This window comes from Emydura macquarii, unplaced genomic scaffold (assembly GCF_026122565.2).
Source record: "Emydura macquarii macquarii isolate MOO-44397 ecotype Brisbane River unplaced genomic scaffold, CSIRO-AGI_Emac_v2 contig_1253, whole genome shotgun sequence".
NCBI lineage: Eukaryota > Metazoa > Chordata > Testudines > Chelidae > Emydura > Emydura macquarii.
The window spans coordinates 20,952,661-21,024,749 of record NW_027131390.1 but is presented as its reverse complement, the minus strand read 5'-3'; the positions used below and the strand labels follow the sequence as shown (position 1 = coordinate 21,024,749).

General features: G+C 42.2%; 1 protein-coding gene and 2 long non-coding RNA genes across 3 annotated transcripts in view; 2 read left to right on the top strand and 1 right to left on the bottom strand.

Annotated features, from left to right (window-relative positions):
• LOC137153946 (uncharacterized) overlaps window positions 1-19 on the top strand; it is a 1,123-nt gene extending 1,104 nt beyond the window's left edge. Inside the window, exon 2 of the long non-coding RNA XR_010919966.1 lies at window positions 1-19. This exon is cut by the window's left edge and continues 781 nt beyond it. This is a non-coding gene — a long non-coding RNA (uncharacterized lncRNA).
• A 21,965-nt stretch (window positions 20-21,984) lies between these two features.
• LOC137153944 (G-protein coupled receptor 83-like) lies at window positions 21,985-40,215 on the bottom strand. The gene is made up of 5 exons (XM_067549733.1): window positions 40,106-40,215; window positions 31,348-31,854; window positions 30,543-30,668; window positions 29,765-29,898; window positions 21,985-22,579 (listed from the first exon to the last, which is right to left on the bottom strand). Exons 2-5 carry the CDS (start codon window positions 31,735-31,737, stop codon window positions 21,985-21,987), a joined length of 1,245 nt encoding a protein of 414 aa, XP_067405834.1. The 5' UTR covers window positions 31,738-31,854; window positions 40,106-40,215.
• On the top strand, window positions 34,372-40,362 carry LOC137153945 (uncharacterized). The gene is made up of 2 exons (XR_010919964.1): window positions 34,372-34,706; window positions 40,115-40,362. It is a non-coding gene; the product is annotated as an uncharacterized lncRNA (long non-coding RNA).
• Window positions 40,363-72,089: the final 31,727 nt, after the last annotated feature.

Genomic DNA, 72,089 nt, shown 5'->3' with positions numbered 1-72,089 from the left:
TCAGATTCCAGCAGTCTCTTCCCCTACGTGCATATTTGGGTATTGGGAGACAGTGTAGGCTGGGAGAATGTGTGTTGTAATTGGTATTAGAAGGTCCTGAATTCTAATCCTGGCCTTGCCACTGACTTGCTGGATGGCCTTTGGCAAGTTACATCATTTCTCTGTACCTCAGTTTCTCCATCTGTGAAAGGAAGAATTGCACCAGGTAAGTGAGTTCAGAATCAGGCCCACAGAATACAATTTGAAATCTCAACAATAACAGAAGAGATGTCTGACACTGAGCTTTGTACCTCCCTGTTTATTCCTTACATAATAAAAGAGAATGTCTGGGATAGGTGATATCCACAGAGCCTTACCATTTCAGCTGCAGCCACATGAAATGCTAATCTTAAAACCATAATCCTCCATCTTCAAACAAAAAATATTTTACAAGGGCATCAATTAGTTACTGAAGAACTTAAACTGCTCATGCCAGGGGTTGATGGATGAGGAATATGGTGATTTCTGGGGAATTCTATTGCCTTGAGCCAAACAATTTGAATGTTTATTTCAAGCCTGCTTCAGTTGAAAACTAAGGAGTCAGAGTGCATTACTAAACATTCATGATTATTATTAACTGTGTTAATCATTGCACTGTACCCCTGCAGTATGAGCATAACATTTTTGCATTATATGCTGCAAGCTGTAGGGGACAGCACAAGTCTCTGGAGAACGCCTGTGTTCTATTAAATATAATGCATGAGCAATTAATATGTAGGGGGAAATGAGGCATCATTGTAATCAATTACATTAACTGTTAGAGCAGTTTAACTGTGCAGTGATATTCTGAAACATCATGGGAACTTGACTTCAGAGACTTTTTGTGTCCCATCTGTAAAATGGGCTGAATTTATCCTTCCTTTATCTGTCATGCCTAGATTGTGAGCTCCTCAGTGTAGGAATTGTTTCTGACTGGATTGTTATATGTGGTCCAGCACTAGGGGCCTAGATGTCATTAGGGTTTCTAGGTTTAACTGTGATATAAATAATGAAAGGTGTACAGAAGTTCAGGGTCCTTTCATTTACACTGTTTTTAGTGGCTCACAGACAGAGGTGATATATTTTGGGGAGAATCATTCCTAACCGATCTCTTAGATGCTCTGTTTTTTGTTTTTTTTTCTTTTTCTTTTTCTTTTTCTGTTTCTGTATTTCTCCTCCCTTTTTCTTTTGTAGCTAAGGGTATTTGCATGAAAACAGGACCTGTTGTTCTTCAAGAATTCTTCTGATGTGGGTGCTTATAACTGACCCCATCCTCACTGGATAATCATAATATTATTTATAGGAAAATGTAAATTAATGTACTTATTTTTTTTTTTTTTACTTGAAATAGCTTCCTGAGATATGCATCTCGTTTTTCATTAGCTACCCAGGAAAGAAGCAATTTTGCTTGTTACTCCAGCGTAGTTCAATACAGCACAAGCAATATAAATTGAGGTACTCCATCTAAGAGAGCAGACAACAGGACTGAAACAATTACAGTTTCCATTTATTTTACACTGACAAGCCTTTTCTATAATAAAGGATTTGAATTTCTTTTTTTTTTTTTAAGCCATATAATGCAGATGCCTATTTCAATGGGACAGGTACTTTATTTCAGTCCTATAAGGCTGTTAACCCAAAAGCTTGCCTCACGTTGCCTTAGCTCTAGGCATGAATGGGTACGTTGATTGAAGGGCATAGTGGCAGCCTGCATTGGAGAAATTTTGGACATAAATAACATTCGTACTGAGCAGTAAATATTGCTGCTTGCTCTCAGAGAGATGAGCGTTTTTTACTGTTGTTCTTTACTAAGGTGCTAATGATGGTTTGGTGCAATATGATATACAAAATGAAGCTTACAAACTAAAAGACAGATACAGAGAAGACATGATGCAATGTTTAGGGATAACCTGAAATAATGATAGTTGGAATCGGATCACTTTTTGTGAGCATTTTGGAGGAAGTGTGTTCTCGGACTTTGGCAGATAGTAGTTCAGTATTATTTGAAGCAAATGTTAACCACCTTCACTGAAAAGTTAGAAGGTTTTGTTTCTATCGCCTACCAATTTGTTCTAGTCCCAGCTCTACATATATGTGTAGTTTATCTAGTAATTGTGCCTGCTGTTTACTGTATATGACCTAGGCTCTAGGTCCTACAGAATTATTCAGTCTAAAAATTCATCATAAACTTGACTAAACTTGGTAGATGTTAGTCTCTATTTCTTTCTTTGAGAAGAAAGCTGGTCAAACCTTTCTTCATCAAAATAAAAGTGGACCTGAGCTTGGGGGAAAAAGAAGTTGATTCTTCACAGAGTAGAAACATGAATTGCTGAGTCATGCTGTTTTATGTTTGTAAAATAGCTTTCATCCGGAAAGATCTCAATCAAACTGATATATATAACATGGAAATCACTTCATCCACCATTTTAGTATAGCCTTCCATCACTGGGGTGAAACATAGCAACAGTCTGCCAGCATGCAGCCAAACAACAAGTTTAGAAGAGAGGAAAAATACTGTATCTTATTGAAAATGCAGGGAACTTTCCAGCAAGGCAGAATAAAATTATCCATGTAAGAATTTGGGCAGATGCTGAATTTTTCACTCCAACTCTTGTGGAAAGTGCACAAGTAATTTAATAACTGCAAATAGTTAACTGGTGTACTGCAACAAGAATTTAAAGAAGTCAGATTTAAAGAAGGATGTTGAAGTGTTAAAGAAGAGAGTGCAGAGAAGAGCTACAAAAATGATTTGAGGGTAGGAAAAATGCTTTTCTATGAGATGTAAGGACTTCAGTCTCTTTAGCTTAACAAAAAGAATACCAAGAGATGAGTTGATTAGTGCATGAATACCTTCAGGAGGAGAAACAAACTAGGTTCTAAAAGTCTCTTTAATCTAGTGGAGAAAGGCATAATAAGGTCAATGGCTAGAAGTTAAAGCCAGGCCTACTCAAATTAGAAATAAGGCACAAATTTTTAATAGTGCGGGTGATTAACCATTGGAAGAAACTACCAAAGGAAGTGGAGATTCTCCATCTCTTAAAGTCTTCACATCAAGACTAGCTGCTTTTCCGGGAGCTATGCTTTAATCAAGCTCAAGTTCCTGGTCTCAATAATGGATGAATTTTTATGGCCTGTGTTATGCAGGAGGTCAGGCTAGATGATCTAGTGGTCCCTTCTGACCTTCCCATCTATGAATCTACAGTCAGGACCTGCAGCAGCACAGCACCCATTAATAATGTGCTGAAACACTGTTTCAATATTGATTCAGAGAGAAGAGTGCTGCCTACAACCATGTCATGTCCTGCTGCATTTGGGTTTTTTGGGGATGCCTCTCATCCACGTCCTATCACTGTCCAACCCCACTTAGTGGAGCTTGTTAAAAATGGGGGGGGAAAGCTTTTTTGTGAAAATGTTTGCAAAAAAATAAAAAAGTTTTTAAAATTTCAGTCAGTTCTAGTGCTTTACAAAGTGACCAGGCCTCAGCCCAAGGCAAAATGGCTTAGCTACAGGCTTAGCTCTGCTAACAGGCCATGTGATTTAAATCAAGGTGCTAGTTAACAATCAGTGTTATGATGTGCTGCACATGCTTTAAATTGAATGAAACATTCATTATTTTACCATTTTAGTACCACTTCCCTGAGCCAATCTTTCAGTGTGAATTCAGAAAATGAACTATTAGATCCCTTATGGAAATTTGCCATATACTCACAAGTAATTATATTTAACCGTCTGCTTTTCAGCATGTGTCTCCCTCCCACTCCTCCTGCTATGGAAACGGTTGGGTGCATTCACAGAGTGATCCATTGGTGACTTCTGTAGTCAGGGGAAAATTATGCAGATGTAATATGAAAATGCCAAAACACATTAAGTGCTACATTATTAATTAATATATGGAGTTTTAGGACGGGAAAACTATTAGTAAAGATGAACAAAAACTATAGAAAATCTGTTTAATTTGCATAAATTAAGCTGACCGGGTAGGTAAATGCAAAAAAAGATATTTTAACAAGCAGTCTATGCAATGGCATAATTCACAGCGGTTTCTCAATTCAGGTCATCCCTTTCAGGCTGTTACTAGATAATGTACCTCATGAAGCAAGGGACCAAATGACACAGTGACGGGGTCAGTGCAGTAGCATTTCACCTACAGAGATGTTAGTTACCATCTAAGTACCTAATTCATTGTGGCCCTGTGACTTGTGAAGTCACTTACACCAATATAAACGGGGAGTAAAGCACTGCCAAAGCAGAATGGTAGCATTTTATACCCATGTCCCATTCATTTTGCACTGGTGCAAATGACCAATGGAGAATCAGGCCCTAAACATGGTGAGCAAACTACATAGGGTGGACCAAATTCAGAGCTGATGAAAGTGTGTGCAACTCTGTTAGCATCACACCTACTTACACTGGATTATTTTTGGCTATTATTATTATAGCAACAACTCCATGTATGCACTTTACAGAGATGTAGAAGAAAAAGTCCTTTGCCCCCAAAGAGCTCATAATCTAAATAATATACCAGCTCTGAATCTGGCCCTTTGTATATCTGGATTTCAATAAGGCAGAGCACACTTACATTTTTTTAGTTTGAAGCGATTAGAATCTGACAGTTTGCCACCTTCCCAACTGAGTTAGCATTGATGACTGTAAAGTATACAGACAGTGGCTTCCAGATGACATTACACCATAGCGCCTGCAATCTCAGCCAATTGGAGAGCAGCTCTTTCTAGACTAAGGGGGTCCCATTTGGAGTCTCTCCTGGATTAAAGCACAAACAGCAGCTCCTGCTATTGGGCGGGGACTGTGCTAAGTATGTCCAAGTGCCTGGTCACCAGATGGGTAGATGTAACAAACTCCAAAAAGAACTTACATTCTTTAGGCAACACACGTGGAAAAGCCATTCGCAATATGGCCTGTAAACTAAATGGCTTGGGGCTGCCTCTCTTCCCAGGCCATACTTTTACAGTGATCTATGGACTTGCTTGAGCTGGAGCTCCATCAAAGCTGTGGAACTGTTGTTTAAAATCCAAAACTACATTACTTGTTTCTCTGCCCCATTTAATCCTACAGAATCATTCACCTCCCACTAAATACAAGTAAAGGTTTTGGAGTTGCTGGCACCTTTTATTCAGCTCTGGGAGTTCTGATGGACATCTGAATCTGGGTCAGAATGAGGATCTTTCCTCCCTGCTTCTACTTGAGTCACTCAGTTTGTCATTTAACAAGGCAGTCCATAGACACTGATTGCTCATCTTGACTGGAATCAGAGGTAAATCTCACTGCCTAGAAACAAATGCTTTCACACTGTGACAGAACATATCCCTGTGTTCACACCCTACGCGCTACTGTAATAGCATTTGTACAAACAAGGTAGGCCTTTTGAGGTGTCATTTAAAAACTCATCATTTTTAAATGATGGCAGGGGGTGACACAACCCCCCACTAGTCTGGACTGCGCTCCAGTATTGGCACATGTTGGATTTAAAATACTCTACAATCTCCTTTTACATGTCACCTTCCTTCCAAGTCTTATAATCTGAGAGGGTAATTTTACTTTTGTTTCTAAGGCTGGGATTTTCAAAGCAGGGAGGCACCCAACTCTCACTGAAACTCAATTAGGTATCTACTCCCATAGAATCCTTTTTAAATTTCTCATGAAAGATATCGTTAAAATGTATCTGAAAATCCCAGTGAATATAAACACCCATATTAATTTCAGTCCCATTTTCAAAACACGAGTGGGGAAAATTGTGTGACAAATGTTGACTTTTTAATGGTATCTGTAGGAGAGTAAATCTGGATAAGTAATCAGGCCTAAGCTACAGGGAATGGAGTCATAGCACAGGCAAAACCTTGTTTCTGTTACTTGGTGTGAATTTTAGCTAGAGTTTGTTACCTCTCTTCTTTCCCTCCCTTCCAAGCCATTTGCACAAGGAATGAGACTAACAAATAACTATTCTCCCTTCTGTTCAAGGTCTTTGGTGGGAATACAGCATTATCTTCTTTCCCTCCCTTGCATACAATATATTTTAAAGAATGTTAGTAAGTTTCAAGGTAATGTGCCTGCACGCTGAGCAATAATCCTGTAAACAACGAACAGGGGCGGGTATAATTGTATTCATTATGTAGTTATTAATATTCATTTTATAGGTGTCAATGTAACCAAATAAGGGTCTAGGGAGAGTTGTTGGAAATCTATATAGTTACATACTGTTATGGCTAAAAGGATTGTAAAGAAACCCCCTCGTCGCTCACTCGTGGCATCGAGGTGGAACGAGCAGGCAATAAAGGGTTCCGTCTCCCCAATCCACCCCCGGGACAACCTGTTTGGTTATTTTTAACAGTATCGTGTGTGTGTGTGTGTGTGTGTGTGTGTGTGTGTGTGTGTGTGTGTGTGTGTGTGTGTGTATTCATTTGAAATTACCCCTAATGAGCCATAGTTTTGCTAGAAAGTGTCCTGTGTGGGGAAATCCTGCCTTGCCCCTAGGAGTTGAATTGGATGATCCCAGTTTTTCCTTCCATCTGTACCTCTAAACATTCATAGACAGACAGACTTGGGGATGTGACATCTTTTTATTCATTTCACATAACCCATACAAACTTTCTATTTGTTTTAAGGCCTATTTTCTTTGCACAATTTGACCAATGAGGCACATTAATTAATTAATCAATTAACTAAAAATCCCAGACTAATGATGAGGAAACATTTCCAAGAACACTGAACATCAGCTGGGTTCTGACTGTGCCAGAAGCTCCATGCCATTACACACCAGTGACTAAGAGGTAACTAGGAAACAACACACAGTCATGACAGCAGGGCGATGCAGTAAATTCCATCTCCCTCAGTGAATTACAGTCACTACCGAACCGATGAGAGACCCTGATGCTTTAATCTCCATTGCTGGCTTTGTTTGAAAGAAAAAAAAAGTTACATCTGGATAGATCAATAACTCAGACAAGCATGAGACCCTTACTGGAAATGTGAAAGTTGAAAGTCCTAATAAGGGAAAAATATCTGTTGCCTGCACAGCTTATAAAGTTCTAAATAGTTTCATTGTGATTTGTGAAAAGGCCCAAAAAATCAGGGGACAAAGTGAGAACTTTTGAAGGAAATACTTTGCTCTTGTTAGTCCATCCATTTCTCCTCCCAATTGGTGTATCTTTTAAAGACTCTTTTCCCTCTTCCCCAAACCCCATGATCAAAAATGTAATTCTGCTCTTTGTTCTCCCCTGTGCTTCTGTTGAATGTTGCTTGATCTGGAACTTCCCATCAAAGATGCAAAATTCATTCATCCTGAGTAAGTAGAAAATAAATGCAGCAATTGTTAGTGACAAATATTTGAGGTTCCCTTCCTATTCTTCCCCCTTTTCACAACCAAGAAGACCATGTAAATAAGATTCAAGAATAATACAGACATGTGAGTTGACAAATGTTTAGGCTACTGATTAGTTATGTCTAGTTTAAATTCTCTTAAAGGTGGAGGTCAAAGACTTGGAGGGTAGATAAGCTCTTCTCCCAGCCATCTCTTTTCAATGAAGCTCTGAGCTGCTGCTGTGAACTTGAATAGCAGTCATATTGTGCATGCAACTATCATTGAAGCCCAGAGGTTTACAGGATTTACAAAAGGACTAGACATTTTATGCATACAACAAGAGCCATCAGAGATACGCTAGGTAGGCTTTAAAATTTAGAAGAGATATAAACCTTCATGTTTCAGGACATAAACCAGTCACTAACTTATAAGAATTGAGGAAACCTTTCCTTTATGGGCAGGTTATTCCATAATTGTCAGTGACAAGGTTTTATGCAACTTCCCCGGAAGCATCTCATATTGGCCATAGGAAACCAGATTAGATGGACCATTGGTCCAATGTCATACGACAATTCCTATGTTCCTGTCTGCTAAAGAGACTCAGTGAAGCCTGTCATAGTGATCAAGCAGTCTTTAAAAGAAACCAACGTTCTCTTAAATAGACAGACTACCCTGTCACAAAGCCAGATCCACATTTCCTATAGGATTCAACAAGAGGAACTTATCTGTGTGCGCATCTAATATTGGACAGCTGCACTTGAGGGTCAGTTCTGTGTTTCATGATGATACCCTGTTGTGCAAGGAGTCTGGTTTAGGTGAAATGGGAAGTAGAGGCCAGGCTTGGCTAGTGGGAGAGTAAATTGAAAATATTTAGGCCAAATATTGTTTAAATGTACTAAATGAATCTTTGTTTCTACATAAGGAAGCGAACGGGGTGGTGAGTAGGTTTGTCTTTTCATTTTAATTTGGGGAAAAAATGAGGTGTCAATTTAAAAAAGGAATTGACCTGAGCCAGGAATAGATGCTCTCCAAGCTTTAGACAGACAGAGGCTAGGCAAATTTCCCTCAGTCAGCCCTCCCAATAAGCCTCAGGTCTACTTAACCATATTTAGTCCATGCATTTTTATTGTGCCAATCAGCAGGGTTCATATGCCAATTCTGGACCCCTTGTTATTCCAGTCCTGGGCTCCTGGCCATACACCATTAGTACTGGCAGTGAATCTCATTGCAGTTGAGTTCTGTTCCAATCCTCAGGCCCCCTATACAGCTTTGCCAATGCATCTCAGTCATAAAATATCCTCTGAAACGTCTAAGCGCAGGCTACTAATCATGACAATCTACAGTGATTTTATTATGAGGAAAGGGTGTCCACTGGGGCTAGGTTGATAAGTGTCCTAGTGAATGTGTGCTGATGTCTGCTGCAATCAGAGCTGGGGTTTGGGTAGGAGTTATTATTGAAAGTGAACTAAGCCCTCTTACAAGTTTCTAAAAAACTCTGCTTATTAAAACTTTGGTCGCTAAGTGCTGAGCATGAGCACTGCGAGATCAGATCAGAGTGGCACTGCTAAGCTCATGAGAGCCGTGTTATGCTAAGAGCTGGGCACTGGGGCTGTCCAGCCATCCATTATCTAGGTGGGAAGATAGAGTCTTGAACCATGGCAGAAGGACCTCCCAGTAGTAGCTGGTCCTAGTCATCTGAGTGTGGAGTGTTCAACTCCCTCTCTCTTCTCTCAGAGCCTTCAATGAGAGGAGGATTGGTCCCAGATACTGCATTCAGTCAGTCGGTTGGTCCATCCGTCTGTCCCTGTGTAATCAGGCACATTTTATTTTTCTCAAGGCTGTTTTTAGTTATATTTTAGTATCTTGGTGAGCCTGAAGGCCATGAACCCTCCTCAGTGAGTGGATGGTACAGAACACAGGGAAATAACATTTGCTGAGTGCATAATAAACACAATTTCATAAACAACTGGGACTGAATGTTCTGATCTGTAGCAAAGCGAGCAGGATCCAAGATACTTCCCTCCCCTCCCCCAGCAGGCTGCATCTACGCCCTTCACACGCGAGAAGGATTAAGCTCAGAGGCAACAATCAAGAAGACAAGAATATGCTACATCTTCGGTCACAGACATGGACCGAGTCATGAAAGGTAAAATACAAGATTAATAAGCAAAACACCTGCTAAAATATCTGATGTCAAAAGAAAAAGGAGAATACCCAAGGCCTGGAATGATGTGCCGCAGATTCAGGCAGGCAATGTGAGAGAAGAATGAAAAGGATGGAAGGATTTCAGTGGGACAAATTCAGAAAGAAAATAATGACACTTTATTGACAATGTTGGAACCATATGCCACAGCAGTGAGTGAGGGAATAGGCTTTGAATAGGTTCCACTCATCTGGCTTTCTGCCATACCTGAGTCTTCAAAGCCAGCAGACCATCGCTTAGAGTTTAGCTTCTTCAAAGAATGCCTGAAATAAATTACACATGATTTAATAAACCTGTCCTTGCCTCCTTCAGAGGTTTCCAACTGGGGTTTCATCCAAAGTGTAGGGAGTTCAGAAATGTATCTTGCCTTGCTGGAATTAAGCGTGTTGTTAAATATATGGTGTAGGGGAAAAGTTTAAGAGAAGTAGACAAGTTCCCATTCAGCCAGTGAGCTGTAGAGCGGTTATCTGACTTGAAAGCAAAGCTTTTATTTCGTGCTCTGCTGCAGGGAGGGATGGGCGAGGCTATATATTTGTTTACAAAGGCCCAAAATCACTGTTTCAATCTCTTTGCAGTTTGCTCCTGAGCTACTTGTGTGTTTGCTTCTCCTCCTCTGATCTTGGTGTGAGCAAATCGAATTATGGTTACATTTAAACCTTCTCCTAGATCATTAATGAAAAATTAAGTGTGGTTTCCTATAATGACTCCTGTCACCCTTGCACCACTTGGAACTTTAACCAAAGCCCATTGAAAGCAATGAAAATCTTCCCATTGACTTCAGCGTGCTTTGAATCAGGCCTCCGGTACGGTTTCACATTTGCAGAGCTAACCATTAATGACTATATTGTTTCTCTTTCATCGGCTAATTTCTAATTCATGGCGGGTTATCTTTATCTAGCTGGCATTTTTTCCAGCTTCTTTGTTCACTGTGTGGTGGGATGATATAAGGATGTGTTTCTGAAAATTCAAATATCCTCTGCAGCACATTCCCTGTTATCTGTTTCATCAGTAATTATGCTGAAGGCCATTAGATTCATTTAGGTTGAGCGGGTATTAATAAATCTATGCTGTTAATTGGTCATTAGACACATCTTTCCTGAATCCTCACATATTGACTCACTTCAGTAAGTGCTCAAAAATTTTCCCTGCAACAGACTTCTGGCTACTTGGTCAGTAGTTTAACAGTTCACCAAACCTTCAATGTGACAGGCTGGCCTTCTAGTGAAACTGGGGACTAGGAGGGGAAGTTCTGGGGTTTGCTTGCCAATGACTAATTCACCAAATCACCTGTTTGCCTAGATGATTTATCACTGAGGAGTGTCAAAGGTACATAACTCAGAACTATATCTACAAAGTGTGAAAATTTCAGGATTACACAAATCTCCTTGAACGCCTTCCCCACCACCCCAACACTCCAGCTTAAAAGCCTGATAACTATGTTACAGAGCTGCTCGCTCCCTACTGCACTGTATCACCTAGAGAATCTCCTTCGCTTGGCCACAAAGGTCAGCTGTACTTAGCCAAAACAGGACATACACCTCTAAATGAATGGCAATCATGATCATATCCTACAGTCCCCAGCTAAAATCTCTCCAACACATCATTAAAGATCTACAACCTATTCTAGTAGATGATCCGTCTCTTGCTCAGGCAGTAGGTGACAGACCCATCCTGGCTTATAGACAGCCCCCCAGCCTGAAGCAAATACTCACCAGCAACCATACACCCTACAACTAATCCAACCCAGGAACCTATCCCTGCAACAAACCCCGTTGTCAGCTCTGCCCACACATCGACTCTAGTGATAACATCACTGATCCTAACCACATCAATCACACTATAAGGGGCTCATTCACCTGTACATCCACTAATGTTATATATGCCATCATGTGCCAGTAATGCCCCTCTGCCATTTACATTGGCCAAACTGGACTATTCACTATGCAAAAGGATAAATGGACACAAATCAGACATAAAAAATACTAACATCCATAAACCAGTGGGAGAACACTTTAATCTCCCAGGGCACACTATCACTGACCTGAAAGTTGCTGTACTTCTCCAAAAACAGACTTCAAAGAGAAACTGCTGAGTTAGAAATGATCTGCAAACTTGATACATTCAAATTGGGTTTAAACAGATTTGGAATGGCTCTCATTACAAGAAGTAAATTGCTTCACTCACCCATTCTCACCTCTTACTCAATGACTGTCACTAGACCTCAAGTACCCAGCTTTCATCCACCTACCCCATTGTTCTCTTTGCACTTGTATATGTATATGATGATCCTATATTTCTCATTTCCACCTCTGCATCTGACGAAGTGAGCTGAGCCTCACGAAAGCTTATGCCTGCTAAAATTAAATTTGTTAGTCTTTAAAGTGCCACAGAACTCTTGTTAATCATGATCATAGAAAGTTCTTGGATTTGTGTCTCTCCATCTTCCCTACCCTGAGATAACTATCCAGGACTCTATCCTGAGGAGCAGGGACTGTGAAATAGATTTGGGTGTCATGGTGGATAATCAGCTGACCATGGACTTCCAGGCCAATGCAGTGGCTAAAAGGGCTAATGCAATCCATGGACACATAAACAGGGGAATCTCAGGAGTAGAGAGGTTATTTTTCCTCCTGTATTTGGCACTAGTGTGATGGCTGCTGGAATACTGTGTCCTGTTCTGGTGTCAACTCTTCAAGAAGGATGTTCACAAATTGGAGAGGGTTCGGAGAACCACAAGAATGACTGAAGGATTAGAAAACCTGCCCTATAATGATACACTTTCAGAGAGCTCAATCTACTTAGTTTAACAAAGAGAAGGTTAAGGGGTGTCTTGATTACAGTCTATGCATAACAACAAGGAGAACAAATATTTAATAATGGGCTCATCAGTCTAGCAGAGAGTAGTATAACATGATCCAATGACTGGAAGTTGAAGCTAGACAAACTCGGACTGAAAATAAAGTGTAAACTTTTAACAGTGAAGGCAATTAACCATTGGAACAACTTTACCAAGAGTCATGATGGATTCTCCATCACTGACCATTTTAAAATCAAGCTGGAATGTTTTTCTATAAGATGTGCTTCAGAAATTATTTTGGAGAAGTTCTAAGGCCTGTATTATATGGGAAACCAGACTAGATTATCTTAATGGTCCCTTTTGGCCTTGAAATCTCTGAGCTTGTTGGTAATGCCACAGCACTTCGATCTCTAATCACTGGATGTCTGAAAGAAAATATCCAGACCACCACCACTAGGAAAGGAAGATTTGTTATTGTTATTATGAAACATTTATATGTAGCAGTGCCTACCGGCCAGCCAGGTTGGAGCCCCATTCTGCCAAGTGCTGGACAAACATATAGGAAATGACAATCCTTGTCTTATTCTCTTTTGCATCCAACGATACAGCATATTGATTTTGGACACAAGGTTCCTTAAGGCCCAAATTCAGCAAGGTACTTAAGCACATGAGTAGTCCCTTTGAAGTCATATGCTTAAATGTTAGGCATGTGTTTAATTTAAGTACTTTGCTGATTCAGGCCTTAGTCTCTGTTCTAGCAAGGGCAGATTCCTTGTATTTTTCAGATCTTTAGACCAATAAAAAATATGCAGATAATTATTATAATACATCTAGTGCATGCAGCTGAGTTGAGTGCATACACAATTTCTTGCCAATCTGATTTTGACTAGTCAGATCAGCTGGCATACCCTTTTTTCTATCACATACTCTATCATTAACCTAAATGTGAGAGAATTGCTGCTATCACTGTCTTCTTCTTTTTTGCTATATTAATGGGGACATGTTCAAGTGGCACCAAAGCCTCTGGCAATAAGGAAAGGCTGTTCAGTTCTGAATCTCCTCTGGGCACCAATAATTACTGTTACAGACAGCCAAGTAATTATCATGATTTAATAGAGTTAGTGATTAACATACATTCGTCTAGGGAAGCAATCTCAGCAATTAAACAAGAGCTGCTTTTGGCAGCAGATCCAGGGAGAAGAGAGCTGGCAAACCAAAGGGAAATAAAATAGGCAACCCACCCATAGGAGGAAGAGTATGTTATTCCTTCCAAAGTAAACACGAAGCAATTCAAAAAGAATAAGGAATATTAAAAGAGGTCAACAAATAAATTTAGCAGCGGCATCAAATGCCTTTCAGTACCCATGCAGCTGTCAGTGATAATAGAATAACTTGCATTTCCATCATTTCTTTCATCTGGAAGGATCCCAAGTCATTTTATTGACTCTGTATAAGGATTGCTCACTTCATCACTGAAATGAAGATGTTTCTGGAGTGGAGCAAGGCAGCCATTCTATCTCAGCAATATCACTTAACAGTGTCAAGCAAGAGTAGTGAAAAATAACTTCTGTAGTTTAAACTACAAGAGGAATTTTAGGGCAGGCACAACATAATCATGGGAATCTGAATTTGATCAGAGGACTGGAGCCAACACCCGACTGTCTGCAAAGTGTGCTAGTATGTTCTTTTAAGAACCACAACTAGTCAGATCCCCAGTTCAATGTTACTATTCCTATGATTATTTTATAATACCCCAAAGCATGATAGGAACTTTTACAGAACTTCGAGAAAAAGATGGTCCCTGCTCATGGAATTTATATCTCATATTAGACGTAATGTGATCAGTGGGGATAACAAATTATAGAGAGGAATGGGAAAGAAATAACAAAAGTTCCAACAATGTGCTCAGATATCAAGGCTACCCATTTTAGGAGAGTGTGCATCTTGGTGGGTTATTTTAAAGAGTATCCGAATGTATTTAGTAGTAATTTATTAATTGACTCTGGGGAGATTTTCAAAGGCACACATGGTAATTAAAATCTCAATTCCCATTGACTTTTGGCTGTTTGTGAAATGTTTGCTTAGATTTGTCTGTATTTTAAGTCACATGATCTAGTTTCTGTGCCATGCCTGGAGGGCTGAAAGAGTTTGAAGATGGCAATGAAGAATGACAAATAATAAACATGTTTGTCACGTATGAATTTTCAGAAGATTAATCCTGTGTTAGAATCAGCAAAATGTTCAGGATATGTGAATGTTTTCATGTGGGGTCATCTGAATATTTATGGTAATAATAGAACCTCATAAATCACAGTAAACCAAGCTTGTCTGCATAAACAAAAATATTCATTAACTGGTATTTTTACCATTCAATTAGCACTATGTCCATATCAGAAGATAAAGGAATAGTCTCTGCTTCATTTGTAGACATGGTGCACCTCGGTTCCTCCTGTTCTCTGCCTATGGCACATAATGGTTTTGTCTCCTGAAGGCTATTATACCTTGGACTAATTTTGATTGTTGGATGTAGTGTGCAGGTGCTGGTCAGTGTTGGTGGCCTGTGAAATACAGGAGGTCAGACTAGGTCCCTTTTAGTCTTGAATTCTATGACTCTATGGTGTACAAGTAATGTTGTCCACTAGGATTCAGTGATCTTCAACTTTGTCTTCCCAGGGAATTCTTTCAAGTCATGCTTGAATGAAATTACAGATGTTCCTTCTAATTTTACTGTTGCAGCATGTGGCAAAAGCCCCTCTCTTGCTTCTTTGCCCACTGATGTGTTGCAAAAATATTCTTCCCGTTTTGTTTTCATCTATGACTTTGCATTGTGATTAGTGAGGAGATCAGTTTGTTGGGTGACTGATCTTGCATACTGCCTGGCAGTTGGGCCATCATGTGAACTTTTCTTCAGGGAGTTTTAAACAAACAAAACTATCTTTGCTAATATAAAAACATATTTCAGCATCACCCTCTGTCTGCCATATCCTCCTTTTTTTAATAATCCTTCCTAATGAAACTCTCATTCAGGATTTATAATTTAGCAGATTGCACTTGAAACCTGGGCACTTCATTGATACAATCTTGTAGGCTGCTTATTAAGAGTCTTCAGCAGGCAGCCTTACTAAGAGGGAGAACAAAGATGAACTGCCATTTAAAGAGCGCTGCACAATGGAGACATGTCGAGCGCTGTCAGTCAGCTGAATTAAACAGCCTCAAAAACCTGTGATAAAACATATTCCCAACCAGAGGACTCTGATGTGGGGTCAGTTACTGGAAAAGGATTCCCTGGACAGTAGAGGCCATTTGCCTAGTTTGGGAGCCTTAGAAAAAAGCTTTAGGTCAAATGCTTAAGGGGGGAATTAGTTTTCTAGTCCTGGTTCTACTATTCTGCTTCATTACCTGAAGAATCCTCATCTCTTTTCTCAGTCGCTATTTTTAAACCACCCATCACCATAGCATATCTGTCCCTAGATCCATTTCCTTTGCTGATTACATTGTCAAATTGGTCAAATGATTTATGACATTTGAAGGTTCCTAGCTAGTGGATGCAAACAACAGTGGATTGCAGGGTGTGATTTTTGGAGCTAGAAAGATAACTTTTTTGATCTGTGGTTAGAAGTTAAAGAGATAAGAATCAAAAGGAGAAGTGTCCCCACATCTGGAGAATGAACTGGTGTCAGGAATATTGAGCCCTCTCCAGATATTTTATGTCTCTCTCTTTGTTTAGCATTGTTCCTCTTTTCTACCAGTATATTTAATTCTCTCCTCCACTCCTCCCCAATCTAAAGGGAGAAGCTCCTTCTTCCAAAAAGAATTGCCTTTAAAAATATTTCTGATATACTAATTGGGTGCATGTGACCCACCACACATTTTCAAGCAGTGAACTCAAGTATGATTCTGCTAAAAATGTAAAGCCCATTTATTTAAAGGTCATGATCTCCCTGGTTTATTGCTGGGGGTTGCTCTCTCTCACATTCCAATTCCAAATCAGTCTCCTTCCATGACTGAGCCTATGTCTACATTGACAGTGGCAGCATCGGCGCCACTGGATCAATTCTCTGGGATCAACTGAGCTGCAGACCGCTCAATCGATCCAGAAGTCAACACTGCTAATCCATCCCCGCCAAAAAGAATAATGATGCGTTGACAGGAGGGCATTTCCCATCAGCACAGCATAGTGGGGATGTCGCGGTAAGTAGAAGTTAGGAAGTCGATGGGAGATACACAAGCTACTCTATGTAGCTTGCATATCTCCCGGTGACTGCCGCTAAATTTCGTCAGCAGTGCAGACATAGCTCAAGAGAAGCCCATGGGCAACACCTTACAATCAAGTCTCATTTACATTTTTATTTCTTCTAAAAGCTCAAGCGTTAGCAACCAAATAGTGAAGAGTGTTACTCTTTAAACTCTCCAGGACCAACTCCCCACAAACCTGTTAGCATGTTAAAGAGCAAACTGTTTTGTTTCCTCCTAATGGAGGAAATTCAGAAATACAAAATGATGACATCCGAGCAGAATAATATTTTTTAATAATATATAAAAAGTGGTAGCTTAAGTGCAATTCACTGTAAACTGATAAGTCCCAGTGAGAAAGTAAATGAAATATAAATATAAATAAATTAAATATCAGTTTGTCACTAATTGTGATTGCTTTTTTAAGAATGGGAATATTTCAGTGAAGTTCTTATACTGTAAGCTCTTGAGGGCAGGGACTGTATCTTTGTATATGTTTGGGCAGTATACAGCACCTTGTACATGCTGCCTGAATACAAATAAATTAACAAGTTTCAGGGTAAAGTAACCTGTGACACTATTGGGAAAAACTCTATTTACATGCATTTTTTGATGATGATGATGCTCAGTTCTCTACAAGTGTAGAGCTCCTAGTGTGTCACTGAGATGGGTAAATGTAATTATTCCCATTTTACAGGTGTGGAAATTGAGGAACAGCGAAGTTGTGACTTGTCCAAAGTCAAGAAACAGGGCAATGGCAGAGCTGGGATAAAAACTGAGGTCATCTGATTTCCACAGCTGTACCCAGTCTATCCACTGGACCATACTATCTCCTCTGTGGCTACAATACAGTAAGGGCTAAGACTATGTCCATGGAGGATTCTGTGGTTCAGCTTGATATGAGATTTTTGGCCTGATACATCATGATCCCCCAGTGGCTTATTGATCCTAAGTAAAATGGGATGTGTGCCAGAGATAGTCTTCAGTTTAATGCACTTCTCTGCCCACCTCCTTGGACAAAAACTTCAAAAACCTATTCCCAGCAGTTAGCAGAAGTGAACTGGTATTTGCCAGTCTAAATTTCCAGCTGTGGGACACTTAGTTTACTGGAGGCTGTCTCCCTGCATGAGTCCTTAATGTAGTTTCCAAAGGCTTTAGCGTTTCTTGGAATAATTCTTATTTAACTGACACTTACATAAGAAAAGCATATCTCTCTGAGCACAATGTATTCCTCTGAGCCTTGGGATTCAGGAACAGGGCTTAATTACCTCAGCGTTCATCTGCATTGGACAGTAAGTATTTATATACAGCACCAAATAAAAATAATTACCCTTAGAAGCTGCTTACACTGAGAAAAATGTCTGTATTTATTATTACTACTTATATATACACTTCAGTAATGCCTAGAGGTCCCAACCGAGATCTGGGCCCCATTGACAAAGGCACTGTATAAACAAATAGCACGGGACAGTCCCTACTCAAAGATCTTACAGTCTAATAGACAAGACAGAGTCATAAAGAGGGGAAGTCCCTTGCCTAAGGCCAACTAGCAGAATTGGGAATAGAAATGAGGTCTCCTGAATCATGATGCAGTGACCTATCCACTGAACCATACTGCCTCTAGGTGTCAGAAAGGCAAAAATATTTTCCTTCTTTTTGAATGCTCTTGAATCTTTTTCTTCTTTTGTGACTCTGTCACCCTCTCTCTCTCTTCTTTCCTCTCTCTTCAGCTCCTGATATAGAACCTAGTCAGATTAATCTTTCCAAGGAAAAAATAAAATCCTCTCTGTTGCTGTGCTCTTGTAAACTCGGTTGTTTAACTGAGACTATGATATAACATTCTGAAATGCTATAAAGTAATATAACTGTTAAGTTAATAAATGCTACAGTCTTCAGAAAACATTCATGGCCTCTAGGTTAGTGCCAATGTAAGTTCATTCACTCAATTAAAGTTGTTATAAAAATCCCGAAGAATAACAAATAAAACTAGGACCAAATATTAAAGTGTTGTTCTACTCTGAAAAGTTGCTATGTATTAAAGATCCACAGTTCATGGACCTGCTCCCTGTGTGTGTGTTCTGAGTTATATCTGCTAATAATGTTACTGCCAAAATCAGTTCTGTCTGCTTTTACTCTTCTTAGATATGCAAAGCCAATGTTGTACTGGGAAAGTGAGCTGGATTCATAGATGTGAAGGCCAGAAGGGACCATTAGATCATCTAGTCTGACCTCCTGGCATAACACAGGCCATAGAAATTCAAGAACTTGAGTTTGAGTAAAGCATAACTCCCAGAAAGGCATCCAGTCTTTATGTGAAGACTTTAAGAGATGGAGAATCTTCACTTCCCTTGGTTTTTTCCCCCAATGATTAATCATCCTCACTATTGAAAATTTGTGCCTTATTTCTAATTTGAGTAGGTCTGGCTTTATCTTCCAGTCATGGGCCTAATTATGCCTTTCTTCACTAGGTTAAAGAGACTTTTAGTACGTGGTATGTTTCTCCCCCTGAAGGAACTCATACAGAAATCAGCTCATCTCTTGTTCTTCTTTTTGTTAAACTAAAGAAATTAAACCCCTTAAATTGTACAGAAAAGCATTTTTTCCTGCCTTCAAATCATTTTGTGGCTCTTCTCTGCACTCTTTTCTTTTTATTATTTCAACATCCTTCTTCAAAGGTTGACATCAGAACTGGTTGCGGTATTCCAGTTAACTATTGGCACTTATTAAACTAGCTACACACAAGAATTGGAGTGAAATCCCTGCATCTGCCCAAATTCCTACATTGCTTGGATTCTATTCTGGCTCCTGCATCAACAACAAACTTTTAAAATAAATTCTAATTGCAGGGGTAAACAGTTCTCTTCAGTTATCTCTATGCAACCATGTTGTAGATAATGCCTAAAGTCACACAGCAAGTCCGTGTCCGGTGCTTAGTCCTGTCTTCAATTCGCTGTTGCATTGGTGTCCTCGTGAAATTCTAGCTCAGATAAATACATCCTGGTTACCTAAATTTCCCTGCAGTTTCAAATGGATCCTTCCTCTGTTGGCCCAATCCTGTTTTCATGAAATACATGAAAGAACAGAGCCACAAACACACACATCCCTCTCTTCCTACCAAGAGGCACTTCAGCCTGACACATTGTAACTTTAATCCAAAGTTAAAAACCTCAACTGACTCTTATTGTTCTACCCTTTTAAATGTTCACTTCAGCCTTTTTAAAATATCCATTTACTGCATAATAATTCAAGTCTCTTTACTTTCTATAATTCTATTTGTTTTAAGATTGTTTGTAAAACCACTCCACTGGCCATTTTATCTGTTAATTTTACCCACTTTAAATATATTTGTAAAAACCCTATTTTAAGTACAAGAAGCCACACTGTGAAATGTAATATACCTGCCTAATTGTGAAAAGCACTGGCAAAACTGAAATAATGTTTGCTTTAAAAATAATATGTGAATTCTTCAGCTAGGAGTTGGCACTGAGTGATTGAAGTGTGAATGGCTGAGCAGTTGAGGTGGGTGTAGACAGGGAGAGTGATTGAACAATTGGTCTGAGTAAGGGATGTCAAAACAGAGAGAGAAAACACCAGCCTCACCTAAAATGTTTGAGGGAGGAAGAAAGGAGCGACGAAAATAACTTTTACCACTCAGCTGGCTGAAGAGGAGCCCACTCTGATAACTTTGGAGTCAGCTCACTTCAAAGAACAAAATCTGATCAGGCTTACAACAATGTGGGTGATTAAGGATCACACCAAATGCAGATGCGCATGACGGAGCAAAAACCCATAGACTTTCATGGGGTCTTTTCCCTATAAAATGTGACAGAAAGATGAAGGCTGGAGGTTCGGGTCTACATCCCCACACCAGCCAAGAGTACCGGTGTGCATTGGCAGAACTTTGCTCCTCACCCTCATGCTACAGTCACCTGGCCAGTGACTACCACGAGCGCCAAGAGGCTGGTAACTATGACATCTGTGAGAACCCTATGTATGTTTGTCTGTCTCCCTGTCTGTGTATGCCTGTCAGTGTGTGTGAGTGTGAATGAAAATACCAACTGAAACGTGTCAACGAAGTATATTTTATTAACAAGAATCTCTGTGGTTGTAGTATTGATACAATGTTGATACTGTTTTCCTAGTATTTACATTGATACTATTTCACTAAGTAAAGAACAATATTGATGTTGTTACAGTGTTGATATTTTTTTATTGATACTATTTACCAAATTTCTGTATTCGCAGTAAACGTGGCTTGTTGCCTTATCCCCTGAAAAAGATCCTGTGATATTTGTTGTTTGAATAACACCTCACTTTCTGGCATAACCTGTTGGCAGTGGTGTTATTAGCTGTTAAACGGCTGCCCTATTCCCTCCCAAAGGTGGTTCAACCTCAATAGGGAGTGAAGTTATCCCTCTAATATAGGCATTTGCCAGCTTTCAAGTTGCTTAGGGATCATTAGACAAAAACAGCATATAATGTTCTTTAATTTGTCAGGACTGTGACATGCATATCAGTGGCATTGTATGACTAATAAATGTATTCATGTCATTTCCACAGGAGTTCAGTAAGGCTTGTGCTCTGTCACCATCATTGTTCAGTATTAGCGTTGATGGGGATGCAGCTGTCAGTGGCCGTGAGCTGAGCACCATTCTGCTTCAAATAGGAATAACTGGCTAGGCAGTCGTACTCCTGCAAAGGATCTGGGGGCTATGCTGAATCCAAATAGAATGTGAGCCAATGTGATGCAGTTGTGAAAAAGGCTAATATCATTCTGGGGTGTGTAACCAGGAGTGTTGTAGGTAAGACACACGAAATAATTGTCCCACTCTAATCAGTACTGGTGAGGATCTCCGTTGGAGGACTGTGTCCAATTCTTGGTGCCACACTTTAGGAGAGATGTGGACAAACTGAAGGGAGTCCCAGAGGAGAGTAACAAAAATGACAAAAGCTTTTGAAAACCTGACCTATGAGGAAAGATTGAAAAAACTGGGCATGTTTAGACTTGAGTCAGACTGGGGAGCTCCTCTCTTGTCCCCATTTCACCCCACACTCTCCTCTAGACAAAGCAGGCAACCCTTCATAACTCCCCTGGTGGCTCCTGATTGGCTACTGCCCAATCCTTCAAGCTGCTAGAGGATCAAGTCTTGTTAGTACCTGAGCCTGAGCAGCTTTTCTAGATGGGGGGCGGGGGTTCCAGAGCAGTGGGCCACAGCAGAGGGCAGGAAGGCCTGGCATACCCCATCACATCTCCCTTTTCGTGTTATGCCTCTGGATCAACAATATCCATGATCTCTGATTTCCTGGAATACTTAGTTCCTCTGCTGAAACTCCCCTCCCCACCTGTTGACTTGAACGATGCATCATAAACAATGCCCTTTGCCACCAAATCTTTTGAACCCACCTTGACTCTCCACCTCACAAATCTGTGTTGACTGTCTGCACGTTTGTGGTGGAGCGAATGCTCTGTGAGGAAGGCCTCTGCTTGTACGTGGCTTGCTCTATCCATGCCTCTCGACAGGTTGTGATCACAGCTGGCAACGCGTTGTCCTGTGTTTGTGGCACTTTCTGGCACATGCTGAGTAAGGACTTGAGCTCTGAGCGGAAGCTCTCATTCAGCCAGCAGTAGATGAAGGGGTTATAGCAAGTGCTGCTCATGGCGAACCAGTGCAATGCAAAATAGAGGGAATTTTTGGTCTTGATGCCCAGGCTGGAGATGAGCACTACATAACAGTTGAGTGGGAACCAGCAGACAGCAAAGACCACCACAACCAACACCAGCATCTTGATGCTCTTCTTCTTGTTCTTGTGGTGGGTGATGTACTGCTGTGTGGTGATGTCCCCAATGGCATTGCGCAGCCACAGCTTCTTGGCCAGGCGTGTGTAGGTGATGGTGATGATGAGAAGGGGCAAGAGGTAGAGGAGGAGGAAGGTGGAAAGGTCCAAGTATTTCCAAACCAGCTCTGCAGGCTCAGGAAAATCAGGAAGACACAAACTCCGGACTGTAGCTTCCCTTTGAAAACAAAAAAGTATTCATATAGTATGTGGCCACAAAAACCTTCATGCAAATTCCTGCGTTTCCCAAACCACTGTGGGACTTTCAGACCACAATATAAATGGCCTGTACACTGCACTTGTGGACATCACCGAGCTTTGTCTGTAGTATTGGCACCACTGCTTCCATAGGACCCAAATCTGCTATCCTTGTGTACACTGGACCATACCTTAATGTGCAAGGAGCCTCACTGCAAACAATGTGACTACTCCCATAGTAAAGTACTACCAGCTGTAAAGGATGGCAGAACTTGGCTCATAGTAACTAACGTTTTTCCCTTTGGAGGTGTAGTGGGGAGGTGTGGCCTCCCTTGGAGATTGACACAGAGGGAGAACCAAAACCCCCCCTGGGGGTTGGAACCCAGGAAGGCAACAGCTGACCAGAAGTAAGTAGGCGGGGCTAGGCCTATACCCAGGCCTGCCCGCTCAGTCAGAGCCCAGCGCTGGAGGGAGAAGGACACCTCTCCCTTGGTGCTCGAGTGTATGGCCACACTCAACTGCTACAACCCAGAGGAGAAGCTGCCGGATCTACCCACAGTGTGGGACCCTGAGGAACTGGAGGAGCTGCCTGAGCCGGATGAGCTGAAGGAGACCCCCGGATCCTATGACCCAGAGGAGGAGCTGCCGGAGCTGCCTACTGCCTGGGGCCCTGAGGACCTGCCCGAGCTACCAAACCCTGGTGAGCCCGAAGGGACATGCGGACCCTGGGACCTAGAGGAACTGCCCTCCGCAGGGGACCCTGAACAGTTTCCGGACCTGCCACCGGTCAACGGTGAGGGACTCGTGGGACTCCTGCTCGCCATCTACCCCAGCGACGCAGAGGGAGATGACTGGCCACAGGTACTCTAGGGAGAGGGTGGGAGGAAGAAGCCCAGGGAAGCCGACTATGGTCCGGCTGAGCTTGCACTCGCTGTGAGTCAGTGTGTTTCGGCCGGAGCCCCGCTGACCCAGTGATGGGACACCCCGTTACTGACAGGGCCCTGAGCTGGGACGCAATGGAGACGGGTGGGTCTGCGTCCCCCTCCCTCCTTCCTGCCCCGACCTGGGTGAATGCCTGTTGAGGGTCAGAGCCTGTCCCTTACTGCCAGCCACGCCCTGCCGAAGGGCCGGGTATAAACTGCTACCCAGCCTGCGAAGGGCTAGAGACTGCTGCTCCTCTGCCCTGCCCTACCCTGCCTAAGGGCCATGGCCTTGGATCATTTCCTCGCCCACTCGGGCTATAGACTGCTCCTTGCCCTGCCAAGGGCTCGAGACTGTGTGTGACTGCCTGCCCTACAGAAGGGCCGGGCCGGAGACTGCTTACTCACGCTGCCAAGGACTTGAGACTGTGTCCCCCCCAGTGCCGGCCTGCCCTGCCAGGGGGCTAGGCCTAAGGCTGTTTCCTCACCCCTATGGGGCTAGAGATTGTTTCCTCCCCTTTCTGGCCTGCTCTGCTGAAGGGCTAGCCTGGAGACCATTGCCTCGTCCCGCTGAGGATCAAAAGCTGATTCCTGCTGCTGGCCCATCCCTGGCTGAGGGTCAGGCCATAGAGTGTTTGCCCGCCCTGTGAGGGCAAGAGACAATTGCCCCCTACTAAGGGCTGGAGATGGCCCCTTTAAGTGGAACTCCCCGAAGGGCGTAGGCACCGGGAAGTGTGGCCTCCCTCGGAGATTGACACTGAGAGAGGACCACCGGTGTCGCCCCCTACAGGGGATCCTCTACAGGAGGATATTGAAGGAAATGTTAATGACCCCTAGCCTTGTATTTGTGACACTTTCCTCCTCCCTTCCCCATATCCCCCTCTCATGTTTGCGTATACGTGGAACCCATGTGCCTAATAGAGAGATATCTCTTTAAAAGGGTGGGTAGGATTGTTGCTAGGCAGATGCACAATTAGCACTCCACATCCAAAAGTTTCCAGAATTGGGTGTGGTAGTCTTGGGTTTGCTCAATAGGTTCCCTATTGCTGGACTCGGACTCCATGAGGGCAAGCAGTCAGGGCAGCTGCTTTACAAAGGCCACATGCCCTGTGTGGGCTGGGAGAAGATAATCCTGGGTGCAGAAAACAGGCTGTTTTCCCTAAGTCTGAAGCATTTTGCAGCAGGTTAGTGATACTGTTAACCCTCCAACAGGGAAGCCCTGGCAGTGTTAATTATAGAAAGGGAACATAATTTATTTTATTTTAATTGTATACTTTGATTTTAGCCAAAATGTTTTAGTTAAATTGCCTCAACTAGTCTGATTCACCAAGTCGTCTTTAAATGTAATAATGGGGAGTCATTTATTTTGCTATTTCTCAGTTTTGTATTTTTCTTATAAAAAATCTATATACTTAACTGAGTGGTTGGTTAATCCGTTGGCTGACTGGCTAACAGTGATTGCAGCAGAGGAAGAGTCTGCATGGATTCCAGCAGAAGATTCCAACAAGCGAGTGGAGTTAAGATGTTGCTTTTCACTCAGCAGCCTGTATAGATTTGGTGATCAAAGACTCAAACTGAGATTCAGATGAATTCAGCATAAGCTTTTGGGAACTGTGAATTTCTTCTCACTGTGTTTCTGTGGAGACTGACCTGTTTAGATTTAATTTGCTTTATGTATGTGGGTTATAAAAATTAAGTTATTACTAATATGTTTCTTTATCATAAGATTTTATAAAGTTGGTACTTAATTAAGTTAATTCCTTTTGTTCTTTTTTGGGACTTGAATGTGGGGAGGCTGACCCTGTGCAATCCTTGCAGAAAAACCTTAAAGACTGAACTCAGGGTCTCCAGCTGCTTTTCTGTGGGAATTGTGGGGTTTTTTTAGGAACTGGAGAAGGGCAATGAAGTGAACTGAAGGTTACGTAATGTATGTGCTACTTGTGTCTTGTTTTGAGCTCCTTCGGGCAGAAAACATGACTTGTCTGTCAAGCATCTTGCACTTACAGGTGCTGTAAAATAGCAGATGATAATTAATAGGAGGAGAAAAAGGCTAACCAGGGAGGACAGATTATGAAACTGGATATGAGGTATGTAGAAGTGTAAAAATAGTGTGTCTGTGTGTATGCATACATGCACAGACGGAAGGAGTGCTGTACAATTTTGATTGTAGTATGTCTAGGAAGGGTTGCAGAAAAGCAACAAAAGCTACTTCTCTAAGGCATTCGAACCAATGATCTCCAAGCACTTTGCAGATATTAATCAACTTCTCTCATAATCCATCTGTGTTATATAAATATAATTATCCCTGTATTGTAATTCTGTTTAATAATATTTTACACTTTTATAAGCCTCTTTTCCCATCACTTTCAAAGTGCTTGGCAAAACTGGGTAAACATCATTACCATTTTATAGAAGCGGTAACTGATACAGGAGGCTAATGCGGCCACACCAAGAATTAATTTGGCCCATACTGTTAAGATATCAGTCCTCCTATGTAAATTAGCATGAATATTATTATCGTGCTTAATAATACTATCTGCTGTTACATTAGCTAAGATAAAAGCGATATTGGTGATGCATGGTGCAAACTGATTACTAACTGATGTCAGGATTAATTTTTTGCCTCACAGCATAGTACTGCATGCTAGGACATTTATACTTCCCTCTGAAGCATCCAGCACTGGCCACTGTTGGAGATGGAATTTCACAGCAGATGGGTCATTAGTTAGTTGCATTATGATGATCCCAGTGTTCCCATAAAGTAGAAGATGGTGGGTATCTTATTCTTTTAGGTTTTCATCCTAACCAAGGAGAGCAGCATTTCAGAAAAGGTCCTTGTATCCTATTGGGTTTTTTTTGTCGTCATGATGCTCTCTCTCTTGTATTGAGGTCCATGTTCCTAGCATCCAGAGTGAATGACATGTTTTGTGTGGTTTATTTTCTGAAGTGTTGCATTATTCTAAACAAGAAATCCCTTTTCATGGAAACTGAAATCTTCTCTTGGACGCCGTTGCTGAGAAACAGGCAATTTTGTTTGTCATGGCATGAGATGGGTCCTCACATCCCCTCAATAAGGCCAAGAGAAACTCTTACAGCCCATTTTTTATAAACAAGATGTCAAAGGCTGGCTTAAAGCAAGCAACTGTAAAGAAAAGAGAGTTCCAGAGGCTCATGCAGAATGTTGACAAGAATAACAAGAACAAAGCCCCGGGGATCAGACCATTCTTAGAAACACTAAAACCCCTCGGACTCATCTCTCCCCCTCCCCCTCCCCCCCCACCCTCCCACGCACACCAAAGGTACAAACAGAATGTAGGCATGGGTGTCTGTAATATCCCAAGATGTGGGCTCCACTCCACCTAATGACTCCCTAGTCTCCCCCAAGCTCACAGGTGTTGCCTGTTAGCCAACTATCTATTAATATAAGCCAAACTATTTTTCAGTGTTCCCCTCTCCCACACTGGAAAAGACTGACAGTTCCATAACCCCAAAAAAGTACGTGTTGCTGGAATTGATGAAATATTAAGGGAGGTGGTGACGCACTCATTTACTTCCTGTGGGTGTTTTAGACCCATCTTTTTCTGTATCTCTCCTTCTGCTTTGTCTCTCCCTGCCTGTCCTCTTCCTCCCTTTGTCTATATACTAAACTGCAGTCAATGCAGACTTCTTAATCCCTGTCAAACAACTTTATTCTCCACAGTTTGATTAATATCTTTAATATCCTGTTGTCAACCTCCTGCACTGACTATTATGCCATTAATATAAGACCCTCCAGAACAGACAACTGTCAATGAGGGGTGACTGCAATCCTTGAGGGAGCTGACAAATATCAGGTAGGTAACTAGAAGGATTTTGGATTTTTAGGACTTGGAAACTTTTGATAATAGGGAAATAGATGAAAATGGAGAAAGCAGACTTCAAGGCAGTCAGAGAATTTAAGACCAGAAAGGACTGTCACAGTTTAGGGCAATTGCACTTTGGATTCCCCTTTCCCCCTCAGTGGTCCAGCCAGGGGGCACACTCTCTGCTTCCAGCTCCCCAGGGTGTTGCCTCTCTCTCTCTCTTCTGACCAGGGTTTTCCCAGGCCGGACAGTTCCCTTGCCTTCACTGTGTCATTCCCAGCACAGAGAGGCTGCCTTAAGACACAGGCTTGCTCTCTCTTCAGAGATGGATAACACTGTAATTGCTACAGCCCATAAGCTGCCACACAGTTCTTTCTAAGCAAGCCTACTTTATTCTTAACGCACAAAGCATTGTAGAGAAAACATTAAAATCAATAAAAGGACGTAATAAGCTTACCAGAGTTCATCCTAACTCTCACATGGGCTCTGACAAGTACATCTTTTAATATCCCACCCTAGGGCATCCTTGTGCTTACAAGTTCACCGGAGCTTCAGCTCACAAGTCCACTCACAACACATTCAGTTCCCTTTTTATACAGTTCAGAAGTCTTTCACCTGGAGTTTCCAGAAGCAGGTAGTAAGTATACAAACGGTCTCTCTCCCCAGGGCGTATCTTCAAAAGGCTGACTTCGGAGGGGAAAAATTTGCATTTCTTTCACCGCAAGGTATTTCCTAAGGAAATCCACTTCAGACACGTTGTTCCAAAAAGTTTTAACTTAATATTTACTGACCAGCAGTACTGAATGAGAACATTGGGGGAACCTGGTTTATTTTGATGCATCATACATGGCTGCATCCATCCCAAAGAGACCTTCTTTCTTACTGGTCAGGAAGAGAGAGTTGTATTAGCTGGTGCCACAAGCTTGCTGTCAAAGTCTTACCTATGATCTTGGCCCTGCCCCCGAACACTGTCATCCCTGGAGCCATCACCACATCCTGCTGCCATGATACAATGTTTTGATGTCAGGATCCTAAAGCCACAGCTTTGTCCCAAGCCCTCTGCTCATCTGTGTTGGCTATATTGCAGGTGTCACCCTGAGTTTGATTTACATGCCTTTTGCTGGCACTGATCCATGCTATTTTGTGGGCAGTGGGGCCCGAAGAGATCTCATATAATGGGAGAAGGAGTGGTTTAAGGCTTTACTAAGAAGAGGCAACTGCTGGGTCTAGGCTTCCTCTGGGCAGACAAGATAACTATTTTGAAATTGGATGCAATATAGCTGTCCTTGAACTCAGCCACCCCCCCAATGAAGCGAGAAGGGAAATGTATTGATTCTGTTATGCCAAAGTCTACCTCAGAGATTTTTCCTTCTTGTTGAACTTTGTGACTCTTCCTCTGAGTGTGATGTTTCACTTGGTCTTCCTGATGTTTGCCAATCAGACAGCACTCTTCACCATAAAAGCACCAAAGCAAAGTGGCAAACCTTCAGAAGAAAGGTTTTATTCTCCTGCAGAATCACCAGACCTGCTTAAAAAGCATCGCCATGTGTTACACTGGTGCTGCTGTTTCTATTTTGGTTTATTGTGTTTAAGTATTTGTCAGAGGTGCCTAAAGTGTTCAGAAAGGCTCCTCTCGTTTAGATTTATCAAACAAATAAAACCAAAGAAGCTGAAGTGAGATGATCTCAGCTACTGTGGCTCAGCCTGCTGAGGTTTGCTCCCGTTGATCAGCAAGGAAGCCTTTATTGTGTAAGGCAGTGACCCCAGCTACCTCTGTGCATAACTTAGACATGTACAGCCCTGCTTATGACAGTACCGGGCATGTGTGCTGGGTTTTTGAAAGTGTGATTCCTGTTTCCTTCACAAGAATATAGGGTTCTGTGGGATGGCAGGAGCAGCTTGTTTATGAGCAGAAAGTGAATGGGGGAAAAACAGTTGCACTCTAGATAATAAACAGCCCTCCAGCAGCAAATCTAGTGCTGAGAGAAACCACACAGTAGTTCTAAGTCTTTTAGAGATGATAGAAAACCAAGGCCTTGAGCACGTGTGTTCACTAAAGTTCCAAAGGCCCCAGTTTCACAGTGGACCAGGTGTCTTGACCAAACTCCATGTTGGGTAATCACATTGGCCCAGATCCTCAAAGGTATTTAGATGCCTAACAACCATTAACATCAATGGTAGTTCAGTGCCTAAATACCTTTGAGAATCTGGATCATTCTGTCTATGTAAAACTCCCTGTGCATTGTCAATTGGACACAGTGATCTTCACTTCCTGTGCTAAACTATAATGCTTTATATCGGCTGCGGCTTCTCACCTGAAGAAATAACTACATTTCAGTGGTGAGGCAAGTGATTCTTCTAATTTACTGTGTAAAGTGCCATGGGGGCAGAGAAGCAACTTACCTGTAGTTGTACTGGAAAAGCTTCTGATAGATGGCATGGGGCAGGGAGAAGCAGGTTGCAAGCAGCCAGATAACAGCAATGCTCAGTACTCCTCGTGTTAGCGACATCCTTTGTTTTAGTGGGTTCAGAATAACCTGCAACAGAGACTTCACAGTGACTGTCATCTCACTGGAAAAACAAAATCCCTTAGTTGTTACCCATAATCACTGAATGCTTAGAGAAATGCATAACGTATTAGAGTGATCTAGAGAAAACTAAAACATGGAATTTTACAACTGGTATCAAAGAGTACCTTCGAGTCAACTTTCTCTGGTTAGTCTTGAGAATCAGCCCTACCTTAAACCATAACTGAGCAGTGACAATTGTGTAAGATTATCTTCACTTCAGAGGATGTTCATTTTAAATAAATCAAATTATGAAATGCCTCACACTGTCATTTAGGCAACAGAGCACATCGGGCTTGGGTAATTAGAATTTTCACACAAGGTGAGCTGATCTCTTTATTTTTTTGACAATGTCCCTATTTTTTCTCTATATATTTTGTAATGAATATAGTGCTTCATAAAAGTGACAGACTGACTACCAGTGGCTGTACACCAGAACAACACAGGCAAATGCTGTGCAAACTCCCCTCACAGCTCTGATCATGCCCCCTTAGTGCTGTTTTGTGACACCCTGTCTTATTTCAGTTCTTTGCTTGCCCAAGGTCAGATAGGGGATACCACTGATTTGTACATCTGTGCCAAAGGAATCTTGCCCAAGTCTGGGGAGTCTGTACCTGATGTCTGTCCAGGGCTATGGCTGTCAGGGTCAGTGTGGAGACATGAAGAGAGCAGTACTGCACGAAGCGACTGATATGACACATGGCCTTTCCAAAGACCCATGTGCTGTTCACAAACCGAACCTGCAGGGAACGTAACACACCAGCAAAACCATCAGCAGGGCAAATTGGTTCATGTACCTGAGCCAAACAAATAGAGGCACTATTGGGACTGCATCTGGAGAGCTCAAGAACATAGATAGCCTTATGGTGCCCTCTGTCACTTAGGGCAGGTTTCATTTGGAGCCCAAAAAAACTACTGTCAACTTTAGATATTGAAAGTACTTGGTAATTCTTTATAAAGGTTAAGACTGAAATGCAAGTCATTTTTGCCAAATAGTAACTTCTAGGAGCTCCACATCTAGTTTAGAGCCTTCTAAAGGGGTGAGACTATAAATTACACCCCACTTGTGTCTACACTCAAAATAATTCCAATAGAAGAGTCTATACAAGCACTCACTCTATATCACATGGAAGCCCTACGTGCACTCTAGAGGTTCAATGGCAGGGATTAAAAGGTGATGTTTTTGGAGCTCATTTTGGATTTGGAACAACTCAGTGAGGATAAGTGGGAAAGAGACCCCTCTTTTACTTTCCTGGCAGTGCTGCTGTCTATGGGCCACGACTGTGCTCAGTTCAAGGCTTAGCCCCAGAAGCATTCACAGAGTGAGTGCAGCCATCAGAGGAAGCATTCTGCTGGATGGTCACACCCATGTGTAGCTCTGTTTTTGGCAGACAAGGCAGCACGGCTTGTGGCACTTACCAGAGTGAACGGAGTGTTGAGCAGAGTGATCAGGATATCGGCCACAGCCAGGTTGACAATGAAGAGACTGGTGGCTGAGTGCATCCTCTTGTTCTTGATCACTACATGGCAGACCAGCATGTTGCCAAAGAGGGACATGATGATGATAACTGAGTATGCCACGATTAGGAGAGCTTTCACTCTGGGCTTCTGGGACTCTGGTTCGTACTTGGCCAGCTCAGCAAACTTCTCCCACTCAACAATCCGGCTGTCTGTCCAGTTGAATGCTGTCCTGTTGGCTGCCTGGTTGATTGACATGAGCTTGGCCAAGGAAGAGCTATGGTCCAACTCCTCCAGGACTCCTGGCTCCTGGAGGAAGCAGGGAAGTGACTGATGTAGGGAGTGAGTCATTGTGGTTTCCAACTGGGTTAAACTCAGTGCAGGCACAGTTTAAGGCAGCTGGGGTTGCAGCTCCAGGAAGCTTAGTTCGTGATTGTTTGACCTTGGAGACGGTGCTTCTCTACAAGGCTAGAGGGGATGAAGTTAGCATTAGTAAAGCCATCTTTTAATACGTAAAGCTGGAGAGCGGTTACAAGGCGCAATAAATTCTCCAGTGCATTCAGGAAGGCTGTAGGTGTTGTTTAACTCTGCTGTGCAGAGTGGAAGGGAGTTGTGAAGGACTGCAGGCATGATAAAAATTGCATCAGCCACTAAGACAGGGTGGAGAAAAAAAACTAACTAAACGAAGCAAAACTATAATAACCCCTGGGGTCAATGCTAATCTTGGATAGCATTTGGCATTGTCCTACTCCCACTTCAGCTTCTCTCCTTGTTCTCAGCTGTACTTATGGTTCCTTCACCCTTCTGAGATACTTTTATGTTCATCCTCATTTCTTTATTTCCAACCACCTTACTCTTTTCTGTTGAAATTAAATGCACAGCCATTTCCAGGTTTAAGGGCACAAATAGCTGTTCTCTTCATCTAACTAAGATAATTGTCCGGAGGGTATTCAGAACCTGTGAATTATATCAGAAGAACATTATAGGCTATTTTGCTATTTTCTCTTCCACACAATAGTTGTGAATTTTGCTTTTACTCTTTCACTTTTGATGGAAAAATGGTATTTTCACTTAGAGGCCAATTGATACCATATGCAAATAAACAATTATGTAGACACAGAAGGACTTGAACATTCTACTAGACTCAAAATCTTAACTCCTAATACCTTTTGAGCCTGCTTCTAATGGTAGGTCTAGGTATTTCTGGCAACTGACCTGCAGTTAGCAGAAAACAATAGTTTTCTATGATGTTGACTAACAGGAGTGGCATGGCATAAAGATGTTACTAGCAGGAGTTACTTAACTATATCACATCATCATGTATTATGTATGTGCTATATATACACATTACAGAGCAAGTAATTTAGAAGTGTTACAGACTACTTAAAAGTTGCATCACTGTTATTTTGCATGTCCATCTGCCTGTGAAACTAGATAACTTCACTATTGTAAGTGCAAATCAACAGGCCACAGAGGAAGAGGGAAATTATAACCCATTCTTTTGGAAACCTTTGAAAAGTTCCTAAAATAGCTTTCTGTACATTTGAATATCACACTTTTAAGGACTGTGATACCTCACAAACTTCCAAGGCTAAGTCTTAAACCATTGAGCAGGAAAGGTTTCTGGTTTTCTAAAGGTACTAAGGCTAAGACTGTGTACTTTAACCCTGTCACCTAACTGTTACCAGAGTTATGCCAGGGAAACCTGCTGTGCAAAGAAGGAAACCGTGCTGTGCAAAGAAGGATTTTTAAAAAGCTGTAACTGTTTGAAGCTGCTCTGAGGTTTGTAAGTGCGGACCTATTACCAGCAGCATTTGAGAAGTGTGCAAAGTGCATTATTACATTCATTATCATATGGAACTCACCAATACACACACACACACACACACATCTAAAACATCATATTTTTTTCAGGTGGACTAATAAGAGGCAGTAGAGTGAACAATTTGTACACTCACTGGATGAGCCATTGCCCCAGCCACAATATACCAAGTTAGACATGCTGATGTAATGGGTGGTGATTTTAGTGAATTCAAATAGTCAGTCTCTATAGATAATTCTCCTTTCTAGGTGGTCCTTCTATTTCAACCATGAGGCACAGTGTGAAAGCAGTTCATGGGGGAAGTTTACACTGTGCTAGATTTGCTCGGAGGATAAATAGGCGACTCTGCCTGAGGCAGGCTTGCCAATCTGGCATCTTTCACCACCCGCTAAATTCACTGAAAAATGTTCAAGAGAAATGTTACCACACACAGACCGTAAATCTCAAATACAATCAATAAAAGCCTGTGGAAAGTGAGAATTCTAAAGCTTTGTATTTCTTTTGTTGTTTCCAATAAATGTTGCCCCCAGCTGGATTGAGGGAGGAGAATTTATTGCCCAGTGTTTCTGACCTTTTCCCCAACCTGACCAAACCCATAGTCTTTTATTTCTACTATTGTGTGCCAATGCTGGGGGTACCCCAATACTCAAGTTCTGTTAGTTCCCAGAGGATGATATTTCTTGTTTATTGCACACCCTCCCCTTTCAGTGCAGCATAAGCATAGTGCACTGACTTACCCTCATCCCACCCCCCAGAACTGTTTTTATCAGTAAGAGAAATCACTGTGATAGCACGTTGTGTTTGCTTGCTGTTCTACAACCATGGACCCAAGGAGCTCCACAGAAGTTGACCCCGTGCCTACTGTGATTGAGTGTCCACCCCACCCAGGACTGGAAGGGGTTAAAGTGCCTAGGGAGACCAATTAATTCCACAGGCTGCACCTGGAGGGGAAGCCAGGGAGCAGGGAACTAATTGGAAGCAGGCTCAGCTGGCCAACAACAGGTGGGGCCTGTATACAGCCAGGTAGCTGGCAACAGAAGGAGGCTGCAGGGAAGTAAGCTGCAGTCACTCCCCAAGTGGAAGGAGGTGGGAGGCTGGCAAACCCATAAAGGGGGGAAGCCAGGAAGGTAGGAGAAGGCTCAGGGGAATAGCAACAAGGAATAGAAGTGCAGACCTCATCTGCTGACCAAAGGGCTCTTGAAGAAACTGGAGTAGAGGGCAGGCCTAGGTTCTCTTGCCAGCTAGTGGGGATGTGACAGGCCAGGCAGTGGACTGCCTGGGATGGTTTGTCCTAGAAAGACTTCCTTACGTGTTCCCCCTTCTGGGAGTAGTGTATGATGACCTGGCTGGAGGGCTGAGTTACAAAGAGAAGGCTGCAGGTCCTGGAGTGAGATGGGGTTTATAAGGCAAGAGGAAGATGGGAGAGATGCCACCAGAGGACGGAGTAATGCCTGGCTAGAGTTAATCACCAGAACGGCCAAGAGGAGACACACTAGCGGTGAGTATACCCTGTGACACCTACACAGAGCTCCATGCAGCATGGGGGCCATAACAGGAGAGGTTTCCTGCCCTGAAAAACACATGATTTAAAATAGACAAGATACAGGGGTTGTGAGGATTACTGATGAAGGAAAGGACTGCTGGAAGAAGTGCATTAGAAGGAGGGATGTGAAGGAAGAACAAGAGGGGGCATGGCAGATGAGACGAGGAAGACTCTCTAGCATGTGAGGTTGCATGATGGAAGACAGGATGCCAAGACTGGGAGGAGAGGAGGGATGCATTAAGACAATACATGGGATTGTACTGATTTGTCATGGTTTTGTGCAAGCTCCTTAACTGGCCTGCAAGGACTAGGCTTTTAAGAGCCCAGAATTCATTTTGGGTAGCATGGCACAGCATTAGAACACTGCTTGGGTGAATCCTATGCATGATCACAGCCAAAAAGAAAACCAGGACCCTGTCTTTTATAGGCAGCAGCTTTGCTAGGTGAGCCAAGACAGAGCCTATTTTAGACCAAGCTGGTGGGAGCTGTGCTTTAGTCTCAGCTAGAATTTTCCCTTTGTATAACTTTCAGAATCAGGGGTTGTACAGCATGTATGTTGGGAGTGGGGGGAGGAGTTGTGCTTGGGCCTGGCCCCTAAGCAGGGACTTGAGGGATTTCGTGTTAGTGAAGGACTGGAGGGAGCGGAGCTCTGTTCTGTCCTGTCCCACTCCTGGAATACATCCTTGCCTGCCCCTTCTGCATGGGGTGGGGAAGTAGCTACTAGGAAAAGCAGTAGAGCCACCTCTGCCAGCAGAGAGTTCCCTGATACAGGGGAAATTCCCACTGTCTTTTTCCAGCCTCTTGGAGGCCATGGTACAAACAGGCCTTTGTGAACTGGAGAATCTGGCCCCCCATTCTCTGCCAATGGTTTGGCCCATGGATTTGTCAACAAGCATGAGCTGCAACATACTTATTAGGGCTTGTAATAATGATGGAGTCTGAAAATCCCACCCATAAGCAAGAGGGAAATTCAGAGAAGCCAGCTAATACAAGCATAAAGTGAAGTTGATGCTGCTTAGAAAGACACTGCCCCACTTCAGTCTTGTTCTCAGTGGCATTTATTTTTTAATAGGGAGGAGGGTGACTAGCCCAGTGGCTGAACCATAAAACTTAGAGGGGGACCTCAGTGGGGCAGATTCACCGAAGGGCTACACTGGAACCTCCCCAGGGAAACAGGCTACAGCAATACAATATGTCTGCAGCTTCAATATGTAGTGGTGGGGCACTGTAAGGATCCAGAACAGTGACAAAAGTGGACAGTGCTGGCGGGGAAAGAGGGCATGGCTTTCTCTGTATGTCTGAAACACCCGTCGTCCCTCTTAATCCCTTTATATTTCTCCTTTCTCCTGAGTTTCTGGAAAGTCTTTTGGGACAATGTTAATGTCTATAAAAACAAATGGATACAAATACACGTTTTGGAAGGAAGTGTCCAACAAACTGAGGGAAGCATGAATCCTGAAAACAGCTCATTGAAAGCACTTTCCCACCTGTTAAATTGTTCACAAGACAGACCCAAAGAGAGAAAGATGGGCTATAGGGGAAGCCCAAGAGCTTTTAGTTGCTAAAGGTCTGGCAGGAGTAATAAAACAACAGAAAAAACAATGAAATAATTCTGTGGGTGTGGTTAACCTTAGACTGTGGTGGTGGTATTGTGCTTTTGCATGACAAGAGCAAGGGTGCATTCAATGAAACTAAAAGACAGCAGATTTCAAACAGAGAAAAGGAGGATTTGGTTTTGTTTTTTTTTAATTTTTAAACAAAAGGCACAATTAGCCTGTGACCCATCCTGTGCCCCGGGTAGCCACCTGAAAATGCCACGGTCCGGGCGGGCTGTAAAAAGGGAGCAGATTCCCCCAGCACTGGTGGGTGGCACTCAAACCAGACTTCCCAACCAGCCACAAACTGCGCTTCTGAATCCCCACAGAAGCCAGTATATAAACACACACAGTCCCCTTTACTGCATTTCAGCTCCTGGCTCCCAAATCAGCACTATGTCCAGTAAAGAGACCAGTTATTTAAACTCTATGCTCTTTACTAAAAAGGTTCCCTCTGACCCCAAGGAGTCAGCCGCAGTACCAGTTCAATACAAGTTTGGATCTTACCTAAAATACCACGCTGCCAGCCAATCCTTTAGTAACTAAACTAAAGGTTTATTGCAAAAAGAAAGAAACAAACCATAAGAGAAATGTTAAAGGGTCAAAGCAAATCAAATACATACAAATGATTGAAAGTCCACATACATCAGGTTTCTAGAAGAAATGTGGAGTTGCAGGCTTGTATAGTTCCCTCTGGTATACATCCAACACCTGGATGGGTCTCAGTCCTTTGTTACATAGCTTCAGTTGCAGATGACTTGATTCAGAGGTAAGTAGGTGGCTAAAGCTCAGGACAGTAGACAAAATGATTTCTGTGGTTTGGTCTTATATACCATCTGTCCCTGGCCATGCAGCCTGTGGAAACTTACAGGAACTAAAATGGAGTCCAGAGTCACATGGGCCAATCCTGGTAACTCTTCAGGTATACTTTTAGTTTCTTCCTGGGCCCCTTGCATCCATGACTATCTTAATGGGCCATTAAGCAGGCTATCATCCTGCTGCCATCCTATCTGGGGTGTGTCCCAGCCAGCACAATTTGAAATACAGATATCTCAAATACATCTATAACTTCCATTTCACATCTATAACACATGAACATAAGTATTGTCATCTTACTCAGCACATTATATCCTTTCTAATAGTACCTGACATGGCCTATCTTACGTGAATTATTATGATTTTGACATACTGATGTCAAACAATATAACAAATGCTCTTCCCCTCCCCCCCATCTACCCAGCATGACACCCCCAACGTGAGACTGGTGTAGAAAGGAGTAATCAGAGCTCCTGAATACACCCCAAGGGCTCCCCTCATTCAGACAGTGCGACATAGCCTATGAAAATCATGCAACAGGATATCTTTGAGGCCAAGAGACTAGCAGGATTCTAAAAGCACTGGGCATCTAGGTGGATAATGAGAATATCCAGACTTACATGAAGTAAGAATTTTTAAAGTGTGTGGAAAGGATATAAGCCCTCAGCTTCAGGGCATAAACCAATCTGAGGCCAGGAAGCCAAGTTCATTTGGTGGAGAGGGCTGGATTCCATGCTCAATGAAGGGCTGTGGGGAAGATATACATTCCGGATTCCATACTCTCATCAATGCACAGCATATTTCCTCTGATACTGGCTAGGGGGTGGAGGAGAGTTGCACAGAGATCAAGGGGAGATACAGCCTTCATGTATCAACTTTAATTTAGTCAATCCCTTGTTGTCCCATTCAGCATTATGCTGCTCCCCTTTAGACCACCACTATGCCTGACCCATCTCCATCCTCCTTTCCCCTTCCCCTGTCTTTGAGAATCTCCTTCCTTTGCATTTCCTTTCCTGCAGCAATTCCCAGGTTCTCTAACACATCAGTCCCCCACCCCCTTTTTCCGTTCTATCTGCTAGAATTACCTGCGGCGGAGATGTTACCATTGATACTGAAGAATCATCATGCAGCTTTATAGCTGATGTGTCAATTAGATGAATGGGGAGTGTGTTGGTTCACACCCCTCAGAGCTATTGTATCAGGCTGTCTGCCATTTCAGGCAGACATCACTGTGTCAATTTACACTGGTTTCACATTTGGAACTAAAAAATATTAAAAAGGTACTTTTTTTTTTTTTTTTTTTTTAACATGAAAGTTGGGTTTCTGGAGAATCTGATTAGGTCATACGGGTCACATACATACATTATGTGGGCCAGATCTGGTCTGCAGGCCATATGTTTGACAGGACTCCTGTGAGTGATGGAGGTTGGGAAGAAACTTACCTTGAGGAGAGGTTATTCTAGCAGAGTGGAATTTTCAAAAGTGTCCAAGTGATTAGGCCCCTGAGCCCCACTGACAGGCAGTAGCACTTGGGTGCCTAAATCATGCAGGTGCCTTGAAAAATCCCAGCCCAATTGGCCATTGCAGAGTTTCTTCCAGCTTTCTTTGACGCATCTGGCACTGGCCATTGTTAGAGACAGGATGCTGGAGTAGATGGACTCTGTGTGTGTGTGTGTGTGTGTGTGTGTGTGTGTGTGTGTGTGTGTGTGTGTGTGTGTGTGTGTGTGTGTGTGTGTGTGTGTGTGTGTGTGTGTGTGTGTGTGTGTGTGTGTAAGCTAAACCTAGATCTTGCTCCTGTCACAAGTGAAACATTTGTTTTTTGTGTCTGAAAGGAGCTTGCTTAGAAGCAGGTTTTTGTACATTAGCTCAATTATATAGAGGTATATATTAGCTGGAGGAAAACCAAAGTAGACATAACGTCAGATAAATTTTTACATGTTTCTTTTGAGGCAGCCCCATCTCTTTTGAACAGATGAATGAACATATGTTTAGCTGTCTAAAAACATCTTCTATTTAACAGACGTCTTCACAACCATAACCTGCCAATTAAATCCCATTCTGAACATAAATCAGCATTACTGAGGCTGTTCCTCCCTTGCTTTTTCAACCGAGGCTAAAGAGCAAAAACTATTTAATAAAATTTACTGATAAATACAAGTAAATACAAGTATTTACAAGTAAATACTGATAAGTACAAATTATCCATAGAATACAGGCAAAATCCAATTAACTAGAACAAATTACCTTGTCTTTAATTTATTTCTCATTCTGCCATCCACTTATTGGCTTAGTTTTGTACAGAAATCCCCAAGAATTGCCACATGTCAGCTTTAAAAGGCAATTTCCTTAAGTCCTGTCATAAAGTGTCTCAACTAAATTAGAAAAATAAGGGCAGCACGAGAAATCCTACAAAAATGACAGCAATGTCTGCTGGACTTCTCTTTATTTCCAGGTATTTAGCGATCTGCAAAGAAGTATATATTCCATCTCCATGCCCTGGAGTGAGCTGAGCGATCCTATACTCCTATAAAACGCTTTCTATTCAGTGGATCTCTTCAGAAATAATCGACTATTCTCACACAGGGGAAATATTGCAATCTAGTGACACATACACTCTCTCACACACACAAAACCCTGTATATTTTGCAGTCCAGTCACATACACTCTCTTTCTCGCTCACACAAAATGTTACAATGTAGTGAAGTGCTTGCACTCCAGCGTAACTATTCCAGCCGAGCCACACTCAGGCACAAAACCTTCAGAGAAACTGCAGTCGAGTGGCGCGCACAAACTCTGTACGTTTGGGTTTTTTTAAAATGTGTATGATTAAAAATGCCCCTCGACTGCAAGAGAAGCTAAACTCACAGAGCCGCTGCAAGGAGCAAAGTGCAGCCAAACAGTGTTCTCCCTTTGCTACATATTTAATTTCGCTTCTTTACCCACCTGCTGCAGAGGGAAATCGCCCAGACACACATCAGCTCCTTCAGAAGCCAGCCGCCTGGCCAGGAGGGGCGGTTCTCATCTGGTCCTGCTACTTTGCAAGAGGACCGCTGCATCCTAGGGACACCCCTCTGCCCTCTTCGCCCGCAGCCTCCGCGCTCGCCCGCAGCAGCAGCAGGCTGGAGGGGACCAGCCTGTTGCGCTCACTCATTGTGCCTCGCGCCTGCTCCCCCTCAGCGGGCCACACGTGCGGCACAAGCCGGCGCTGAGCAGCCAATCAGAGGCAGGGGTTATTACTGCTCTCATTCACAAAACAATGGGCTCGGCCCCCACTCTCCCCGCCGGCCGTGGAGTGAAAGGGAGACGCCAGGGGGGCTTGCGCGGGGCGGTTCCCAGGAGCCTTAGGGGAGTTTGCTACCAGGGTTACTCAGACGTGGGCACTGCAGATCTGCAGCGCGCAGCTGAGGGGGGCGGTGTAGAGGCCACACCTGCAAAGCAGGAGGCAGCCCTAGGGGCAGGTTGACTGCCTTGAGCAGTGACTGATTAGCTGCCAGCCTGTGCCTCTTTCTAGCTAAGTTTTTCTCTAGATCCATCAATAGGGCGTCTGGCTGTTGCTTACATCAAATAGACTTTTTGTACCGGTTTTTTAGACAAGTCGATTAACTTCTTCATGCCTCAGTTTCCCCATCTGTGCTAAAGATACTTACCTTCCTTTGTGGGGTGCATTGAGATCTATGGATGACATGCTAGGTAGTATTATTAGTCTGGAAAATCAATCCTGCATCAACCTCTTGGGAAATCAGACAGCCACCAGGCTCAGGCTCTCCCTAAAATGTTTTTAAAATAGCTCAATTCCAATTTGGAGATCTGGAGATGGGTCGGGTTAAGTAGGCTGTTAGCACAGTGTTTTGTGAAGCGTGTGTGTGTGTGGGGGGGGAATCTTGGAAACACAATAGGAAAACCACAGAACCTGGCCTAAAAATTTTGGCTTAAGGTCTTTAGTGGATTTTTTTTTTTTTTTTTTTTTTTTAACAATTATTATTGCTGATTGTTCCTAGGAACTATTTTTCCTGTTTCTGAGGCTTCTGTTGACTGATGCTGGTATCTGATTAAAATATAGTCTAGACAAGGATTTCAAGAGACAGTTTGAAAGTTGTATTGTGTCTCATATTTTCCTTCCTGCCATGGGCATTTTTCTTACCTTGGTGTTTTGTTAATAGTTTCAGAGTTCTAGATGATATCCCAGTTCACTATTTTTTACAAGGCTACTATGACCGTATAAATTTATGGCTGGCATTAGTATTACCTTCCCTTTCTTATTTAGTACCATCTGATACTCCTGATTTCACTACAAACCTGATCAACAAAGCTGTCCAGGGTCAGGAAGGGAATTGAAAGATAATGATCCCTTTCCCTCTCCCCCACACACAGCCAAAATATGGGAAGGTGTCATTGAAGTGTTGACAAACTACAAATATGGATTTCACTGCTGGCAGGATGGGCAAGATGAGTTCTAGTGCCTTAGCAAGTGAGCTTCTGGGGAACACCAGGTGAAAATGAAGACACTTCCGTAAGACTCTCAGAGAATATAGATGGCTATTCATCCTCGCGGCCAATCCATGCCTGACATTGCTGGCAATGGATTTTCATTGTACCCCAAGTCTGACTAGAAAATACAGAGTCCAGAGAAAAGATTCGAACACATTCTCACACTTTTTTTTAAAGTATCCTAAGACTTCATTTTCCGTTGACAAATTCTGCAACATTCCCACAAAACAACAGGACAGTTGGATTCCTTGGGGGTAACAGTGTTAGCTAAACACATGCAACTCCAAGGTAGAAATTGGTCAATTGCCTTTATGGTTAGCTGCAGGTAATAAACATTCCCACAAGAAGTGTTAATATAACACATTAAGGAGTTGGGCTGTGGTGGCTGTAAGCCCCTGAAGGGTTGCTAGATTTCTCTGAGGAGAGTGAGGGCCACTGAGCTCAGATAGAACTAGAGTGCATGGCAGGCAGTATTTTCCTTTAAAATTTGTATTCTATAAGTGACTTTGGTGTTGATGGAATGTGCTGGTCTGATGTCCCGATAGACTGAAGTCCTTTGTAAATCTTTAGTGGAACAGGTACATCGTGGGCATCATTAATTTAAGCTTCTCTCATACTGGCCCCAGCCAATATTCTTCATCTTGGCTCTGGAGAGTACTTCTGTGAGAAGCCTGGTCTCCAGTTAGATCAGTTTTACAGCCTTATTCATGTTTTTTTTATATATGAATTAATTTAATTCCGTATCTGGTAGTTATCAAGAGGGCAATTAGTGGATGTATCATCTCAGTGATATTTTCTTGTTAGATGTTTTTCTGCATCTATTCTCTTAGTGATTGTGATATTTAAGGGTATCTGAATATTCCATTAATAATGATCCATTCATATTTTTCCTGTTTACTACATTTTGCTCTTAACATTCTAGTGGTTTATAACCATGAGTAAATTCAGGGGTGAAATCTGAAGAGTTCAATGTAATCAAATTACAACTTATTCTCAGGCTGTCTATCTCTATGAGCCAATTATTTAATTACATATGTGCTCTGGAACCTTCTGAATCACACATGGTGCTCACTGTTTATAAATTAAAATCCCATCTATTAAAATCAGTGCATCTTTCATTTCTTGGTACCTTACTAACCTTACCGGTTTATTAAATTCATTTCCCCCCAAAACTGTGCTCACACTGAAATATGATCTTGCCCTGCCTTGCAGTTTGCGAAGATAGCTACTTTCTAAGTACCCTTACCCCTCCCTGGTTCCAGGCCCAGTGTTTGGGGGGGAAGGGCCTTGGGCTGGCCAGGTTGACCATGGCACCCTAGGCAGTCGCCCATGTCTCCCACCTGCGTGGACAGCTGTGTGGATTTCTGTCTTTGTACCTTTGCCGTGTTGTAGGATGTCATCATAAGTTCAGTAGAGGTCAGAGTGGTGATTTATTTCCCTGTCTGTTATCCGACATGCAAAGTGTTGCCGGCCAGGCTTTGAGTATTTTGGACATGAGTAAATAATTGCCCAAACATTCAGCCATGCACATCTACAATTGCCGATGCAAATATAAGTGGACTTTGGCCCTGATCCTGCAGTCACTTCTCCTGGGCATATCTTTACACATGTGAGTTATTCCATTGAAATCAATGGGTCTATGTGTATATGAAATACCAGCTGAGCCTGATTCACCTCTCATAGGGGTGTACATCAGTAGCACCATTGAAATTAATGGAGTTACACTGGGGTAAAACTGGGGAGTGAAGGGAGAATCAGGCCCATTGACTTTAAGGGGCAATCTGTCTGATGCCCATCAGAGTGTTCAGTATTCTTACCCACACACTAGGGCACCCTGCCTGTACTCCAATCTGTAGGGTTTAAGGCATAACCCAGTTAAGGGCTCTGGGAGAAAGGCATCTACCCTTATCCAACCCACACTCTAGGGCTCAGGGTCACCCATTCCCAGTCTTTAGGACTCTGGGTGTAACATGGTTAATTTAAGTACCCACCCTTTCTCAATTTGTAGGGCTCCGGGCATAATTTTCTGTGGGCTTGTGGGTTCTTTTACCAGTGAAGGAACCTTACACAGTAATATCCATATTCTCTATTTATTAACAATGACCAAAACAGAATACACACGCTAAGCATAGAATGCTCATCACTCCCAATAAGGCAGACAAATTTCTCCTGTTGGCCATTTGTGATTAGACTATCTGGGGACTCTAGCTGCACAATATGGTTGGCAAGGTGTTGAGGTCTGGCGGCTCTGATCTTGGGCTATGTCCTGGAGTTAGGTTCCAAAGAACTTCCTTTTGGATCTCAGTTTCTATAGTTAAAACTCGGGTCCTGTTAGCTGTATCTTAGCCAATCATTTTAAACTAAAGTACTACAAAACACCAATCCTAGCCCTATCCCACCACCTTAGTTTACTTAAATATTGAATAATTTGTTTCTGTCTGTTGCATAACTATGAAAGAACCAGACAGAAATCATTCACTTAAATAATAGAGAAATAGGTACCACAAAGATGAAACAGTAAGGGTCGATTTTTTACAACCACAACTGTTGCTATCAAACAAAGTTTTCTTTAAACATCTTGATCTGTTTCTTTATCTGGTGGTGGTAAGCACTGTTAGGACAGTAGTTTCTTCTTAACAGCCCAATATTATATTGTCTTGATGTAACTTCAGGAATGTGAAGATGTGACTATATGCTTCTTAGCTTATGGCTGCTATCTCTCCTAATATGGCTGCTACTGCTTAGCCAAAAAAACAAGGTCTCAGATCTTACAGTATTGCTTCCTCATCTTAGAAAGACAAGATGGGTTGGATAATATCTTTTATTGGACCAACTCCTGTTGATGAAAGAAACCAGCTTTTGAGCTAAACAGAGCTCTTCTTCTGAATCAGAGAGTTTACCTTGCCCACCTTGTCTTTCTAGTATCCTGGGACCAATGCAGCTATAGTAAGAGTGCTTCTTAATCTTGTCTTTTCAATAACTCGAACTATTTGATTATATTTTGTCTGCACAGTAGCAGCTCTGCCTAGGCTCTACCTGCCTTCACCTGTTGGAGACATATCTGATATTCTTGGGACAGCTCAGGAAGGTGTTAATGAAGGAGGAGGCAGATTTCCCATTGATGGGTCCAGTTCTCCTCTGTGGAATTGAAGGGAAAGCTTATGCCAACAGAGCACGTCTGGAGAGCATCACTAATTGCTTGTTTTGTGGCACTAAATCCTTAGCCGTTCCTCACTTTCTGTCTCTTAAAGGGCATAGGAAAAAATGATGGGTGAGATCTCACTACTCTGGACCTGAGGGGCTCGTGTCCTTCTGCTGCATTTTTAATCCCATTGGTGAAGAGCAGGAAATAGCTTATTCATCACAAACTCAGGCAAATAGCTTCAACTTGCTGCATTATGAGCATGAGAACCAATGGCATCCGGGAAATGGCTTTCATCTACCTCTTGTCATTTAGATTTGGTGAGAGGGAGAACGTGCGTGGTTACTTGGCACGTGATGTGTAGCTTATTATTACAAACACCTAATGAGGAGGCCTAACATAATACTGAAAATCTGTCTTCTTTCACAGTGTTGGCTAGTGGTCACGGTAGGGGGGCTAGGAGCTTGGATTCTTATTTTCTGCTTCTGACTCTGCCACTAATTCTCCATGTAACATTGGGGAACTCGCACAGTTTAGATGGAGATAAAGAATATGTGTAATTTGCACAAATTGCCAACCCACTTTATTTCCTTTTATTCCCCTAAAAACATAATTCTCCCATTCCTAACATGCACAGTTCCCATCAATGAGCTCCCCAGACTACTTCTATGAGTAGGAGACAAATGACAAAGAACAAAATCATGCTAATACCCCATTTGTTCCTGGCATGGCTCAATACACACTGAATATTTTGATTCCTGATTCCTTGATATTTTGATTTGCATATAGAGCAGTTGCTGTTTATAAGAAGAAAACCTCACACCTTTCTTAAGCAATATATCTTCCCCTCTTCATGATTGACCCTCGTCTGAGAAATACATAGATGTTCATTAGCATTTATGATTCTTTTCCTGGGAGGCTGCTGCGGTGTTTGTTTGCTCTTAATTTCCATTTTGTAGCTAACAGTACAAAATGACAGAAGGGACCAGGCTTCTTTTAGTAGGGAATATTTGGCTGCAGAAGCTGTGCAACTGCACTCATTCATTGCCAATAACAAATAAAATAGTCAAATGAGCACATGATGTGCAGAAAGGGTGATGTTGAGCCATATGTATATATCAGGACACTTTCCTGTGGTTTATTTCCTCACCCTAGAAAGAACAAATCTGCAGCCCCAAGTGTATTGCTTACAGCCTTGCTGTGACTGTGAAACTACCTAAACAACCGAGAACAAAACTCGCAAGTTCCACTGTGCTTCAGTACCAGAGCTCAGTCCCACAAGGTGCTTACTGAACCAGCAGAGCCTTTATAAGGACATGCTCAACTTTGTAAGCATGAGTAGTCCCATTGACTTAGATGAGCTGATTTCATGGAGGTATTCACATGGTTAAAGATAAGCATATCCTTAAATGCTTTGTTGGACTCAGGCTACAGTGCTAGAACCTTGCAGGAAGGAGCCTGCTCTGAATCCTAACAGGAGTCAAGAGGCCCTTGAGACTTGAAGATATCTCAGGTGCACCTAGCAAATAACTGGCTAAAGTTCCAAAGCTATTGATGTGGGATTGTTCTTGTTTGAGAAGCAGAGGAAAGATCTGCTGGCACCCCCTAGCATTTTCGTTTGTACCTATTTGGCTTTTAATAAGGACACCACTGAGATTGCATGTCTATTCTTTTCTCTTGAAATGCATGACTAGTTTCATATAAGACATATAGGGAGGGTTTACAGGCATTAGTCACATAGAGAAAAAGAAGAAGAATAAAAGATAAATGGTAGAATATATATTTATTAAGATTTATGTCTCTGCATCCCTCCATGTGGTTCTGAGCAAGGATGTGCCTTGTCATAGAAAAGCCACATATAAATATAGGAAAGACAGGATGATGCCCTAGAGAACATGGTCAGGCTGTGTAACCAAGCTATCAACATTTGAGACACAGAGAGAGAACTGTTGGAGGGAGGGGTAAAGGCAAGAATTCAGCTGGCAAGCTGTGGCGGCCACTACAATCTATTGGTCGGAACAGGCCTCCATGCCTCTTACCTGTCCCATCTTATGGTTGGGAGGTGAGGTGAGATGGACAACATGGAGGTCTTTGCAATGATACGTACTCTGGCCCTGTGCCTCCATTGCTCTGTGCTTGACTTGCCTTGAGCTGTTTCCTGTATGCGGGGAGAGAGTGGAGTAGTTTCACATCTTGTCACCCCTCCAAAATTCTGTCCTCCCTTGCAAAGCAGAATCCCCTTGGTTCCTTTGCCAGGTGCAGAGGCAGGACTTGCCCTTTGCAGGACGATTATATATATTCTATATACTACAAGAGTTCACATCTATTAGTCTTATTCATGGCAAGCAGCATACATGTTATAGCCTCTACCCATATGGGTCTGGTGAAACCACACCTGGAATATTGTGTTTAGTTCTGAGTATATCTCTGGTTAACTTTTTTTGAACAATCAGAGGCGCTTTGGAGAAGAGCAAAAATGACCAAAGGGCTGGTCTTACAAGGGAAGAAGCAGACAGTTCAATATGTCGAGTAGGGTTAAATGATGACTGAGGGGGCACGTGATGATGATCCACAAATATCTGAAAGGTGTAAAGAATTAGGGAGGGGGATGACGTAGGCCCTGATCCTACAATCAGATCCACAGAGACCCTGTGTCCACACACTGAAGTTAATGAGTCCCTGTGAGGGCTTGAGGGGCCCTGAATGAATAAGGGCTCTGCCAATAAAGTGCATAGTTAGGAATAATCAAATGAAATTAAGAATGAAAATTGACGCTGCCAGGAAAAAGTTAATTGGATTGTTACTCATGGGCAGTGGCAGAAGAGCCACATTGCTTGACACATTTAAAATTAAACTGGGCAAAAACCCACTACATATAAGCTTTTTGCCTGATGTAATTGGCATAGTGGACTTTAGTTCTACACCAGCTGAAAATTTGGCCCTAGAAGTATTCCTGCACTGGTTGGGAGATGAGATTTTAACTGTCTTTTCTATTCCATCTGTAGGCTCTAGGATTACTAAAATAATCCTTGTCACGTACTATGAAAGACACTTTTGCTTTTTCTTCCTTAGAGTTAGTCACACAATCTAGAATCCCTCTTCACATCAGGAACATGTAAGTGAAATTGGTCTCCTGAACCCAATTACACATGGTTCCCACAGTAGTTTGTTGTTTTAAAGTCATACATGAGTTCTGGACTGTGTCGACTGTTTTGGTGTTGTAGAGTTGAATGAGTCATGGCATTGATCCAAAAGACAAGTATCAAAGCTGCTTTTGCTGAGGAGAATTAAAACACTGATTTTGTGAACTGCTAGAAAATGGGTCATGTTTTGGACATGTTAATCTTCAAAACATGCAAAATAGTCAAAGGACCACAAAATGAACTATACACACAAGATCCTTTTCAATAAACCGGTCAAAACGTCATTCTAAACAATTGCTGTTCCATCATGAGAAGGGCTATGGGTCAGACCAGTGGTCCAACTAGCCCAGTATCCTGTCTTCTGACTATGGTTAGTGCCAGATACTTCACAGGGAATGAACAGAGCAGGGCAATTATTGAGTGATCCATCTCCTGTCATCTAGTATTCAGAGGTTTAGGGACACCTAGAGCATGGGATTGCATCCCTGATCATCTTGGCTAATAGCCATTGATGGACCTATCTCCCATGAACTTCTCATTCTCTTTTGAACTCAGTTATAGTCTTGGCCTTCACAACATCCCATAGCAATGAGTTCCACAGGTTGACTGTGCACTATGTGAAGAAGTATTTCCTTATGTTTGTTTTAAACCTGCTGCCTATTAATTTGATTGGGAGACCCGTAGGTCTTGTGTTATATGAAGGGGTATATAACATTTCCATATTCACTTTCTTCACACCATACATGATTTTATAGACCTCCTATCCCCCTTAGCTGTCTCTTTTCTAAAATGAACAGTCCCTGTCTTTTTAATCTCTCCTCATGTGAAATCTATTCCAAACCCTTAATCATTTTTGTTGCCCTTCTCTGTACTTTTTCTAATTCTTTTTTTAAGATGGGCAATCAGAACTGAATGCAATAGATATATATCGGCATTATCGTATCTTCTGTCATATTATCTATCCCTTTCATAATGGGTCCTGACATTCCGTTAGCTTTTTTGACTGCCACCGCATATTGAGCAGATATTTTCAGAGAACTATCCACCATGACTTATTTTTTTTCCTTGAGTGTAATAACAGCTAATTTAGCCCCCATAATTTTGTATGTATAGTTGGGATGATGTTTTCCAGTGTGCATTACTTTGGATTTATCAACAATGAATTTCCTCTGCCATTTTATTTCTCAGTCACCTAGTTCTGAGAGACCCCTTGGAACTCTTTGCAGTCAGCTTTGAATTTAACCACCTTGAGTAATTTTGTAACATCTGCAAACTTTGTCACTTCACCGTTTACTCCTTTTTCCAGATCGCTTATGAATATGTTGAACAGCACTCGTCCCAGTACACATCCTTGAGGGACCCTGCTATTTATTTATTTCTATTGTGAAAACTGACCAGTTATTCCTACACTTTGTTTCCAATCTTTTAACCAGTTACTGATCCATGAGAGGGCCTTCCCTGTACCCCATGACTGCTCAGTTTCCTTAAGAGCCTTTGGTGATGTCAAAGGCTTTCCAAAAGTCCAAGTACAGTATATCAACTGGATCACCTTGGCCACACATTTGTTGACACCCTCAAAGAATGTTAATAGATTCGTGAGGCATGATTTCCCTTTACAAAAGCTATGTTGACTCTCCAACATATTGTGTTCATCTGTGTGTCTCGTAATTCTATTCATTACTATAGTTTCAACCAATTTGCCTGGTACTGAAATAAGACTTACTAGTCTGTAATTGCCAGGATCGCTTCTTGAAGCCATTTTAAAAAATCGGTGTTATATCAGTTATCCTTCAGTTATTTGGTACAGCAGCTAATTTAAGTGATAGGTTATGAACCACAGTTAGTATTTTGTGATTTCATATCTGAATTCCTTCAGAACTCTTGGGTGAATACCGTCTTGTCCTGGGAATGTATCACTGTTTAATTTACCAATTTATTCCAAAACCTCCCCTACTGACACCTCACTCTGGGATAGTTCCTCAGATATGTCACTGAAAGAAGCTTCCATGAAGCTTACAGGCATTTCACTCTTGTGACTGTTCCTTTTAATTTCTATTTAACTAGTGTCCTTTTTTCCGTAGTTCCTCTTTTTGAAGTGGAATACTACTGTAGTGGGTTTCTTTGGTATTGCCCCCCCACCCCCAAGGATGTTAAATTTAATTACGTTATGATCACTATTACTGAGTCGTTCGGTCATATTCACCTCTTGGACCAGATTCTGTTAGGATTAAATCAAGAATTGCCTTGTGAGTTCCAGGACTAGCTGCTCCAAGAAGCAGTCATTAATTGTGTCTAGAAATTTAATCTAAATAATTGAGTTTTCTGTTTTTGTAGTGTTTCTGTTCTCTCTGAGCATTTCATAATCAACATCACCATCCTGGTCAGCTGCTCATTATATACTCCTACTCCTATACTCATATTATCATGCTAATAGGTTTTACATTAAATGTTCAGCTTTAAATGAAATAAGCTGTTACCTGAACTGTTCTAGGACATATCACAGCTATGAAAATGGGGGTGGGGGGGAAGAATAAGTACAAAAAAATTCCTTGAGTAATTTCTAAAACGTAAACTCTCACCATTTTAAATTCTCTTTGGTTGGTTGCCCTGGAAATGGGATCCAATACAGAGAACTCTATCCAGCAGGACTGAGAAAAGGAACAGTGCTAAGAATATAAATTACATAAATAATGCCCAGCCGGCCAGCCTTCCTGTTGGACTGTCTGTTTTTCTAGAGATCTCTGAGACAGGGGAGGTGCTACATCAATACACGTGGTTAAGAACTACTGCTTTGTATTATTTTAATTTCTTCACTCACCTGGCTTAGTCTTTTATTTCAGCTGCCCTCTTCTTTTTACTTTCTCCCTGCCTTTCTCATGTAGACTTCACTGAACAGGTCAGAGAATGAAGTGGATTTGCTTGTATGTAAAAAATAAAACAAACCAAACATCACCTCAGTTCTGTGTAGAAAGGTTAATCCACTGAGCTTTGGGAATTGTTGTAATTTACACAATTAATAGCCTCAAAAAGATACTGTTCCTCTTGGACCACCTCCACCATTGGAGCAACTGGGAGTTGCTCTTTTCTATAAACCCCACACATCTGGGTTTATGGCTTTTCATTCTCTTTAATATGAATCAAATCTTGAGCCATGAAGGAGGTGACATTGATTTGTTAATACAGAGTAATGATGATCATTTACATTTAGATAGCACTTATCTTCCCAAAGGACTCTACAGTGCTTTTCAAGCTGCAGTAAAAGGATTATACATCAGCCGTATGTGGCCACTCATCGCCTGATGCTCTCCACAATAGAATTAGAATGCTAAATGAAAACAAAGGGCCACAATCTACCTTACCCGGCTGGATCCCAAATGGAACAAGGTGCTGCCCTAATAGGGAAGCAGAGGATTCTCCTTGCACAGGAGAATCCTTGGGTGGTGTAAAGCCAACATTGCCAGCCCTGTGCCACCCCCTAGCTTCGTGCAACTCTTCAACGCCACCTACTACAAAGAACTCAAAGAAGACCCCACAGCACTTTTTCATATACCCAACAGTTTATGAGCAGTTTCAACCTAGGTAGCATTATCAGACAGCTTAACATTTCTAAATTTCAGCCTATATGACTCGGGAGTAATTTTAAACCTTTGCAATACCACTTCTTTAAACTTTACATAATTTAATGCATCATCTAACTCCATTTCATTAAATACCTTCCTGACTTTTCCAGTCAATTTGGTGAGGAGAACAGGCATCCTTCTCATTAGGAACCTGATGAATATTACAGAGTCTTTCAAAAGTAGACAAAAACTCTTCAATATCCTCGTTATCTCTGTAAATGGGACAGATCCTTTCCAGATCTTTGATGGTGAGAAGTGAAGCATTCTCAGGTGGCTGCGGCGGATCCCTTTTCCCTTCCTGGATCCAAAGCTGGATTCTGGCTGTGTCCATCTGTCTTTGATGTTCTTTTTCAGCTATTTCATCCATTCTTTGCCTTTCCTGCCATGGAAGTTCTGCCATTTCTCTCTCATGCTGAAGACGCTGGTCTCCCCAGGCTGGCTGCTGATCTTCCGCCACCTGTGCAGGAGAGTCAGCTGGAGATCCTATTTCCCAGTCATTGTCTCTGAGCAGATCTCTCATCTTCTGCTCTGAGATATCCCCTTTAAGACCTAATTGTCTCTCTTTACATAACTGGTTAAGCTGTGTTGTGCTCATATCATCATATGATCTCTGCTCACTCATCTTGACTAACTTTAATCTTTAACACTCAATATCAAATTTTAAAATTTGGAATAGCGTGAGGTTCTGATCCAAAACCCAAATGTTCTGGTTGTGTGGATCCTGCCAACTATGCCACTGTGAACCTTCCTGTGCCCAGGGTACCCATCTGAAAATGCCAAGATCAGGGCAGGCTGCAAAAGGAGAGCAGATTCTCCCAATCTGGAGGGGGCCACTGAAGTCAGGCTTCCCAACCAGCTACAAACTGTGCTTCTGATTCCCCCAAACGGGTTGTCAAGAAGCCAGTACACAAATACACACAGCCCCCTCTTACTACATTTCAGCCTCTGGCTCCCAATCAGCACTAGGTCCAGTAAAGAGACCAGTTATTTAAACTCTATGCTCTTTACTAAAAAGGTTCCTCCTGACCCCAAGGGGTCAGCATAATACCAGATCAATATAAGTTTGGATCTTACCCAAAATACCATGCTGCCAGCCAATCCTTTAGTAACTAAAACTAAAGGTTTATTATAAAAAGAAAGAAATAAACCATAAGAGAAATGTTAAATGATTGGAGCAATCAGATACATACAAATGATTAAAAGTCCATATACACCAGGTTGCTAGAAGAACTGTGGAGTTGCAGGCTTGTGTAGTCCTCTGGTATACATCCAGTACCTGGATGGGGCTTAGTCCTTCGGTTCAGTTGCAAATGAATTGATCCAGAAGTAGGTATGTGTCTGTAGCTGAATAGGATCAAAGACACAATGGATTCCCCAGGCCTCTGCCTTATATACCCCTTGGCCCTGGCCATGCTGTCTTGTGGAAATTTACAGGAATCAAAATGGAGTCCAGAGTCACATGGGTAAGTCCTGGTGACTCATTAGGTGATGCTGGCTTCTTCCCCTGGGCCCTCTTGCACCTGGGAATGTCTTAATGGGGCAATAAGCAGGCTATTATTTTGCAGTCATCCTGTCTGGGGTGTGTCCCAGCCAGCACAGTTTGAAATACAGATATATTAAATATATCCATAACTTCCATTTTACATACGACACATGAACATAAGTATTATTATCTTACTCAGCCCATTATATCCTTTTTAACAGTACCTGACATGGCATATCTTACGTGAATTATTATGAATTGGACACACTGATGTTAACCCATATGACAAACCTCCCCCTCTTCCCCCTCCCCCCCCCAATCTAACCAGCATGACACATGGATAATATTTTCATCCTCTGGACAAACTACTTAAACTTCCTCAGATTTCCATCACAACTTCCACAACCATCACCCATCTATTAAACTCTCTCTGGAACACTCCCACACTAGCATTCACTTCCTGGACACCATAATCAGCTTCAACAATGGATCCCCACAGACAACTATATACAATAAAACCACAGTACATCACACCTATCTTTGTAGACCTAATAATCACCCCAAACACCTCAAGAAATCTGCTATCTACAGCTAGGCACTCAGATACCACAGAATATGCTCAGAGGAGAAAGTCTAGGATATATATCTTAACACATTAAAAACCACCTTCACCAGACAAGGACATTCCACCAAACAAGTAGGTCACATCATGGGTTGGGAGAGAGAACCTGCTTCAATACAGAAGTAAAACTCCCTCCAACTGCACACCCCTGTTTGTCACCTACCACTACACGCTGGAATCCATAATAGGTATCATCAAATAACTACAAAACACCCGATCCTGAAAGAAATCTTTCCTGAACCCCCTTTTCTGGCCTTCAAACAACCCCCCTACCTCTCCAAGATCATCAGAAGCAAGCTCCCCAAGGACTAGGAACACCAACTTAAAGCAGCACCACTGCCTGCCAGAACAACAGATGCAAAACCTGCAGACAGATGTCCACTGCTACAATGATCAACACCTCCCCACAACACACCTTACAAGATCGAGGGGGCCCTCCACATGCCTATCACAACGTGTGGTGTACCTCATCCCGTGCAGTAAATGTTCGAAGAACAGCTGTGTTCCAGACAATTACTATGCTCTCAAATGAGCTATCATAAAAAAGACATAAACAGCATATCATCTGTGGGCGAACACTTTTCACCAAGTAATCACTCTGTATCTGACCTCTCAGTCATCATCCTCAAAGGAAACCTTCACAACATTATCAAAAGATGAGCCTGAGACCTTACATTCATAACTTTTTGCTAGACAATAAAAATAATGGTGTTAATAAAGACACTGGATTTGTGGCTTATTATAGCAATCCATAACCCACTAACCCCCCTTTTTTGTCCTATGACTACAGGGATGTTAATGGGCCACTTCACCTTGAATTGTCCCTCAGTTTAGCATAAGTAGTTAGCACATATTCTATCTGTTCACTCTTGTATTTAGCTGTGACAGTCATAGTACCTTTCCCAGACCTGAAGGAGAGCTCTGTGAAGCTCAAAAGCTTGTCTTTCATACCAACAGAAATTGCTCCAATGAAAGATATTACCTCACCCATCTTGTCTACTGTACTGGGACCAGCACGGCTACCGCATTGCATATGTAGGGGACCATGCGAGTGGGCACAAGTTACAGCCACCTCAGCCCTGAGAGGACAAAAAGGTGGTAGAAAGCCAAATCTTCTGTATTCCCTTTTCTAGTCTATTGACCACTGCTCAGCCTTACCTTAGGACCTGGCCCTAAGATTCCAATAAAATAAAGCAAATAGCCTAGTTTTCAGCCATAGGCCCAGAAGTTGGGATACAAAGATCCTCATTCGGGTCCCTCAAGCAACAGTTAGGGGACTGGAGCAGGGATTTGAGTGTACAGTTCATCCTGTCAAAATGCCAGCATTTGAAAATTACATCCACAAAAAACTTAGGTCTGATTTCTGCACAAAATTCCAGTTTAACTCATTAAATTTAGCCTCGAACATACATACCCAGTGTAAAGGATCCTGGGATCTTCATTAACCCCTGGTGGTCAAGACATTGCTTTTATGACTCATCCAAGAGCTGACAAAATTCAACAGAGATTTCATAGTGTCTTTTTCTGTCTGTTAAAAGGGCAATGCTCCAAGGGATATCTCACAATTTTGAAAAATGTTTCTTCAGTGGTGGTAATGATAATAACAACCCATTGGAATCCCAAGTGAAATTATCTGTTGCCTTGGTTACCAGCTACTTTTCCCCTCCATCATATGTGAATGCATACTTGTTATTGTAGCTTTGCTCATGAGTGTAGCCTCTTCTCGCCTCCTAATCCTCACAACAAGACTAGAGACAAAGTTGAATATCTTAACTTCAGAAAGTGAGCTGCTTAATGATTGGATCGGTCCCAAGCTATTTTGAGATCACAATAATAAACTCAGATTTTCATAGTCATCTTGACCTTTTGACACCCCCCCCCACCCCCGCCCATAGAGCTGAGAAAAGAAATGTTCTAAATTCAACTCTGAAAAGTTTTGCTTTGGACTTTTTTTCACAGATCTGTCTGGAGCCCCTGAGGGACAGGGGAGTCTAACAATTAATGTTAAAAACCTATGATAATAAATTAAGAGTTCACAAGAAGTTTACACAGGTCACATTTCTCTAGTAATTTGGGGGTGAGGTGTCACTTTAGTTTTATTTACTTATTGTACTTTTGAGTTTTATACTCAATTAAAAATGTGCCAGTACTCTAAGCATGTCTGACAGCAAATAAAAATAAACCATATATAGCGCGTAGGCTGTCTTTATCATCAGATAATCACAGAAGTATAGGACTGGAAGGGACCTCGAGAGGTCTTCTAGTCCAGTCCCTTTCCCTCAAGGCAGGATTAAGTATTATCTAGTCCATCCCTGACAGGTGTTTGTCTAACCTGCTCTTAAAAACCTCCAATGACTTCTATTTTTGTGTAAATTATTTCTGTATCCAGACTACCGTGTACATACAACTGTAATACAAATGAACAAACATTCCAGGTAGTTGAGCATTATCTTTAGAGGCAAAAATGCTTTTGGCTGGGAGAGGAAAAATAAAACACCAGCTCGGTTCAGCATTTTGCTGCTAGATTCCTTGACAATAGTACAAAATATCACATGAGTGATAACAAATTCCCTATGTATGCACCAGATCTGTCCTGTTTGAATCAAAGGTGAGGCTTTCTCACAGACTTCTTGGTGACAGGTATAATTGCAGCTGCTAAAGGCATCAGTGGGAAAACAAATGAAAATATATCCAAGGTGATCAAACATCTTTCAAAGACTTGAATAATGTCAAGATAACCACAAGTAAGGTACAAAACGAAATGGGCCAAATACATCCCAGGTATCACACCATTGATTTCAGTGAAGTCCTACACCAGGAATTGGTTCCCCAGGTTGTTCCTTCTGGTTTCTGAATGAGATTTACATGCATCCTTATTTTCTCCTGGATACTTTGGTCTAATGCTTTGTTCTAAGGCTTAGGTCTAATGTTACACCAAGAAATTTAGGGGTGAAATTGTCACACAGTCTGGAGTGGCTCACGACTGTGAGTGCCTACCTCAGGGCAGATTGTCAAAAACAGGGCAGACACCCCCAAACTGGTAGTATGTTCTATAATTAGATTTCACCAATCCAGTAACAAATGTGAATTCCTGGCTCATTCTAACAGACAGACCCCTTAGCCTCTCCAATCTATTTTGTCACCCAGGCAAGCTGAACTTAGTAATAAACAGTCACACCAAAAAAATCTCACCATATTCAGGTTGCTTCCAGTCCCAAGAGACTAGTCACTTACTCCAGATCAATGGGTACCCTAGATCTTACACCAAAGATAATACCTGTAGCCAATTCTGTAATAAACTATAGGTTTATTAATTAGGAAAAAAATAAATGAGAATTTTTTAGTTTAAAGCATGCAAACATATACACACAAATGAGTTACAATCTAAATCCTCAGAGTGACAGGATTGTAGTCAATTCAAAGTGTCTATCAGAGCAAACCGAGGTTGACCCTGCAGATCTCTGCTTTAGTTTAGTGTGTCTGGCCCTGTGAGAGTTCAAACAGCAAAGCGATGAAAAATTCTCTTGTGCCTCTGTTTTAATCTGTTACAAAAATCTTCCAATCTATGCCATGAGCTCCTTTGAATGTAGCATTTCCAAGATGTGATAGGGCCATTCACAAATCCTTTGTGTTGCAATGTTCCTTAATGGCCCATTTAATCTTGATAGGCCTCCTGAATGGGTGTGGGGGACGATCCCTGTGCCTGGGTTCAAAAGTTCAGAGCAAACATTTTCAAAGTTATAAAGCAAAACTTACACATTTCCTTATAGCATGGAATGCAGAAATTACAAGTGAGATTAATGCATGCAGCAATTTACTAGCATTTCATAGAGTCCATTACAACACTAATTCCTACTTTGAACAAAACTAACATACAGGTGAGCTGGTTTGCTTTCCAGCTATGAGTTTGTCAGTTCTTAGTGAACACCTATGGCCTTGGCCAGAGCTGGCACTTGGTTATTCAGCATCACAGGGATCAAGTCTTGTCTAATGATCACAAAGGTCCACATGGAGTTCTGCCTTAACCTCTCATTTGTTAAAATGGAATGCTGACATGAAACGCTTGGTGGATATAGTTTTAGCTGCCAAAAATATTCTTCCATGGTTTTAAGGTTCTTGGTTAGGTTTTGTTCTATGATAGATCAGAGCAATGTCATCAATATGGACAAGTTGCCATGATGTTCGAGGAACACTCTGTGGACACATAGTTCCCTCACATCACTTGTCAACTCTCACCTTAACGTTGCCATAACCTTTATGGGCATAGTAAAATAATGTCAGCACTGTGGCTTCCCACACTGGTGTACATCCAAATTCACTGTGACATGAGACTCCTTTGGGAGTCCCATCATATTTGAGGGAACAAATACATGAAGACCTAAATAACATACTGAGATTTAGGCTTGGCTTGCAGTGCAAGAGCCTAAAGATTCGGGATCTTCCCCTGAAGATGAATGGTGAGCAAGGTGGAAGGATACCAATGTCCTGAACAAACACCTTATCAAGGGCTCAAATGAAAAATCCAGTGGCTTTTTACTCTAGCAGAAACTATGGTCCACCTTGAATCGCATCTGCACATTGCATTGCAGATGTGTACGTTGTCAGTAAAAGGAGGCTGAGACACAATCCTATGGAAACAAACTTCAAACTATGGAATACCTCATCAGCCAACATCCCAAATGATCATATCCTGATGGTATTTCTGCCATCCACTCTGTCACCTGCAGCAATTAATTGGATTGCCAACCTAGACTTGGCCATCTAACATTGCTGTTTTTAAGCCATGCAAAACAAGAAGGAGCCCTAGTGTTGGGAATAAGGCCTTCCAGCTGTGCCTGCTCAGTTTCCCAATGGCCTAATGAGTCTAAGGAAGCCAGTAGGCTGGTTCTCAAGCCCAGCAGCAGCAGGAATTCATTGGCTGCACAACGTGCATGCTTGCGGATTCTCTGCCTCCCTGTGCTCACCTAGTCACTCCAAGTCTTGCTCCAGCCTAGACTGTGCTCCTCACCCAGCCTGTTCCAGCCTTGCTCCTGCCTTCTGGTAATCTGGTTCTGCCCCTTGGCTCTGATTCTTGGCTCTGACTCTCTCTCAACTCTTGGCTCCGGCATTTGGGCTTGGACTACAGTTCTGGCCTTTGGCTCTGATCCCCAGCTCTGCTTCTCTTTGACATTTGGGCTCTGACCACTAGGTTTGACTCCTGCTCTGACAACTAGACCTGACTGCCTGAGACCACCAGGAATGAATTTGGCTTCTTGACTTTATGAAGGGCCTAGATTACAAATCGGAGGGTGGCATTCTTCTAATGGAGTTCAAGTAAGTTCTGACTATTATATCATCACTCAGAGGTTATATAAGGCTCAGTGGCATAAGCAGGCTAGGTCTCCTGTTAAAACTGCACAACTGAAGGGAGATCTGGAATGAGTTCCCTGCCGCTGTTAGTCATTCCCTCTTTCACACTGATACAGAGGACTTACCACTTGAGTTTATCGACATACTTCTGAAGAGCAAATGTTTGACTTTGGAATGGACCAGATTGCACTAAGTGGCAGCTAAATGTTTTCCTGGTGCTGGAGGCACCTGGTCGCTACCCAAAAAGCCTTAAAATGGCCCGAACTATCAAAGGATAAAAATTGCCTCATGCAGAGGACTAGTACAAAGTCTAGGCAACAAGTAAGTCCCACTTCACACCCTGCACAGTAAAACACGTTTGCGTAATTCAGGCCAGACTTTTGAACCCTGCACTATGCTATCAGTTTTTCAGGAAGAAAGGATAAACATTTAGGCAAATGGTAGGTTGCTTTTTCCAAAAGTGCGGCTTCATTTCTTCCTGGGGTATGATAATAAGACATTTTAATTTAAATTGGAAAAGATATGAGAAGATTCTACCATCCCTTTTCTCTCTCTTGTGTAAGCTCACAGTCAACATTTAATGCTGGGATCAGTTACTGTAGATTTAATGGCATGACCATGCCTAAGTAAAGAAACTTTTGCATATCCCATGTATGATGCACTGCTGCTACTATAAGCTTCCAACTTAAAATATATGGAAGTAAGACTGTGCAATAAGCCAGGGGATCAGCACTTTCCCATTACTTTTGCTTCGTGTGATCTTTACACCTCAGTTTCAATTTAAATTTTCATCTAAGCAAAGCTAGTAGGTCTTACTTGGTTTCAGGTTTTAAAAAAACAACAACACTGAGTTTCTCCTGATTTGGAATGCAACCATATGTCCATCTGACATTAGAAATCCTGACTCGTGTAACTTGAAGTCTCGGAGAGCTTTATGTCAAAGAAAATAAAGCTTATATCATTTGTGTTTTGCTAATAAATATACAGCTGATATGTAAACCCTAAAGTGGGAGAACTTTCCCCAAGAGCATATATAAGAGAAGATTTTTCTAAAGCTTTTTTTTTGGAGGAGGGGCAGGGGAGGATTACCATTGACCTCAGTGGGAGTAGACGATTCATGCTTTTGAAAATCCCACCTATATCATCTGTCCATCAAGCTTTAATGCATCAAAATGAGTTTTCAAATGTTTAGAAAACCTGATTTATGAGGAAAGGTTGAAAAAACCAACAACTGGGCATAGTTAGTTTTGAGAAAAGAAGATTGAGGGAGGACCTGATAAGCCTTCAAATATGTTAAGGGCTTTATAAAGGGAACAGTGATCGATTGTTTTCACATCTGCTGAAGGTAGAACTAAAGCAATGGGCTTAATCTGCAGTAAGGGTGAAATAAATTAGTTGTTAGGAAAAACTTCCTCATTTGCAGTGGAGGTTGTAGATTCTCCATTATTGGAGGTTTTAAAGAACCGGTTTGACAAACACCTATCAGGGTTGGTCTAGTTATATTAGTTCCTGCCTCAGTGTAGAGGGCTGAACTAGATGAGCTCTCAAGGTTTTTTCAAACCCTACATTTCTCTGATTCTATGGGACCATTGCAAACATTTGCTTTTCATAATCTCTTTATTAGTTAGATAAATAACAAAAGCAATAACACACAAAAAAGACAGATATTTCCTTTTCCTATGTAAAAACCATTGCCACAGGCTGGGGTTAGAGAGCAGTTTCTCTCTTTCCAAGAACCCTAGTGAATTAATTTTAATCAGAGTGCAGTTAAAGTGGACAGGTACAGAGTAGGTCATTTAATTTGATCTTCCACATGGTTTGCTCAGAATTGGTGGATCAGAGGAGTCATTTCCACTTCAACTGCATTCTGATTAAAACTAGTCTTGTTTTTGAAAAATCTGAACTGAAATTAACTGAAAACATTAACCATTCAGTCTGAAATTTCCCCCCCCAATTGGCAGGTATCCAGCACATAAAATTTCAGCCCAAATGGTTAATGTCTGGTAAAGTTATTAGCAAACTGAAGTTATTAGCAACTGAAAACATAGTCTTATAATGGGAAGTGTCAAGCAACCTTAATAACAGGTGTCACTATCAGCTTGCCTATACTAAAGTATTTCCTGCCAAGAATGGAATTCTGGGAAACCTTTTCTGAGAGCTTCTTGTACTGGGGTATCCATAGAGACTAAGACCTCCATTCAGCAAAGCACTTAAGATCTGGCTTAATTTTAAGCGCACTCTTTAATCCCATTGAAGTCAGAAGGATTTAAGTGCTTTTTGGTTGAGGTGTAAAGGACTGATCCAGTGCCCACTGACTTCAGTGAGCAGTGGTTTGGGCTCTAATTTCCAACCAGTTTGTCAAACCAGTACATAGAAAGGAAAATTTCTAACCAGCAAATATCTAGGGAACCTCTTTAACCTTTTGAATCATTTATATGTACTAAAGGAGTTTGAACAACCTCAGCTGCTTTAAAAACAGAGCTGGTGTTGCCTCTCTGTTTGTGAATTGTTCAACAATGTACAATTATCTCAAATGTACTCCAAATTAATTGCTGAATATTTTCTTGAATCCTTCTCAATCGGCTCTCCAGTGTGAATATTTATGATCAGGCATCCAATAACTGCTTTCTATGAATATCCTCTTAAAGTGATTGAAAATTGTTTGTGAACTTTCCTGCCAAGAAACTCGGTTGTTTGAAATGACAAATTTACAAGGTCTGTTTGGATAAACCCCAAGACCCATATAAAGAGGGGGTTACCATTATTCACTGAGCTTTGCGTCAAAACCTGGATGTATCACACAGCCATTTGTGGTGCTATTTTTGATGCCATTTAGACTATTGCATTTTGCCAGATTGGATGCACTTGTAGTTGTTGGCTGACATGGCAGCTCCTGGAAGTTGCGGATTTTAGAGTAGCAATGTCATGTTGTTGGAAATATGGCAGTCAGGTACATAAGCTCCTGAGCTGGGACTGGGGGGCACCCAGGCCATGGCCCAACCACTTATAAGCAATTATATAGATATTTATAGGGTTGCCACCTGGTCTGTTTTTGACTGGCCTGGCCAGTTTTTCTACTCCCTTACTGGTTGCCTGTCGAGAGATAATTTGGCATTTTTTTGCTGTGAGCATGTGTGGCCCTGCATGTAGAGATCTTGCAACAAGCGTCTGCACACATCACAGCTGGAAGCATGCCACGGCTGTATGTTACCTGACAGCTGTTGAAACCGCAGTGACGCCTTTCAGTGCTGGGGACCAGCTAGGAAGCGGCACAGGCCCATCACTGGATGATGAGGCTTCCCAGCAGCGAGGGGTAAGGAAAGAAGCTGGAGGGACAGTAGAGGGGCTCTTTCGAGGGCTGAGACTCCTGGGAGGAGGGGAGTGTAGGGGTTTATGGACCAGGGGAGTCCATGCGGTCATGCAGCTGGTAGGTGGGGGAGAAGAGGAGTGCTGGAAAGGGGTGCTGGAAGTCAGGCACTGGGAGGGGGCAAATCTATGGCTTTCTCCACCCTTTAAGTGGCACTCTGCAGCTTCTGGTCCTGGCAGGAGTGCTGGCACAGTGTGTATAGTGGGGGTTTTGAGAGCCATTGGACCAAACTGTAAACCCTGTATAGGATGGAAACCATTTCCAGGCACCAGGTGCGTCATCACCCCCCTCTCCTCCTAGTACCTTTAGTTCCAGTACCTGTGAGTCCTGGGTTACCCTCATGAGTCAGCTCTCCTGCAGCCCAGAAAGGGGCCATCTGTGAGTCTCAGCAGCTGCATGCATCTTGGAATGCACTGGCGTCACGAATCGGAAAGAAACAGGAAATCCATGGCTTTGTGGGGATTTATTTCAGGCGGCAGAGCGCACGCCCTGTTCCCGGGTGGCTGCCAAAAAAACAAGACCCTTCTTTAGAGTTTAATTGCATTTAAAGGCTGCAGGCAACAGAGATAATAAATTGCTAAATTGGATTGTCTATTTGAAGGCACTTAGGTCACAACAGGAACAAGAGAGGGAATGTCAGCCCACGTTTGTTTTTCTTTAAAGTGAATGTGGAACTGGCGAAAGATGCTGGATTGACATCTCTGGTGTCATCTCTTTATCCCCAGAACAATAGGCACGTTTACATTTAGAGGGTTGTCTCTTTGATGACATCTTGGTAACCTTCCAATAATTCCCTATTGTCTTTTCCTTCTTCTTATATTATGAAGTGGCTTTGATTTACAGGATGGAAGTCAAGTGAGAAACAAGAAAGCAGTATGCTGTAATCTTGGACTCCAATTCAGACAACACATGAACCTGTGATCAGTTGTATCACTCTTGAATTAGACTTGTTGGCCATAATTTTCACTTGATTAGACCTCTTATGTGTAAACCATGATCCAGTTTGGATCAACTCTTGCCAATCATCAATCAATCAATCATCATATTATGATGGTGTCCCGAGTCTCCAATTTAGGGAACAGGGCCCCATTGTGCTAGGTGCTGTTCAGCCATAGAGGAAGAGATGGTTTCACTTTCTACATTGAAGAGAACACGATATCAGCAATTTACCTCATTTTGCCTATGGCATGCTGCAAGGTCAAATTTGTATCCTGGTCCCTAGAGGTGAAAGAGGAGTACATAATTATTAATAATAATCATACCGCCATGTTTCCTGTTCACACAACTGCCCAGGCAAAGAGAAAAGAGTGTAGCAAGGCTGTTGATCTGCGAAACCATTCTGGAGTTGATAGGTTTTCTCTGAGCAATAGTCACTAACTCCCTTCTTAACTTAAGTTGCCCATTCTGCTTACAGTATCTTTTGCCTTGACTTCCTCTCGAATATTTCCAAAGCACTTCACATTTTTATTTTAGCAGCTGCTGTTTATAGCTGTCAACACTGAACAGATTCTGGCTGGGGTGATTGAGAACAAGGCCCTGGAGCATCTGAAGCTTTTTTCCCATGAGTTTTAGTCGCAAGTAATATGTGAAGGAGGATTGAATTGTCACGTTGTCTGAAGCAGCAGTTTCATGCACTACTGAACAGCAGTTTTTAGGCATTGCAAAACATTCAACAGAATCATTCAACAAATTCAGGGAAGACTGGTAGGGGCCAAAAGGCCAGTTTAGGCTCTCACCGGACAGTCTCATACAATTTCATTCTTACAGCATGTTCTTCAAGCACAAATATGTCCCGGAGAGCCAGGTTAAAAAAGAGGACTTTAAGGAAAGATTTAAGGGGAGGAAATAACTACGTGGCTCAGAAAGAGGAGAATGGATACAAGATTGTATTTATTTTTTGGTAAAAGACGGATTTTAGTTGCAACATTGAGATCCAGATTTTGAACCCCTAAAATTTTAGGAAGCTTGGATTTGAGTTTTTGCTTTGGATCATCATGAAGACAGGGGCCATTTGCAAAACTTGGATATTAAAGTAAGGAAAAAAATTTACAGTAATACAAACAAAACAGATCCATCTCCCAAAGTATTGTCTTGCTTACAATCATCATTGACCCCAATTCTCTGTGTATAATGGGGGAAACAGAGAATCCACTTTCTAGATTCTTCAGTGATGGGAGCTCTATAAACCCCTAAAGGAGAACAGAGAATTTGCATGCCCAGGACTGTCTGATTAACACCTCTGTTCCTTTAAAAGCTGCTATGGAATCTTGACTCAGAACCTCCAATGTACAGCTCATCAGAAAGATCTGTCTACTACAGAAGTGGTCATCATTTCAGAATTGTAGACATTAGGGATGGAGGAACTTGAGGGAGGACAGAAGAGTCATCTAGCCTGACCTCTTACACAGGCCATAACTGCGCTACTGTGTCGACGGTGCCGCTAACAGCACAAGTACTCACTGAAGCATTCTAGGTTCAGAGTACTGAAGTATGGTAACAGCACAAGTACTGGATCCTGAGGCATTAGTATCTGTTTTCTTCTGAGTCAGCACAATGTGCATCCTCTGCTTGGCTTATGTTTGCTGATTGATCTAGTTCTTTCTGAAGTGGGACTAGGTCAAAGTGTATTAATGAATTGTTAATGCACATCAGCAGGGTGCACACTGTGCACGCTGCACATGTTAACATGCGCACACACAGGCCTTGGCATGGATCATGTCGCTAGAGAAACAGGCCCACTGGGCCTGGCCTAGCCCTTGGCAGCCTCTCCCTGGATGAGCTGAAGGAATCGCCACCCATCCTGGGCGGTGGGAGAGGATGGGGTAACTAGGTAAGTGGCATCATCTGCCCCCTATCCAAGCCCCTCTACACCCATGTCTTATTCCCAACCCATTTACCCTCATTTCCCTCAGTGTTCTAATTGCCTGCCCCTCCTGGTTGCAAAACCTGGCTTTGCCACTGTCTGCTACCGTTCAAAGCAGCAGTTAATTTCCAGTGACTTCAGTGGGTGTGTGAACAGACCAATACAATAAAACCAAAAGGGCTTGGGGCCACACCACAGAACCTGCAGCAGCTCAGCTCATTGTCATGCAGGGATGAGGACTTAGGTCTTCTTCCTGGGCTCCCTTAGCCAACAGGAGGCGTGATTGCGTTGTTTTGCTGAATGCTACCCTCTCTTGTGTAGGCAAGGTGTTGCAGAAACTAAAGGACAAAGCAAAAGGAGCTCCATTCCTTTTGACTGTCACCTTCATCAGCTGCTCCATATTAAGTGGCAGGACAAGATCAGAAATAAGGATATTCAAAGCTGAACTCAGCAACTGCCTCCCTCAGTACTGATTCAGTTTTGGCATCTTTCATGGTGTTGACATAGCATTAGAATGGAAGACCAATTAATTCAAAAGCATGATTATCAGGGAATGATGTTACAATGTCAGTGATTACATGGGCACCAAAAGCTTCAATGGTGCAATAAGATTGCCAGTGATGGACATAAACTGAAAATACATCCAGATTACATTACAGTAGACAGAGATCCACCTTGGTAGCTTTCAATCTGCAAGGAGGCCATATCCTTTTGCGGTTTGCCATGATGATGATTTAAACCTTTATATCCATTTCACAACATATATAGTGAGTAGGGGACACCTTTCATTGCCTTTGCCAGCAAAAGTGGTATGCAACACTGTGCTCTGTCTGGCAGTAATAGGCATTGATCAAAAACAATAATAATAATGACCAATCAGTGCTAATCCAGGACAAAACTTATCTACAGTTGGTTGGCATTTGTTCATTGACAAAAATGGTTTTGACAAGAGATGGTTTTTCAAATAATGCAAAAAAATCATGGTTGGGTTTTTTTTGGTCAAAATGAAACAAAAATGAAACTGTGCTTGAAACGAAGTTTTTGGTTTCACCCATGTGTCACTACCCCCACCCCCTTCCAGAAGGAGAGGAGGAAGGAGGAAAACAGAGAGAGAGAAAAAGAAAAAGTGGGGGGAAAAAATCAAATAAAAATGATTTTTTCCTTGTTTCATTTCAATACAAAAAATCAAATCAGGAATTTATTTTTATTTCCACTAGAACATACTTACAATTTCCTTACCAGCTCTGTTACCAATCCCTTCTTTAATTAGAGGGAAGATAAAGCACAGGGGAAAATTGGTAGAATTGGCTTAAAAAGTCATTATTGCCTTGGGAAGGAAAACCAGACCTTCATCCAGTGATTCTCTCTCTCTCCCCTCTCCCATGTAGCCATTCATAGCCCATAGATTTTGGATTCTTTTTATTTGTCTTCTGGTTTGAGTCTTTAGGATACACTTGGTTCATGTTTTCAAGCTTCCAGAACCCTAAGGGATAGAAACTTACTTTAAAAAAATATTTAAACAAAAACTGAACTTCTCCCATAATGACATGATTCCAGGCTCTGGGGCTTTGAGAAAACTACCAGATAATGTGGACTGATGATAAAAATCACAAGTGTTGGCAACACTTGCCTCTTCACATTGCAGCTTGACTTTGAAGGCCTTGAACACCACACCACTGTATAAAATGCATGATGATGCAGTTTTCCCTGTAAAATCTGGTAGGCGTTTGAATATCTAAAAAAGCTATAGTGGTTTCATGTTCTCCAATCTGCTGCCATGCAATCTCCAGTAACTAACCCGTATTACACACTTTGGCAAAGTCCTGCTTATCTCTTTCCCAGGATCCCATAAAGAAAGTGTGCCTGTTCAAAATCTCAGCATCCAATTTCATTTTTAATTGAGCCACATATTGTTCTTTCTATCTTACCATGACACTCAATTGTGCAACATGCATGTAAGCAAATATTTCAGATAGGCTCCGATTATTCCCCCCACTTTGTATTCTTGCTGGCAAGTCTCCTTATGTGTCTGTGTGACAGTTAAAATGAGTCTTTTCTGTGCACTTTACCTTTATAATCCTTCTGCACTTGCATGTTGCAAGTGGGGACACTGGAGGGCAGCAAAGTGTTATAAATGACACTTAAAACCCAGGAATGAAGCAGACTAAGCACTCTCATCAACAGAAGTTGGTGTAATAAACGATATTACCTCACCCACATGGGACTGACATGGCTACAATAACCCTGCACACTGCAAAGAAAGCACTTGTGGATTCATAGTAAAAGCTGTCATTACTTTATCACTCATAGTAGCTTGTGCCTGTTAAATCTGGAATTTAAATACATGAAGTAAAACACTTTCCCCCCTCTACGGGAAGAGAAACTGAGCGCGTGCTGCCGCCTCTCAGTATAGCCAACTCTTGTAATTTAATTGCCAGTCTTGCGATATTTGGTATTTAACTTAAAACTCCAGCTCATGGAGTCATGTTTTTTCCTTCTTTTTTTAAAAGTTCATTTCTAGTCTCCAGGGTTATGGAGCAAATATGAGCTGAGAGTAGCTTAAAGGTTATAAAAGTAGAAGATAAATAAAAAGAAGCCATCATGTATTTAGTTTGTAATTGCATGATTTTGGGGTGAGGGGTAAAGGGAGCTGACTCATGATCTTTGAGTGTTTGGGGTTGGCAATATTGTCTCTATAGATTTATGGTCCCCTGTTAAGGTGGACTTTTCATTCTCTGCAAACCCGCTCAGGATACAGATATATCCAAAGCACAGTAGCCTTCCCCTCAGTTGTACAGGAGAATTTACCGTTCACAAACATTGGCGGTGACCACGCTAGCTGGAGCCAAAGTGCAGGTAGGGACCCCATAGCTCTGCCCCTGCATTTCATTTCTGACATACAGCACACACCCACTGCTATTCCAGACCTGCAAACCGCACGTAACTCTGCCAGTGACCCTCACTCTGATCACACCTGTGATATGGCCTGAGGTTGGATGCAGTCTCATCTCCTCCAGGCTACCTTCAAAAGATCTCCTGTTTTTCTGTCTCACTGCTGCGTGGAAACTACAGTGAAGGTGGGCTGGCTGTATCCCTCCTAGTTTGGACTGTTTCCCAGGTTCTCTTCTCTGTATGAGTTTGCCAGGGCATGAAGAACGCACAAACTGAGACTAGGGAAGTCAACAGCCAGCTCACTGAATCACCCTGCTTGGCTGCACAGAATCTTCATGCCAGGAAAGCCCCTCCCTCTATCCCCCCTCCCTGCCCTGGACTGGAAGCCAGATTCTGATGCCATCTACACTGGGGTACATCTGGAGTAACCCCATTGACTTCACTGGAATTACTCCGGATTTACACTGGGTCGAGGAGTTTGGAACAGTGTATAAACAGCCTCTGGTTTGACCCAAGCCCCCAGCCATGCTGGAATCGGGAGTACTTAGGTGTAGACACCTGAGTTCAAAGCTGCTAGTCACACAGAAGGAAAAGCAATGGGTACTGTATGTTCATAAATGATGCACGATTTATATTGCCATTACCTACTTCTTTTCCAAAACCTTCTACATCTCATTGCATTTATGACGTCACGTTTGAAGTTTCCTGCTGTCCTCACAGCACAGACACGTGTCTCCTCCCTTTAAAGCATTCACCATGCTGAGCCTCTCCACCATATGTCCCTCCATCTGGTTCTGCAGGATCCCACCTCGCTGTGCTCCGTCTCTTTCTGGCTGGCCTATTACAAAACACCTGGCTTATATAATTGCTCGCTAATGGTGGGGCGACTGTTTTGGCCACCTTTTAATAGCCCTCCCTCACCTCAGTCATGCACCATTTGCTTAGGCTTCTCTCTCTCCCCAGAGAACAGTGAATGCCAATTAATTAACAAGGGGCCACAATCTGCTCTTTTACAGGGAGGTAAATCCACTGCTATCAGTGCAGCTACTGCTCATTGATTCTTTGGCCCCAAAGTTCTGAGATTATGCCAGAATGTCAGACCAAACTGCTCCCTGTTTCATCCAATAGTCAGATGGTAGACAGCTGTGGGTGACCTTACTTTCCCTAGGCAGGTGCTGCTCTTGTGAATTCTTATCTGATGTCACTCTGTCTGACTTAGTTTCCCAGTATGTCACCAAGCAAAGAAAAAAGCAGTCTGAGAGCCCTGCTACTAATCTGGGGAGGTTCCAGCAGAAATCTTAACACATCTCTCTATTTGGAGTAAAGCAATTCCTTGCTACCCCAGTCCTGGGCTCTCACACAGCTTTGTCCATGCCCCTCTCTCCTGACTTCCACAGCACAGCACCCACTGTCGTGCTAGTTCTGATCTGCAGCAGCCTCCTGCTCGTCTAGTCCCCCAGTCCATACACTTCACTCCTGATACATGGTGCCCAGCTGTTTCAACCCTCCCCTCCCAACAACTTTATCCTCTGCAGCAGTGATACCTAAAACACCTATAACATCTTTCATATTCAGATAACTTTGCAAACATTAATTCATCCTGCGAAGCAGAGAAATAACTATTATACTCATTCTACAGCACAGGGAAATCAAGGCAGAGAGATTAAGTGACTTGCCCAAGGCAGAAAAAGATTGAGAGAGAATGAGTCAGTGTCAAGACAGGGATCAGATATCCAGACTTCCTGGTTTTCTGTCCAGTGTTAAATGCATTAACGTGCTTCCCTCTAGCATCCCAAGCTATCATATTCATTCCTTGGCCAGTGTTTTTCTTTGAAGGAAGGAAAAAATGTTTCTCACTTGTTTTTAAACCTTGAAAAGAAACTGACGACAAATAACAGTGATGATCAGGCTAATGAATCCACTGATTTGCCATTATACTGAAGGATTACAGAGGCCTCCAAACTGTTCAGTTGAGTAACCAGTACAAAATAGACACAGACACGGGGTGAAAAAATAGCATTAAACTCCCTCCGCTTTACATAGCCCTTTGGCTCTTATGTCTTTTTTCATTATGCACTGTCCTTGTTAACAGGGTGGCTGTCCAGGCACTAGAACAGACTCAGTCTGTTAGCAGAATCTCCCAGCAGGCAGACTCACTGCGTAGGTGTGTCCTGGAAGCTACTGCTTCCAACAGCTGCTCCTTATGGCAGAACAGATGGAACCCAGACCCTTTATATTCCATGGGCGGCTCTGCTGGGTGCAAACAAGAACCTTTTCCTGTCTGAGCCAGTAGGAATTCTGTAATGCTTCATCCAGAAACCTCCTTGCTTTTGTGAAGTTCTGTGTGCATGCGTGTGTGTAATAGGATGGAGAAGAGTGGGGGGGGGGGGAGGAGTGGGTTAAAGAGGAAGCCCAAAGCGATGGGCACCTGATAGATAGCCTGATGAGTAACACTAAATCCAAAAGCACTTTTTTAGAAAAATACAACCAGCAGCTAAATGTATAGATCCAACTATCAGTCTTTACATCTAATCTAGCCCATCTCAATAGATAGCTTGGCATGGAGTGTGTTACCCTCTAGGACCATGGTGCCCCACCTTATTACCCAGGAAAGCCACATACACCTAAGCACAACCTTGTGCGGGCCAAACAGATTCTACATATTTCACTAAGATTTAAAGTCACCTGTACTGATTTACATTTTAAGTTCAGCTTATTTCATATGTATTTAGATAGACACAACCTATGTACAGTATTGTCTATTCACACACTTGTGTAAACGAAAATGATGATGTAAACATGACGACAAAATGCTGATGAATCGGCCGTTAGTATATTGTGCTGCAGCATGGCACGGGCCTTATGAAATGCTCTGTGTATGGCTCACGGGTCAGAGGCTGGGCGCTCCTGCTATAGTGTATCATATCCTTCTGCTCAGATGTTTCCTCTGTCTTTTCTTTTTCTGTCCTCTGAATCTACTGTTGATCTCCACCTCTTCTTTTCAGTCCTTCGTTTTTCAAGCATGCCTGTCTTCCCAGCAAGGGTGGGATTCCTGCAGACAATGTGTTGCAGGTGTTATTATCGAGGCTGTAGCTACAGGGGTGGTCTTTGTTCCAGTGCACTGATAGAGCCTCACTTAGGTGATGCAGGAAGGATAATGGTGATGCTGGCACAGCCATGACTCTGACACGCTCATCCAGAGTGAGGAGAGTTATCATTTGCCCAGAAGGCCGAGCTTGTTCAGCTGATTACGTGAAAGAAATGACAAGTTTGTCCAATAGGGACAGTTAATTGAGCCCTGCGCTGTCACTTAGTCTGATGGAGAACCTAGCACAAAGGGGAGTTTTCTCTCTCTAATGGTTTCCAGCTCTCCTGCATGTGTGATGCATTTGGGCAATTTAGCCTCAGACTACATTTGCTGACAACACTACAGATGGGAGCAAAAAAGTGCTTTCCGTAAGCAATCAGTTATATGGATGTTTTCTTTCTGAATGTCACGCATACTGAAAAACCAACAGCACTGTGTGCAGCAAACACCTTTCTCTAAGCTGGTAGAGACATCAATAAAACCATTATTACAGCACTGGCAGGGAACTACAATTAACTTCTAACAATATTCATATGTAAGGTCGGCCAAGCTGCATGTACTTGGCATGAAAGAATGACGCATCCTTTGAAAATGACAAGCAAATGGCAAAGAGCTGAGTGTTTTTCTTATGCTTTGAGCTAGCAAGTTCTCCATAATTAATAGGGCATAAGCCATTCAGAGTTAAGAGGGATGTCAGGATGGTGCCAGTGAGTAACCATTTTATTTCATTTTTCTTTCTTCTCCAATTCCATTTCACTTCCTTAGATGGGATTTTTATTTTTTATTTCTCTAAAATACCTTTTGTGTGTGTCCGTGTCCGTGTCCGTCTGGCTTCTCTCCGCTTATTTTTCTTGGAAGTTGTATCAGGCT

What these genes read in the sequence shown, in the direction of transcription:
- LOC137153944 (XM_067549733.1), bottom strand. Translation starts at nt 31,737, where the DNA reads ATGACTCACTCCCTACATCAGTCACTTCCCTGCTTCCTCCAGGAGCCA. An exon ending in TAGCCCTGGACAGACATCAG is followed by an intron (nt 29,899 to 30,542) that starts GTACAGACTCCC and finishes TCTCTGTTGCAG; the next exon opens with GTTATTCTGAACCCACTAAA. An exon ending in CTTTTCCAGTACAACTACAG is followed by an intron (nt 22,580 to 29,764) that starts GTAAGTTGCTTC and finishes TTGTTTTCAAAG; the next exon opens with GGAAGCTACAGTCCGGAGTT.